The sequence below is a fragment of the Mirounga angustirostris genome, unplaced genomic scaffold (genome assembly GCF_029215605.1).
Source record: "Mirounga angustirostris isolate CCGP_5_RB_7025 unplaced genomic scaffold, mMirAng1.0.hap1 SCAF_5, whole genome shotgun sequence".
Taxonomy (NCBI): domain Eukaryota; kingdom Metazoa; phylum Chordata; class Mammalia; order Carnivora; family Phocidae; genus Mirounga; species Mirounga angustirostris.
In genome coordinates this window covers 58,844,503-58,916,591 of record NW_026991713.1, presented here as the reverse complement: position 1 = coordinate 58,916,591, position 72,089 = coordinate 58,844,503, and the positions used below count along the sequence as shown (strand labels likewise).

Sequence of the window (72,089 nt, the reverse complement as noted above, 5' to 3'; positions counted from 1 at the left end):
CAAACTCTGCCCTCTGGAGAAATTAGTTAGAGAGAGCCTGCCTGACTGGGGTGGGTAATGCCCCACTCCAGCCAGCTCCAGCTGTTGCATCCTATGACGTTCACAGTGCAGGGCACAGGCTCACCGAAAGACAGAAAGAGACCTAGTCACAGGACCATAGAATGCTTCCCCTCCTCCACATCCCACCACCACATCACCTGTGGCCTATTTATACCAGTTCCTATGACCTACTTCAGCAGGTCCAACTATCAAGAAAAACATCGCAAGGCATACCAAAAAGGTAAACATCACAACTGAAAAACATTGAGACAGAGCAAGCATCAGAACCAGACGTGGTTCATTATCAAGGGCATACACTCTTTTTAAAAGTGTCGCCAGGAAGACTTGGAATAAAAAGCACAAGAAGTTAGTTGCTCTGTCCCTCAAGTAGCAACATCTTGTGCTTTTTATGTCTAGAGAGAGATAGATGTTACGTTGCCACAAAATAGTTGGTATTTGCTAATTTAAAAGCATCACCCCAGGATTACATGACACAGAGAAAGGAAGTTTGTATAGAGAGAAGACAGAGACTGTTATAAAGACATTTAAGCTATACCTTAAATGGTGAAAGTAGAAGGAAGCATTCCATGCAATGGGAATAGCCAAGCTTGAAAGTGATTGGGGCGTCCTGGGAATCAGACCTGTTCTGAGGGATCCGTGTGTAGTACTGGGGGTGGTGTGTTTGGAAGGGTTGGTTAAGGATGAGTTCCGATAAACTACAACCGAGTAGTACCTGCCTAAGGTGTGGACTTGATCCTGCTGGTGACAGAGAGTTGCTGGCATTTTAACACAGGAAAATGGCAAGGTATCATGTCAGTGGCTGGTATCCTGGCTCTAGGAATAGTTTGTTTTGGAGAAGGTGCTCTTAACAAACCAATGCATCTGGCAGGCATCTTTGTTCAGTCTATTGACTGAATATATTTTCAGTATATTTTCTCTGAATGGGGTTTGGGGATACATAGATCACTCAGGGCCTCTTTGATAGATGGGGAGTGGGTCAGAGGCAGAGCAGTCTTGTTGATGCTCTGTCTCCAGAACTGGACTCCTCTCCTGTCCCTCTGCAAGCCCAGGAGAAACTTTTTCAAGGTGCCAGTCTGGTATTCATACCCCATCTGTCATGATCCCAGTCGCAGTCCTGCCTCTCATTAGAGCGGTGGGCAGCCCCTTTCCAGGGCTACCTCCTCCTCCCTCTCACTCAGCCTCCACACACACACAATTGGGCCAGAGTCCCGTTGATTGTTTCCTATGGAAATCAGTCATGCGGAGCCCCTGGGGGAAGAGCTCTGCTCCCATATTCATTTTCTTCCAGTGAGCACAGGGATTGGGCAGGGCAGTTTCTAGCTGTTCACATATGCCCGAGTGAGAATGGGACAAGAAAACAGAGAGACCAGGAGGCACTGAGAGTGGTTTAAGGTGATAAAGGGTGAGGGAGCAGCAACACAACTGTTTTCATAGGTCATAGACAATTCTGTTTGGGGACACCTCTGGATTCCTAGGGTCCTGAGAACTGAGAGAGGTAGCTTCATATCCAGCTATGCTAAATATTGGTATGTTAATTGTATGAGGATATTAGAATGAAAGTGGAATAAAGAAACCTCTCTTTAAAAAAAAAAAAAGATTGATTTATTTGAGAGGGAGAGAGAGCATGCAAGCAGGAGGTGGGGTGGGGGGGGGTTGGAGAACCAGATGGAGAGAATCCTAGAGCAGACTCCCTGCTGAGCATGGAGCCTCACGTGGGGCTCAATCCCAGGACCCTGAAATCATGACCTGAGCTGAAACCAAGAGTCAGACACTTAACTGACTGACCCACTCATGTGCCCCTCTATTTATTTTACTATTACACCAGGAATCCTACAAGCAAACCAAACATCATGTATGTTTGCAGGCCATTTGTTTATCTTTGTTCTCCTGGACAGAGCTAGATGAAATGTTTTTTCTTTTCAAAGATTTTATTTATTTATTTGACAGAGAGAGACACAGCAAGAGAGGGAACACAAGCAGGGGGAGTGGGAGAGGGAGAAGTAGGCTTCCCGCTGAGCAGGGAGCCCGATGCAGGGCTTGATCCCAAGACCCTGGGATCATGACCTGAGCCAAAGGCAGACGCTTAATGACTGAGTCACCCAGGAACCCCATGTTTTTTTCTTTTAAATTGGTTAGTTACTCAGTGATGCTCAAAGAACCAGAATGTTTGTGTTGTGCAGGGGAAACATCTGCAGGTTTGATCATTGTTTTTAGGCTTCATCTATTTGCTTCCAATATTCCCATATTACTTTCAAACTAAACTAAAATAAATTTACAATTGGCCATCTATATCTGTATCTGTCTATATCTTCTGGGCATCTTGTTATATTTTCAAAATTTTTTTAGGTGTATCTTTTGCTTAGCCCTCACTTTTCACTTCCTTATCCCAAATTTTTGCAAAGAAAGCAAACACAAATTACTGTGTGATTGGTTTTTTTTTTAAGAGCTAAAATTGATGTATTTATTAGGAAAAAATCTGATAATATGAAATTAGTGACATTCTTGCTAATCTGAGACATTTGTGTAAATTTGAGGACGAGATAGGCCCAGGGCCCAGGTGTTCTCTCCAAGGGGCAATATGGGTGATGAGGGGGGTTGGAAGTTGGATCAGGGGGTGAGTGAATGGACAGACCCAGACAGCTGAGGTTTTGATTTGATTTGATGATATGATTTGATTTGAGGAACTTGACTCTTAGACAAAGAATAACCCTGTCCCTCCTTGACTTTGCCTAGTGTTTATTTTTTGACATCTTATTAGAACATCTCCTTTTTGAGAAATTATAAGGGATTCCTCATTTATATAGTATGAATTTCAGTACTTTGCACCTTCCAGTCTTAGCTCTCTAGTAATACGTAATGTTAAAGGGGTCTGATTCAATGATCTATAACATGTATTGATTGATTGGCAGTGTTACAGATTCTACAGTCCTTTCTAACTCTTTCATTAAGCACATCATTTATTATTGTTGGAAGACAGGGACTAGCCTTTGAAAAGAGTGCTTTGCTCACAGAACCTATCCCATAAATATTTATTGGAGTCATAAACAAATATCTAGAGTCTTCTTTGCTATGTGAAGTTTGCCTCCCCCCGCCAATCCCTCCCTAGTTAGCATAAATCCTGCTATGGCTGCAGCATCCCATTCCTGGGCGTGGGCCCCAGCTTGCTGGGGCTCAACTTTCCAGAGTGGCTTGCAGTCTGTGGGCAGTGACAGATGGCTCAGCAGCAGCAACAGTTTGAGGAAGAAGTCACTGAGGGGGATCTGAGAACGGTGTGTTGCAGGCCTTCTTAAGAGGTAGAAGAACAGACCCAAGGGGCATATAAATACCAGGGTTGTTTTATAGACAGACATTTGCAAATTGGACTAAGAAAACAAGTGCAACTCTTTGCAGATGATATGATACTTTATGTGGAAAACCCCAAAGACTCCACCCCAAAACTGCTAAAACTTATACAGGAATTCAGTAAAGTGGCAGGATATAAAATCAGTGCACAGAAATCAGTGGCATTCCTATACACCAACAACAAGACAGAAGAAAGAGAAATTAAGGAGTCGATCCCATTTACAATTGCACCCAAAACCATAAGATACCTAGGAATAAATCTAACCAAAGAGGCAAAGAATCTGTACTCAGAAAACTATAAAATACTCATGAAAGAAATTGAGGAAGACACAAAGAAATGGAAAAATGTTCCATGCTCATGGATTGGAAGAACAAATATTGTGAAGATGTCAATGCTACCTAGAGCAATCTACACATTCAATGCAATCCCCATCAAAATACCATCCACTTTTTTCAAAGAAATGGAACAAATAATCCTAAAATTTGTTTGGGAACAGAAAAGACCCCAAAAAGCCAGAGGAATGTTGAAAAAGAAAAGCAAAGCTGGTGGCATCACAATTCCAGACTTCAAGCTCTGCTACAAAGCTGTCATCATCAAGACAGTACGGTACTGGCACAAAAACAGACACATAGGTCAATGGAACAGAATACAGAGCCCAAAAATGGACCCTCAACTCTTTGGTCAACTAATCTTTGACAAAGCAGGAAAGAATGTCCAATGGAAAAAAGACAGTCTCTCCAACAAATGGTGTTGGGAAAATTGGATAGCCACATGCAGAAGAATGAAACTGGACCGTTTCCTTACACCACACACACACAGAATAGACTCCAAATGGTTGAAAGACCTAAATGTGAGACAGGAGTCCATCAAAATCCTAAAGAAGAAGACAGGCAGCAACCTCTTCGACCTCAGCCATAGTAACTTCTTCCTAGAAACATTGCCAAAGGCAAGGGAAGCAAGGGCAAAAATGAACTATTGGGACTTCATCAAGATAAAAAGCTTTTGCACAGCAAAAGAAACAGGCCACAAAACCAAAAGACAACCGACAGAATGGGAGAAGATATTTGCAAATGACATATCAGATAAAGGGCTAGTATCCAAAATCTATAAAGAACTTCTTAAACTCAACACCCAAAGAACAACTAATCCAATCAAGAAATGGGCAGAAGACATGAACAGACATTTTTTCAAAGAAGACACCCAAATGGCCAACAGACACATGAAAAAGTGCTCAACATCACTCGGCATCAGGGAAATCCAAATCAAAACCTCAATGAGATACCACCTCACACCAGTCAGAATGGCTAAAATTAACAAGTCAGGAAACGACAGATGTTGGCGGGGATGCAGAGAAAGGGAAACCTTCCTACACTGTTGGTGAGAATGCAAGCTGGTGCAGCCACTCTGGAAAACAGTATGGAGGTTCCTCAAAAAGTTGAAAATAGAGCTACCCTATGATCCAGCAATTGCACTACTGGGTATTTACCCCAAAGATACAAATGTAGGGATCTGAAGGGGTACATGCACCCCAATGTTTATAGCAGCAATGTCCACAATAGCCAAACTATGGAAAGAGCCAAGATGTCCATCGACAGATGAATGGATAAAGAAGAAGTGGTATATATATACAATGGAATATTATGCAGCCATCAAAAGGAATGAGATCTTGCCATTTGCAACCACGTGGATGGAACTGGAGGGTGTTATGCTGAGCGAAATAAGTCATTCAGAGAAAGACATGTATCATATGATCTCACTGATATGAGAAATTCTTAATCTCAGGAAACAAACTGAGGGTTGCTGGAATGGTGGGGGGTGATTGGGATGGGACGGCTGGGTGATAGACATTGGGGAGGGTATGTGGTATGGTGAGTGCTGTGAATTTTGTAAGACTGTTGAATCACAGACCTGTACCTCTGAAACTAATAATATATTATATATTAAAAAACAAAGAAGATAGTAGGAAGGGAAAAATGAAGGGGGGGGGAGAGTCAGAGGGGGAGATGAACCATGAGAGACTATGGACTCTGACAAACAAACTGAGGGTTCTAGAGGGGAGGGAGGTGGGGGGATGGGTTAGCCTGGTGATGGGTATTAAAGAGGGCACGTACTGAATGGAGCACTGGGTGTTACACACAAACAATGAATCATGGAACAGTACATCAAAAACTAATGATGTAATGTATGGTGATTAACATAACATAATAAAATTAAAAATAAGAAAAGAAAATAAGTGCAAGCTAACAAGCTTTTTTCTTGGGCAAAGACTTGTTCTCTGTTCTTCCTGCTGTCTTCAGAAGCCTCTGCACAGGTTACTCTCTCCCTGCTGTGTCTTTCTGGTCAGCCTCCCTCTGTAATTTCTTTTAGGAACATAGTTCTTTTCTGATTCAACCTGTTCTGGGAAAGGGTCAATGCCTCCCTCAGCAGCAAGGCTAAGGCCTTATCCTGACACCGAGCTCTGGAGCAAGGGTTCCAGGAAGCTCAACTTTCATGGCTGGAAGGAGGCTAAAGGGCCACTGAGATCTGAACACGTGGGAGTCCAAGGCCCTGAAGTGGCAGGAATGACCAGGCTGTGGACAGACCAGGGGTCTGCTATGATTTTTTTCCCAAGTCTGCCTCTGGGCAAGTGATGAAATCTCAGGGCTTAATCACCATGCTGTTGAGTCTGTTCACTCACGTGCAGCCCTGGGGCTAGCCCCTCCCTCTGGGGCCATTAACTCTGGAAATCCTCAACCTTCGAAGCCCATTATACCAGCTCATCAGGATTAGACTGGGTGGCCGCCTAGTGGCTGTGCAGGACAGCAGCAGCTTGAACAGCCGCTTGGAAGGGCCGCTTTCCTCAATCAGCTTGTCTTTGTGAGGTTGGGAGAAAGAACAGGAAAGAGTGGCACGAGAGACAGAGTTATCCAGGTCATCTCACCAGGCCCAATCCACTGTCTCATAACACATTTCATTCAGGCAACCTCTTTTGAAGGACTAATCATATCATTTACATGGAAGGCTAAACCTTGTCATTTCACTCAACACAATGGGGATTGGTTTTAGCATTTTTCTCTGAAAGAGTAATCAAGTCAGTGAATGTATGGTCAAGGATCTTGGCCTTGACTGTGGCTTGGGCAAGTAACTTAATTTTTTGAACACCCATTTCCAGATTGGTAAAATGAAGATGATGTTTTCTGCTTTACCTAATGATTGTAATTAGTGCTTAGTGCTTTATAGTTCATGAAAGTGTTTTACAAAAATTACAACTTATATCTCGTATAGTGCTAGGATAGATGGTCGAGGGTGATTATTAATATGAACATGTAAGTTACATTAATAGGAAGATTATATAAGTAAGACTCTTAATCCTTAGATAATTCTGAGGGAGATTTAAGGTGGTTCTACCCACGTCCTAGCTGGGAAATCTGAGGTACAGAATGAGAAACAACCACAGAACAACTCCAGGTCAAAAAGAAATTAGATTCTGGCTTATTCACTTTAACCTCCAGGAACTTTCCACTGGATCACACTATTTTTCAATCATTCTAGCCTATACTCACTTATCACATGAGAGTATAGTTTGTTTTTTTTGTTTGTTTGTTTGTTTTTGTTCTTTGTTTTGAGTATATACTCAAACATGCCTGAACCCAAAGTAAGAACTCAGTTATCCTTTGACCTCAGAGAAGTAGGCAGGTTATTCCTTCTAGCTTTTCTCACACCCTTCATCAAGGGTGTTTTGTGGTTTTTAAAAGACAAACTATGCTAAGTCCTGAAGGAGAGCAGGTGGAAAAAGGCATCACCGCATATTACCTTGTTCTGGCCACTGAGATAACTGTGGGGTACTTTACATTTGTCATCAAACTTTTAAGCCCAACAACAATTCTAAGAGAGAATGTAATGAAAGAAACTAAATTCTATTACAATGGGAGAGACATAGAGGAGATTCTTGACATGACCTGTCAAATATTGGAGAAAGTGCTAAATGGAGCCTATGCAAATTTCCTTCCCAACCATTTTAGATCTTTTTTTTTTTAAGATTTTATTTATTTATTTGACAGAGAGAGACATAGTGAGAGCAGGAACACAAGCAGGGGGAGTGGGAGAGGGAGAAGCAGGCTTCCTGCGGAGCAGGGAGCCCTATGTGGGGCTCAATCCCAGGACCCTGGGATCATGACCTGAGCCGAAGGCAGACTCTTAACGACTGAGCCACCCAGGCGCCCCCCATTTTAGATCTTTAAATGACAAATAAAACATGTTTAGTGGTAATTAGTGCCAAATACCGTATATATCTAATTAAAACTCCCAACTGTCTGGCAAAATTATGATTATACCCTTTTTTACATGAGTCAAATAACTGAGGCTTACAGAGATGTAAAGCAGAAAAATGTTCCTTTGGTTCACATAGCCAGTTCAGCGGCATGGGTAGGGATTTGAGGACAGAAAGCCTAATTCCAATGTCCTTTCTCTTTTCACTATACTGTGTTAATCTACTATACTGTATCCACATGATAGAATATATACCTAGACCTTTGTAGTCCAGCCGTTAGCCACATGCAGCTATTTAAATTTAAATAAAATGAAGTAAAATTTAAAATTCAGTTCCTTAGTCACATAAGCCATATTTCAAACATTCAATAGTCACATATGGCGAGTGGTTCCTCTGTCGGACAGAGCAGCTAGAGAACATTTCCATGAATGCGGTAGGTTCTAGACAGAACAAGCGCCTCTCTAGATGAGAAATGGTGTTGCCAAGTGGGGGAGGGCACAGGCTCTAGAGTCAACAGATTTGGGCTTGGAAAACTACCTTTCTCATGATTAATTGTATGGTCTGGGTAAGTTATTTACCTTCCTCAAGTCTCAATTCACTGGTTTGAGGCATGAGGACAATGTAAGATTTTCCCCCAAGCGTTATTATAAGAGTCAAATAACAGAATTCCAGAAAATTGGTAAGCACTTGGCAAAAGTTGGCTATTATTACACACATTCTAGTTTTAAGAAAATGACTGGGTTTTATTTGAAAAAAGGACAAAAATGGTGCATACATGTTTGATTTACTGGAGTTATAAAATAAGCCAGGTTGGTGTGGGAGCTTCCCCAAAGCAGATATGATAAAAATGTTATTCAGGAATCTTATTCGTGCATATATTTGCTACCTCATTCCACGTGGTTCATCCTTGAATTCCTGGGGCTCAGCTCAGTGCATCTCCTTGGAGCAGTTTTATGCAGTTGGCTAAACTGAAGGGAGAGATGGCAGGAGAGAGAAAGGTGATGGTAAGACACACTGTCTTTCTTCTAGCCCATCACGTTGTTCATCACACCATAAAGCCCGAGTCCCATGTCAAGGAGCTAAGGTGATGGTTTTCCTAGTGTAGGACTTTCACTGCTTTAGAAGTAAAGTCCTGTATTCTGGGAAACCCCTCAGGCCCAGGCAAACCAGGAAGGTTAGTCACCAGACTGTGTTTAGCGGAAGGAGAATCTAATTGTAGAGTCAACCTCAAGGTTTATTGACTTCTATAGCCTAATATTACTTTAACATGAGCAATATGCATTCGTTTTATAGTTAAAGTAAGCAGGGCGCCTGGGTGGCTCAGTTGGTTGAGCAACTGCCTTCAGCTCAGGTCATGATCCTGGAGTCCCTGGATCGAGGCCCGCATCGGGCTCCCTGCTCGGCAGGGAGCCTGCTTCTCCCTCTGACCCTCCCTCCTCTCATGTGCTCTCTGTCTCAAATAAATAAATAAAATCTTTTAAAAAAATAAATAAATAAATAAATAAAATAAAGTAAGCAAATGAGGTTCAGCCCCCAAATGCTGAAGCCTTCACTGATACCAGAATCTCTCCCATTTTATTGGGGGAGGGGTTGGGAACTGGGACAGCAATCAGTCAGAGAGGGCTGGGATTGGAGAAGATGCAGGAGGACCCAAGGGAAAACTTTGCTTGCTGCTCAGTTTCCATATTTTATTACATAGCATGATTCTTCTTAGCCATAACAGTCATTGAAAGGCTTTGGGGGTAGAAAAAAGATGAGATTAAGGCCTGATGCTGTTAGGAGCATGCCCTGGGAGTTGCAAGTTCAGGGTTCTGATCCCAGTTTTGTAACAAACTACTTGTTTGACATTGAATAAATGCTTTAATTTTCCAGGAATTTGTTTTCCTCTTTGGAAGATGAAGGGAAACGTGTACTGAATTGATCCTGAAGCTCTTTCCAAATCAAACACTTAGGATTTAATGAGAACATCTCACTCAATGTTTCTTCCTGACCACTGACAGGTGAAAGCCTACATGGTGCTATCACTGGAGTGTGCTGCCATCTCGTGGTATTTTGGGTTATCTGCATGCATTAGTTCGGAAAATTTCTGATTAATACAGTATTTTTTTTTTTAAGATTTTATTTATTTATTTGACAGAGAGAGACACAGTGAGAGAGCGAACACAAGCAGGGGGAGTGGGAGAGGGAGAAGCAGGCTTCCTGCGGAGCAGGGAGCCTGACGTGGGGTTCGATCCCAGGACCCTGGGATCCTGACCTGATCTGAAGGCAGACGCCCAACGAATGAGCCACCCAGACACCCCTTAATACAGTATTTTAATACTATTTTCCCTTAAAGGAATACAGACATTTGCTTAACATTTAAAAACTTTAGGCTTTTCTATACTTGAGCTTGTTTCTACTGATTGACTGTAAGCACATACTAGAGCATACACACATCTATATTCATACTTTTTTTAAATAACAAAGATGAATCCATTTCATGAACTTATGAGATTTAGAGCCAGTTACTTTTTTTTATTATTATGTTATGTTAATCACCATACATTACATCATTAGTTTTAGATGTAGTGTTCCATGATTCATTGTTTGTGCATAACACCCAGTGCTCCATGCAGAATGTGCCCTCTTTAATACTCATCAACAGGCTAACCCATCCCCCCACTTCCCTCCCCTCTAGAACCCTCAGTTTGTTTGTCAGAGTCCATCGTCTCTCATGGTTCGTCTCCCCCTCTGATATCCCCCCCTTCATTCTTCCCTTCCTGCTATTTTCTTCTTCTTCTTCTTTTTCTTAAAACATATAATGTATTATTAGTTTCAGAGGTACTGGTCTGTGATTCAACAGTCTTACAAAATTCACAGTGCTCACCATACCACATACCCTCCCCAATGTCTATCACCCAGCCACCCCATCCCAATCACCCCCCACCACTCCAGCAATCCTCAGGAACCCTTAATTCCTGAGATTAAGAATTCCTCATATCAGCGAGGTCATATGATACATGTCTTTCTCTGATTGACTTACTTCGCTCAGCATAATATCCTCCAGTTCCATCCACGTGGTTGCAAATGGCAAGATGTCTTTCCTTTTGATGGCTGCATAATATTCCATGGTTTATATATCACATCTTCTTTATCCATTCATCTGTCGATGGACATCTTGGCTCTTTCCATAGTTTGGCTATTGTGGACATTGCTGCTATAAACATCGGGGTGCATGTACCCTTTCAGATCCCTACATTTGTATCTTTGGGGTAAATACCCAGTAGTATTTACTCATTTTCAACATTTTGAGGAGCCTCCATACAGTTTTCCAGAGTGGCTGCACCAGCTTGCATTCCCACCAACAATGTAGGAGGGTTCCCCTTTCTCTGCATCCCCGCCAACATCTGTCATTTCCTGACTTGTTAATTTTAGCCATTCTGACTGGTGTGAGGTGGTATCTCATTGAGGTTTTGATTTGGATTTCCCTGATGCCGAGCGATGTTGAGCACTTTTTCATGTGTCTGTTGGCCATTTGGATGTCTTCTTTGGAAAAATGTCTGTTCATGTCTTCTGCCCATTTCTTTTTTTTTTAAATTTTTTATTGTTATGCTAATTACCATACATTACATCATTAGTTTTAGATGTAGTGTTACATGATTCATTGTTTGTGCATAATACCCAGTGCTCTATGCAGAACGTGCCCTCTTTAATACCCATCATCAGGTTAACCCATCTTCCCACCCCCCGCCCCTCTAGAACCCTCAGTTTGTTTTTCAGAGTCCATCGTCTCTCATGGTTCGTCTCCCCCTCCGATTTCCCCCACTTCATCCTTCCCCTCCTGCTATCTTCTTTTTTTTTTTTCTTAACATATATTGCATTATTTGTTTCAGAGGTACAGATCTGAGATTCAACAGTCTTGCACAATTCACAGCACTTACCAGAGCACATACCCTCCCCAGTGTCTATCACCCAGTCACCCCATCCCTCCCACCCCACCCCCCACTCCAGCAACCCTCAGTTTGCTTCCTGAGATTAAGAATTCCTCATATCAGTGAGGTCATATGATACATGTCTTTCTCTAATTGACTTATTTCGCTCAGCATAATACCCTCCAGTTCCATCCACGTCATTGAAATTGGCAAGATCTCATTCCTTTTGATGGCTGCATAATATTCCATTGTATATATATATATATATATATATATATATATATATATATATATATATATATATATATACACCACATCTTCTTTATCCATTCATCTGTCAATGGACATCTTCTTCTGCCCATTTCTTGATTGGATTATTTGTTCTTTGGATGTTGAGTCTGATAAGTTCTTTATAGATTTTAGATACTAGCCCTTTATCTGATATGTCATTTGCAAATATCTTCTCCCATTGGTTTTGTGGACTGTTTCTTTTGCTGTGCAAAAGCTTTTTATCTTGATGAAGTCCCAATAGTTCATTTTTGCCCTTGCTTCCCTTGCCTTTCGCGATGTTTCTAGGAAGAAGTTGCTGTGGCTAAGGTCGAAGAGGTTGCTACCTGTGTTCTCCTTTAGGATGTTGATGGACTCCTGTCTCACATTTAGGTCTTTCAACCATTTGGAGTCTATTTTTGTGTGTGGTGTAAGGAAATGGTCCAGTTTCATTCTTCTGCATGTGGCTGTCCAATTTTCCCAACACCATTTGTTCAAGAGAACAAATTCCATTGGACATTCTTTCTTTTTTCCATTGGACATTCTTTCCTGCTTTGTCGAAGTTGAGTTGACCAAAGAGTTGAGGATCCATTTCTGAGCTCTCTATTCTGTTCCATTGATCTATGTGTCTGTTTCTGTTCCAGTACCATACTGTCTCGATGATTACACCTTTGTAATAGAGCTTGAAGTCTGAAATTGTGATGCCACCAGCTTTGCTTTTCTTTTTCAACATTCTTCTGGCTATTTGGGGTCTTTTCTGGTTCCATACAAATTTTAGGATTATTTGTTCCATTTCTGTGAAAAAAGTGGATGGTATTTTGATAGGGATTGCATTGAATGTGTAGATTGCTCTAGGTAGCATTGACATCTTCACAATATTTCTTCTTCCAACCCATGAGCATGGAACGTTTTTCCATTTCTTTGTGTCTTCCTCAATTTCTTTCATGAGTATTTTATAGTTTTCTGAGTACAGATTCTTTGCCTTTTTCGTTGGATTTATTCCTAGGTATCTTATGGTTTTGGGTGCAATTGTAAATGGGATTGACTCCTTATTTTCTTTCTTCTGTCTTGTTCTTGGTGAATAGGAATGCCACTGATTTCTGTGCATTGATTTTATATCCTGCCACTTTACTGAATTCCTGTATGAGTTCTAGCAGTTTTGGGGTGGAGTCTTTTGGGTTTTCCACAAAAAGTATCATATCATCTGCAAAGAGTGAGAGTTTGACTTCTTCTTTGACAATTCGGATGCCTTTTATTTCTTTTTGTTGTCTGATTGCTGTGGCTAGGACTTCTAGTACTATGTTGAATAGCAGTGGTGATAGTGGACATCCCTGCTGTGTTCCTGACCTTAGGGGGAAAGCTCTCAGTTTTTCCCCATCGAGAATGATATTCACTGTGAGTTTTTCATAGATGGCTTTTATGATATTGAGGTATGTACCCTCTATCCCTATACTCTGAAGAGTTTTGATCAAGAAAGGATGCTGTACTTTGTGAAATGCTTTTTCTGCATCTATTGAGAGGATCATATGGTTCTTGTTCTTTCTTTTATGAATGTATTGTATCACATTGATTGATTTGCGGCTGTTGAACCAACCTTGCAGCCCAGGGATAAATCCCACTTGGTCATGGTGAATAATTCTTTTAAAGTACTGTTGGATCCTATTGGCTAGTATTTTGGTGAGAATTTTTGCATCCATGTTCATCAGGGATATTGGTCTGTAATTCTCCTTTTTGATGGGATCTTTGTCTAGTTTGTGGATCAAGGTAATGGTGGCCTCATAAAATGAGTTTGGAAGTTTTCCTTCCATTTCTATTTTTTGGAACAGTTTCATAAGAATAGGTATTAATTCTTCTTTAAATGTTTGGTAGAATTCCCCTGAGAAGCCATCTGGCCCTGGGCTTTTGTTTGTTGGGAGATTTTTGATGACTGCTTCAATTTCCTTAGTGGTTATAGGTCTGTTCAGGTTTTCTATTTCTTCCTGGTTCAGTTTTGGTAGTTGATACATCTCTAGGAATGCATCCATTTCTTCCAGATTATCTAATTTGCTGGCACAGAGTTGTTTGTAATATGTTCTTATAATTGTTTATATTTCTTTGGTGTTGGTTGTGATCTCTCCTCTTTCATTCATGATTTTATTTATTTGGGTCCTTTCTCTTTTCTTTTTGATAAGTCTGGTCAAGGGTTTATCAATCTTGTTAATTCTTTCAAAGAATCAGCTCCTAGTTTTGTTATCTGCTCTACTGTTCTTTTGATTTCTATTTCATTGATTTCTGCTCTGATCTTTATTATATCTCTTCTCCTGCTGGGTTTAGGCTTTATTTGCGGTTCTTTCTCCAGCTCCTTTTGGTGTAGGGTTAGGTTGTGTATTTGAGACCTTTCTTGTTTCTTGAGGCAGGCTTGTATTGCTATATACTTTCCTCTTAGGACTGCCTTTGCTGCATCCCTAAGATTTTGAACAGTTGTGTTTTCATTTTCATTGGTTTCCATGAATTTTTTAAATTCTTCTTTAATTTCCTGGTTGACCCACTCATTCTTTAGTAGGATGCTCTTTAACCTCCACGTATTTGAGTTCTTTCCGACTTTCCTCTTGTGATTGAGTTCTAGTTTCAAAGCGTTGTGGTCTGAAAATAGGCAGGGAAAGATCCCAATCTTTTGGTACCAGTTGAGACCTGATTTGTGACCTAGGATGTGATCTATTCTGGAGAATGTTCCATGGGTACTAGAGAAGAATGTGTATTCTGTTGCTTTGGGATGGAATGTTCTGAATATATCTGCGAATTCCACCTAGTCCAGTGTGTCATTTAAAGTCTTTATTTCCTTGTTCATCTTTTGCTTAGAGGATCTGTCCATTTCAGTGAGGAAGGTGTTAAAGTCCCCCACTATCATTGTATTGTTGTAAATGTGTTTCTTTGCTTTTGTTATTAATTGGCTTATATAATTGGCTGCTCCCATGTTAGGGGCATAGATATTTACAATTGTTAGATCTTCTTGTTGGATAGACCTTTTAAGTAGGCTATAGTGTCCTTCCTCATCTCTTATTACAGTCTTTGCGTTTAAAATCTAATTTGTCTGATATAAGGATCACCACCCCAGCTTTCTTTTGGTGTCCATTAGCATGGTGAATGGTTTTCCACCCCCTCACTTTCAATCTGGAGGTGTCTTTGGGTCTAAAATGAGTCTCTTGCAGACAGCATATTGATGGGTCTTGTTTTTTTATCCAATCTGATAGCCTGTGTCTTTTGATTGGGGCATTGAGCCCATTTACATTCAGGGTAACTATTGAAAGATAGGAATTTAGTGCCATTGTATTGCCTGTAAGGTGACTGTTACTGTATATTGTCTGTGTTCCTTTCTGGTCTATGTTACTTTTAGGCTCTCTCTTTGCCTAGAGGTCCCCTTTCAATATTTCTTGTAGGGCTGGTTTCATGTTTGCAAATTCCTTTAGTTTTTGTTTGTCCTGGAAGCTTTTGATCTCTCCTTCTATTTTCAATGACAGTTTAGCTGCATATAGTATTCTTGGCTGCATATTTTTCTCGTTTAGTGCTCTGAATATATCATGCCAGTCTTTTCTGGCCTGCCAGTCTCTGTGGTAGGTCTGTTGCCAATCTAATGTTTCTACCATTGTAGGTTACAAGTATCTTCTCCCACGCTGCTTTCAGGATTGTGAGAGAAATTTTAGATAAGCTGTTCTCCCTCATGTATTTACACAAATATGGGTAGATTCTCAGTGCATTAACTCGCCTTGATACATTCTTTGACAGTTAATATGATCATTCCCTGAAATATGCCTCTATTTCCTCTGAATTTTCTTTTTGCCAACCTCATAATGCAACTTGATTCGGCAACATTTTGGGTTCTTAGAATCTTGGCTCAGTTTCCTTTGGCTAATCTGATGATTGACTAGGTATCAATGACCAGGAACTTTGGGTTTCTCAGTGAATCTCATCCTTAGCCAAGTCTAATTCTGTTTCTTCCATTAGGGGCAGAAACATTGAGAATCCATTTTATTAATCATTTGGCCATCTTGTCCTTACTGCAAACTTCAGGAAGTATGGTTTTCTGTTTTATTTCAGCTTTACTGCTGTTCTGGATTAATATAATTTTAAAAAATCTTTGTTATTCCTCTTTTTGTAGATATCTACTGTTTTGAAAGTGCTAAAAGGTTGATATCTGCCCTTGTTCTGATGTCAGTCTGCAAGCTTCTGGAAATCCTTCAGTGACTTCAGATGCTTACCTTTTCACAGCCTGGCCATGCAAACATGTAACCATATGGTTGAGAGACTTTCCCTATGTTACACCATACTTCTCTGCTACTAATTTAGTTTATTTGTAGACAGAATCCTTAACAGTATCTTGTCTGGTCTGTCTTCCTTGATCTGTGCTTGCAGCTGTGGAACTGTTGCTATCAGTTATCTGAGTTAATCTAAGGCTAGCTTCTTTCCTTTTTTAGGGAGGAATATTAGATTTTTAAACAACAGACTGTATGTAATTGTAGCCCAATATATACATGGTCACTTTGGCGGTCACTCTTGGAGGTTAGTTTATCCTAGGAATCTGTCATATTTATTTAATGTAAGAACATCTAATTCAAATAGACTGACCTACATCAAAGGAAAGAAATGTTTGTAAATATTTAATGAATTAAAGTTAGCTCACTATGCTTGGGAGAACAAAGAACTCTCCCTTCTATTCAAGCCACTATGATTTATTTTCATCTAATTTAAAAACTGAATTAATTCCTAGAGAAAGAGGGATGGAAAAACTTGCAATGTTTGTGATAATGGTCCTCCTCTCCTGGAAACTGCTATAATAAAAGCCAAAAACAATGAATGAACCAAACAACAATAGCAGCAACAAAAATAAATTATGGCAATTATCTACCATCTGCTTCTGATAGCCACAAGTCTGATCTCTTTTGGATTTTCTAAATATAAAATCATGGGGCACCTGGGTGGCTCTGTTGGTTAAGTGCCTGCCTTCAGCTCAGGTCACGATCTCGGGGTCCTGAGCTCAAGACCCACATTGGGCTCCCTGCTCAGTGGGGAGTCTCTTCTCCCTCTGCCTCTCTGCCTGCTTGTACTCTCTCTCTCTCAAATAAATAAAATCTTAAAAAAAAAAAAATCATGTTACCTACAAGAAGAAAAAGTATTACCTTTTCCTTTCCATTTCTGATTTCTCTTATTTCTATTTCTTTTTTTTTTTTTTCCAGCACAATTCTATTTAATGGAGGTGGGCAGCAGGATGTTCCATTATGATTAATTTAGTCCAGGGACCTGTCAACATTAGGTAGAGAAGAAGCCACCATCATTCTTTCGGGAGTAGCCTCCATTGGTGGCTGCAGTGTGAGAGGACACTATGGATCCCTGGATGCTGTGGATAGACTCCTTCTTAGGGTTGATCCAGTGTCTGATGTTAGCTCCGGAAGTGATGGAAGGTGGCGGAGGAGGGGGTAAAAGTTCTCCAGGGAATTGGGTCTTGATGATTCCATGGGTATCCTGGGTGGTCTCCTGGTGTAAGAGTATCTCACTTTTGTTCTTGAATGTCCCTGTGTGGTGGTTGTACAAGGCTGCTAAGCAGAAATCCAGGTCATCCTTTGGTATCTCAGGATCAAAAAAAGAAACATCCTGCCTCATGGAGGTGATTGTGGGAGTTGAGCTGAGCCGACTCCAGGGTTGCTGTTGCTGAGCAAGGTGAGCTGGGTTCTTATATGGCAGTTTCTTGGAAGCCCGGAGTTTTCCCAGGAAGGTATCATCGTTATCCAACGTAGGGTGCTGGAAGGGGTCTCGGGTGAAAGGCATGGTAAAATGCGGAGTGAGCCGCTGGTGTGAGGGCTATTTCTATTTCTTTTTATCACTCTAGTGAGTACCATGTTGAATAAGAGTGGTGAGAGTGGGCACTCTTGTGTTGTTACCAGTCTTAGAGGAATGATTTTCAACCTTTTATCATTGAAGATGATGTGGGCTTGTCATATATGGCCTTTATTTTGTTGGCACATGTTCCTTCTATGCCTAATCTGGCCACAGTTTTTATCATGAAAGGATGTTGAGTTTTGTAAAATGATTTTTCTGTGTCTATTGAGATGATTATATGATTCTTGTTTCATTTGGTTAATGTATTGTATCACTTTGATTGATTTAGGTATGTTGAACCACCCTTGCATAAACAAAGACAAATCACTTGATCATGATGAATGATCCTTTTAATGTGCTGCTGAATTGGATTTGCTAGCATATTATTGAGAAATTTTGCATCCGTATTTATCATGGATATTGGCCTGTAGTTTTCTAGTAGTGTCCTTTTGTGGTTTTGGCATCAGGATAATGCCAGCCTTATAAATAAATTTGGGAGTGTTCCCTCCTCTTTGATTTTTTAAATTACATATATATATGTATATACACACACACACATATATATATATACACATACACACACACATATATAGTATTATAGCCAATGAAATAAGAAAATGAATTAAAAACATAAAAGGGGAATAACAGTTATTATTTTAAGATATAACTATATTCTCAATAGGAAATTTATGTATGCATTTTGAGGGTAGAATCTTCCTAAATTTACTATTAATATTTGAAATGGATAACAAATTTGGGTTTACATCTTCTAGTTTTTATATGATGAATATTATAAACTTGAGTTATCCCCTTCAGCAGGAAAGAATGTTATTGTGCCATATATTTATGACTTGTATTTTTTAATGTATGTAGTCCATTTATGGCAATTAATAAAAACAAACATTGTATCAATCTTTGTACATGATCAAATTTCTACTGATCATGAGTATTATACAATCAGTGAAATATATTTACATTAAATACATTTACCTATACATAATTTTAGGAAGATTGAGTTTTTCTTTTTTGACCTGACAATTAACCATATTGTGGACTTACAAACCAGGCCACTGAAATAACTGTGATAAGCTAATTAATCAGAGGGAGCACAATAATTATAAATAATTATTTATATCATCATTTCTCACTCATTACTATCATGTCATAATGGATCACAAGGAAAGGGAGGAACCATGTTAAAAACTCAAAAAAATATTTAGAGTACAAAATATCCTTTTAAAATTTGTTTTCTTCTGAATTTGGGATCTTCAATGGGGAAAAACAATACCAAAAATATTATCAAAGTTGGCTGGTCATTGTATGAACATTTAAACATAGGTCATAGATGTTTTGAGATAAGATTGGAATCTTAGCATTATTAGTTTCTGAGAAAAAAAGAAATTGAGCCAGGTTTATAGATGGTGCTTCATGTGATACTGGCAGGAAATAGACTGCTATAGCAACATTCTGGTCCAAAAATAAGTTATTTCCTAATGATACTTGTAAGGAAAATATTCTTAATGGACATAATTTCAAGCTGCACAGTTATTCTCTTGTCTGGAATATAGTCTGGACACATATTTACACTGATTTAGGGCCAGTGGGCTAGTGGTTTACGTGGATAACTAGGAACTTGAAAGCAAGAAGATTGAAGGATTACTGACATGCTTGTCTGTTTGTAGATGGACCTCCCTAAATGGTAAAAGGAATTGAGAATATTAACTTCCCACATGAATACTTGGTAATTCATATCAGATATGAATCAGGTTTTCAGTAATCTGGTAAAGGCAGTAATCCATTGTCATCCAGACTCTTTGCCATCTACTTCATTGCTCATTCATTGGGTTCTCATCAATAATACAGCGATGGTAAAAGAGCTAGAACTCACAGCGTGGATTGCTAAACATGGTTGACCTAGAAATTACTCATGGTAAGTGCACAATTTTCTGATGATTATCAAAAATATATGGAGAAAAACAAAATGTCCATTGACAGATGAATGGATAAAGAAAATGTGGCATATGCATACAATGGAACATTATTTGGCACTAAAAAGGAAGGAGGTTCTGCCACAGTGACAACATGGATGAACCTGAAACACATTATGCTAAGTGAAAATGCCAATCACAGACAGATACTCCACATTCCAATTATATAAGGTATCTCAAAAAGCCAGGTTCAAAGAAAAGAAAAAAAGACAACCTCATAGAAGCAGAGAGTAGAATGGTGATTGCTTGGGGCTCAGAGGAGGGGAAAATGAGGAATTGCCATTCAAAGGGCTTCAACTTATTTAAATTATGCAAGATGAATGAGCTCTAGAGATGCTGTATAACATTGCGCATGTAGTTACAATACTGTGTTGCACACTTAAAAATTTCTTAAAAGGGTAGATCTCATGGTAAAAGTGATTCACCCAGGCTCTACTCTAGTTGTTATTTTGCCCATTTTGCTCAATTGCTTCTGTTAACACAACTGTATCAGGATTGAACAAATGCCTTATTCACTATTATGCCATATTGCAGTAGAGCTTTGGTGCAATGCACTCACTGTACAAGAACAGAAGTAAGGCAATACACTCATTCCCATGGAATTCAGAGGAATCATCAGGCACCTCATCAAGCAGAATCAGGTGAACTTATGGAATGGTGGAATTACTTATTGAAGACTCAGTTGTTGGAACAACTGGCTGTTAGCACTTTACAGAGTTGGGTTATTGTCTCAAGGATATGGCTTATACTCTGCATTAGCAAATAATGTATGAGGCTATTTCTTTCATAATCAGACTGTTGGCCCAAGTACCTTGGGTGAAAATGGGAATGCCAGCTACACACTAAAACCTGCTAACCCACTTTTTTTTCTCCCTTGCTGTCCGTATGTCATTACACTGTTCTGAATTAGTATACTTGTTACTCAACAGAGGGATAATTTTACTGGGGGACACAGCAATTGTTCCTGTCTCCTGGGTATTCATTTCACTGAACCAACAGGTAAACAAAATGCTTTGTATTCTTTCTGGTAACTGACAGTGATTAGCAAAAGATATTAATAGAAAGGAGAGGGGGAGGTGTATAGAAGCAACCCAGGGAATATTCCAGAATGCCTTCTAACACCATCGTGTCTGACAGTAAATATTAATCAACCAGTATAGCAATTCAACATGGCAAGACCGCAAGGGCCCAGATGCTTCATCAGTGGAGTTTGAATGACTCCACCAGGTAAACAGCTTCTGGATTCTGAGTTTATTGTTGAGACCAAGGGGAAGATGGAAAGAAAATATCAACTATTGCCCGTGACCAGTTGCATATGTGAGGACTTAGGAGCTACCATTATTTTCTTCCCTTTAAGTTTACTATATTACATGAAATGTCTTTATGGCAGTTACTCAATGATTTAATTTTTTTTTAAAGAGTTTATTTATTTATTTGACAGAGAGAGACACAGTGAGAGAGGGAACACAAGCAGGGGGAGTGGGAGAGGGAGAAGCAGGCTTCCCGTGGAGCAGGGAGCCTGATGCGGGGATCGAACTCAGGACCCCAGGATCATGACCTGAGCCGAAGGCAGACGCCTAATGACTGGGCCACCCAGGCGCCCCTCAACAATTTAATTTTTATCATATACAAATTTGGATTTTTTGGACTGATATTGAACAATTTAAAAAATATTTGAAGTTTATACAGTGACTGTTGAGAAATTACTTAATATGTGACACCTGGACAAACAACTTTTAGGCAATTAAAATTACAATCGGAGGGGGAGATGAACCATGAGAGATGATGGACTCTGAAAAACAAACTGAGGGTTCTAGAGGGGAGGGGGTTGGGAGGATGGGTTAGCCTGGTGATGGGTATTAGAGAGGGCATGTTCTGCATGGAGCCCTGGGTGTTATACGCAAATAATGAATCATGGAACACTACATCAAAAACTAATGATGTAATGTATGGTGATTAACATAACATAATAAAAAGAAAAAAAATTACAATGTGAACCGAACTGTAAATACAGTTAATCATTATTTAACCTCTACTTAAGGAATTAGAGGGCATTTGCTCTGCTAATTTGCCCCACATCATCCCCATGCTATTGTACTTCTAATTATCAATTATTATTGACAAAATATAGCTAAAAAATAAATATAGAAAGTTTTAAGTGAAAATGAGTGAACTTTATGACTAGGAGAAAAATTTCCCTAAAAATATATTTCATGACACAGTATCTTCTTTCATATCTATGTCAATTAACCTACCATAAGTTTTGTTGTAATGATGTAATGACAAATTGAAATGCTTCTTTTTCAGCTAAGAAATTAAAACTGACTGAAAGATCCTTTTGGTCTCTTTCAAAGGATTCACACAAGAAAAGAAAAAAATAAACTGTTGTATGTATTTTGACTCCTAGTAAGTTTAGGCTCTTCTTTTTCCTTTATTTTTCTTTCTTTCTTTTTTTTCCTTTTCTCTTTCTTTTCCTTTTTCTTTCTTTTTCTTTTTACTTCCTTTTCCTTCTTCTTTTTCTTTTCCTTTCCTTTCCTTCCTTCTTTTCTTACTTTTATTTTTTTTCCAAATCTAGAGCCTCTGTGGTCCTCATGGATCTTGGCTCTGGAGCCTGGGTACCTTAATAACTTATGCTTCCTTCTCTCCCAGGGGGACTATGTCCCAGAAGGTAAGAGAAACCTCAATGCTGTAATTATTTGAAAAAGTTACACTGTTATAGTAAAATCAAAGCTAACCCAGCTTTGACTGCTGCTGATTTTCTGGTAGATGATCAGAGATTCCAGATGGCCCAGGACCTCTACTTACATATCCAAGGTAATCTACTTTACTTCTTTAAAAGCATTCAGCATCCGAGAGTGCAGGACAGAGAATAGCCTGTGGATTGATTCCTCAGGTTCACTTTGTATAACTGTAGAATATAATTCCTGGAACTGTTTCAGTATTTGCAAAGCATCATTTGGAAAATTTATCTTGTGTCTCTTCCACAAAGGAGTATAGCATTTTTCAAGGAATCAACTACCTAAGGAAAGTACAATTTTTAATTAGATCAACAAGGGAAATTAGCCCAATTTCTCTATGGGAAGAACTAAAACTGGGATGATAAACATGGGTTTGGAATTTTTTGGGAGGAGGGATTCATTTTATCTTGACATAGTGGTTATTAGAACTTGTAACATGGTCATTAATTAACTTTATGTTTACCCTTTCTAGAATTAAGACAACAACAAGAATAAAACATCAGGATTCTGCTGCTTCCTTTTCAGAATCTGACAAAATACCAAACAATATAAGATGAGGGTAAATCTTAAAACATGTGAGTTTTGACAAGTAATAAGTCACAAACAGACTACTTGTTTATTGGGTACTCTAGGAAAGACTCTCCCTTTTCTAGGTATAAATGTCTTTGGGCATAAACTTATTAACAATAGAACAAGTTTGATAGGAATAAATCTGGATGATTAAAATGATCTACAATCTTATCCCTGGGGGAGATTAGAAGAAAATAAATAAAATATATTTAAGAAATATATCATGACTACTTTAGGCTCTCTTTTCACCTTTTAAGTAAGTATTTTATGCTTCCTCAGACCTCAAGTATTATCTATTTAAAATTTTTTATAATACAATGATTTGCATATTTAAGTTTTGATGGAGCTGGTGAATAACAAAAATATAACAGTAAGATGCCATGCCACTTTTCTGTCAGTCATCTCTTTCTTGGGCAAGATATAACACTTCTCTCAGATTTCTTTATTCTTTTTAGTGTTTAACATTTTCTCTGATTCCTTCCCTCAACTTAGAATGGTTTATCCAAAAAAATAATATCCAAAACATATTGTTAATTTTCAACCTAATTAGTGCTGATTATTTTGGTGTGCATTGTTGGATTGAGCACAGAAAGATATGATAAATATAATAATAGTTAATATCTGTCAAGTGCTTATTCTGTCAGAAATGGTACTATTTACATGCACTGTCTAAGTACTCCCAAGAAAACTTTGGGAGTTATAGTGTTTTCATCCCTGGTTTATGTGAGGATACAGTGGTATAGTAACTTGCCGGAAGTTACAGCAATAACTTAAATACCATAAGTAGGTTATATCGAGGATATAAGCAAATTACATAAATCACTTAGTCCAAGGCCCCAGTTAGTAAATGTGAGAAGCAGCCCCGGACGTTCCTGTACTTAAACCTAAACACATGCTAACCATTTGAGTATTTCAAAGTCTTCAAGTTTTTCTGATTTTGCATGCTCAATTGTCATTCAATCGTCTATCTATATAATAGATATTGATTAATCGCAATCTGCCAGACACAGAATATTGTGCTGACATGTATGAGGACAAGTTGAAGTTTTGATCTTAAGGAATAACTTATTAATACTCAATATGAATATTAAAATATGGTGATAATAGCTATTATCCTTGGGAGCATGATATATGCAGACATGTTTTAACATAGGTTGAAAGATTGGAGAACTTATTTTGGGGACAGGAAACTTTAACTCCGAAGTACAAATAGAAGTAAATCCAGTAAAGGAACCAGCTTATTATAAAATGTGGTAATCTGCAGTGATTAAGAATGCAAGGGCGCCTGGGTGGCTCAGTCGGTTAAGCGACTGCCTTCGGCTCAGGTCATGATCCTGGAGTCCCGGGATCGAGTCCCGCATCGGGCTCCCTGCTCGGCGGGGAGTCTGCTTCTCCCTCTGACCCTCCTCCCTCTCATGCTCTCTGTCTCTCATTCTCTCTCTCTGAAATAAATAAATAAAATCTTTAAAAAAAAAAAAAAAGAATGCATGGATTCTGGAGCCACATTTTTTTACTACAGATGCCAAGTCTGACCCTAGTAGGTAGCTATCAACAGACTTCACTTCTCTGTATCTTAGTTTCCCCATGTGTGAACAAGGGAATAAAATAGTACTCACCTCATACTAGTGTTGTATGGATTAAAAGAACTAGTATAAATGCATTTAGAAGAGTGGCCAGCATATAAAAAGTGCTCCATTATTGTTATTATTATTGTTATTTAGGCAGAACCATGCATAGAGAGCCCTGAGAGGACAGAAAGAGTGACCATATTGTTAACACAATCAGTTCAAATCCTTAGTTGAGCTGTCAAGTAAATGAGGTACGATGGCTGTGAAAGTCATATCCTAGGCAAATAAGAACGCAATCAACAATCCCTCATGTGTGTTTTTTTGTTCAGTATCTTTTTCTTTTTCTTTTTTTTCCACTATCCTTTTCTATTTTTTTTTTTAAGATTTTATTTATTTTTTAGAGAGCGAGCGAGAGAGAGAAACAGCATGAGAGGGGAGAGGGTCAGAGGGAGAAGCAGGCTCCCCGCTGAGCCGGGAGCCGGATGCGGGACTCGATCCCAGGACCCTGGGATCATGACCTGAGCCGAAGGCAGACGCCCAACCATCTGAGCCACCCAGGCGCCCTCCACTATCCTTTTCTAAAGTAACCCTTCCATCTAGACTACCTGTAGGCCTTCTTAAAAAAACTATGAGCTGCAGGCTGATGAAATGCTGGGAAATGATCATTATGAAGGGGCTGCAGAGGCCCACCTGGGAGAGAAATACTAGTATTTCCGTCCTAATAATGCTTGTGTTTGTTTGTGCACAACTTTGATCTTAATGAGTAAATAACTTAGATCACAATTCAAAATTTCCATTACCCACAAAAAGTAATTGTACCTCTTAAGTCGTTTTTAAAGTCAGTCACTTTCTTTGTATCTGCTGGTTTGTAATGTAAAGTTAGGTTTTCCTAAAGCAGGCTGCTGAATCCCCTAATCACTCCAGATGTAGGTACTGTAATTCTTTCCCAAATGTCGTCTATTAAATTATGTGTGCTCTCTTCCAATTAATCCTTCATGACAATGAATTTATTACATAAATCATGATTCAGAAACATACACAGAAGTGATACTTACAAATACATTTGGGTGGAAAGGAATTGCATTAGATCAGAGGAAAAAAAAATCTAATTCCACCACTTGCAGAAAGAGGGACATAAAACTAACCTTTTGATTCATCATCAGTTGCAATGGTTTAAATTTAAGTCACAGTGATTTTATAAAATTAAAATGAATGATGACTATAGAATAGGTCTGTAAGTCCTAATTCTACAAGGATCATTTGTAGCTAGGATTAAAGCCCAGAGTTCTTCTCTTTATTTTTCCTTGTGCCTCTCAGCAGGTTTCTGCCATGGGTGACAGGGGGACAAGCAATCACTCAGAAGTGACTGACTTCATTCTTGTAGGCTTCAGGGTCCGCCCAGAACTCCACATTCTCCTCTTCCTGCTCTTTCTGCTTGTGTATGCCATGATCCTTCTAGGGAATGTTGGGATGATGACCATTATTATGACTGATCCGCGACTGACACGCCAATGTATTTCTTCCTAGGCAACCTGTCCTTCATTGACCTCTTCTATTCTTCTGTTATTGCACCCAAGGCTATGATCAACTTCTGGTCTGAGAGCAAGTCCATCTCCTTTGCAGGCTGTATGACCCAGTTCTTTCTCTTTGCCTTGTTCATTGTGGCTGAGGGATTTCTCTTGGCAGCCATGGCTTATGACCGCTTCATTGCCATCTGCAACCCACTCCTCTACTCTGTCCAGATGTCAACTCGTCTCTGCATTCAGTTGGTGGCTGGTTCCTATTTTTGTGGCTGCGTCAGCTCAATTCTTCAAACAGGCATGACATTTACTTTGCCCTTTTGTGCTTCCCGGGCCATTGACCACTTTTACTGTGATACTCGCCCACTTCAGAGGATATCTTGTTCTGATCTCTTCATTTATAGGATGATTTCTTTCTCCTTATCAGGCATCATTATCTTACCTACCATCATAGTTATTATTATTTCTTACTTGTATATTGTGTCCACAGTTCTAAAGATACGCTCCTCTGAGGGACGTAAGAAAGCCTTCTTCACTTGCAGCTCTCACCTAGGAGTCGTGAGTGTACTGTATGGTGCTGTCTTTTTTATGTATCTCATACCAGACAGATTTCCTGAGCTGAGTAAAGTGGCCTCCTTATGTTACACCTTAGTCACTCCCATGTTGAATCCTTTGATTTACTCCCTGAGAAACAAAGATGTCAAAGAAGCTCTAAAGAAACTTCTAGAGAAGAGAAATACACTTGCTTGATTTTTATTTCTTTTCTACTGTTGATTTTGTGGCAATTTCTGTCATACTCCTTGTGGCCATTAGTGAAAATTATTCTCCTGAGCATCATAAAATATATTATCGGAACTTTTTCAAGGTGAGTTACTTGGAATGCTGTTAATCCTGAATGTCCTGGATATTGGAGATGTACTGGATATTAGATCATTTTTCAAGGTGAAACTCACACTATCTCAAATACGACTTTGTTTCACAAAATTGGTTTCTATTTATTTTAATGGCTTGCTGCAGAATCTGACTTTTATATGTTATTATATTGTATAAACAATATTTTATCTGGCATTTGTCTTAAAATTGTTCCTGGCACTATACACAATCGTTGACAATAATGCCCAACTTCTTTCTTCTTTTTTATTTGAGAGAGAGAGAGAGAGAAAGCAAGAGTGAGAGAGAGATTATGGGCAGGGGCAGAGGGAGAGAATTTCAAACTCCCCACTGAGCATGGAGCATGAAATGGGGCTCAGTCTCATGACCCAGGAGATCATGACCTGAGCAGAAACCAAGAGTCAGATGCTCAACTGACTGAGCCACCCAGGTGCCCCAATGCCCAACTTATTTAAAAAAAAATAATATTTTCCAACTTAATAACTACTTTTTTATCATGTTAAATAGAATTTTCATTTTGAATCAAGTATGGTATGTGTGTTTTATCAAGAGGAAGAAATCATAAGAAACAAATAATAAGTAATCTTTTTTGTCTATTGCATTATTTATTACAATAAGTAATCTTTTTTGTCTATTGCATCACTGCTATATACATTAACTTGGAAAATTTTATATCAAATGTGTCAGGTATTGTAGGTTGTTCTGAGACACTGCTAGTTGCTAAATCTTAATATAAAGAACCAAAGTGGTAGATAGAGACCTGCATACATTTTTGGGCAATCATTCCCTCAGTTTGGATTTTCATGCATTTTTTCCCAGTGTTAATTATTGTGAAAAATATTGAATAAAGTTATGGAGCAAGTTAGTCATTAAAATAGTGTGTGGTCTAAAATTTACTCATCTATGCCCCCTGGATTCATTTATTTGGTAATTTTATTTGGTAATTTTAGTATGTTTTATTATGGGTTCAGATATAAATAACCTTATTCTTTGGGGGAGCTTACCACTTACTGTGAGAATCACATCTTTGCACAGACAATTCAAATCCATAGATGTTTATGCCAAAGAGAAACATACAGGTTTCAAAGTGGTGTGCCTGAGAACAGGTGCTGGCAATTAGGGAAAGTCATAAGGCTAGGTGGAAGATGTATTTAAAAAGAATAAGATTGGAGTCAGTATACTGCTATATCAGTTCATGTTATCGGTGTGGGCTTGAAATATACCAGTGTAAGTGAAAAAAAAGGCTGATTTGAAAATTTGTATGTTAAATACAGAGAACTGATTAACTGATTAGTATGAGGGGAGTACACCAAGGAAGTGTGTCTCACCATTTTTGAACTTGTATCATGTTTCTGGTGATGGTACCAACAGATGAAATATAAAGGAACTCTTAGCAAAGTAGGAATAAAGGGGCATTTCCTCAACTTGTAAAAGAATATCTACAAAAACCTACAGCTAAGATTGAATTTAATGGTGATAAAATAGAAGCTTTCCACTAAGATAGGAATCAGCCAAGGATGTCCCCCTTCACCATATCTCTTCAGCATTTGCTTGGAAGTCTTAAGTGATGCAATAGACAAAAAAGGAAATAAAAGTATTATGGGCTGAATTATGGCTTCCCAGCTCATATGTTGAAGCCCTAACCCCTAGTATCTCGGTATGTGACTATAGTTGGAGATAGAGTCTTCAAAACAAGGCTGCTACAGTGGATTTTAATGCAGTCTGGCCAGTGTCTTTATAAGAAGAGATTGGGACACAGAGAGACACTGGAGGTGCATGTGCTCTGAGGGACGACCATGTGAAGAGGAAACCAGAGGCAGACATCTGTAAGCCAAGGAGAGAATCCTCACACCTTGATCATGGATCTCTAGTCTCTGGAACTGGGAGAAAAAAACTGGTGGTTAATGAACCCAGTCTGGTATTTTGCTATGGCAACTGTAGCCAATTGCTATAAAAGATTATACAGAATGAAAAGGAAGAATAACTTTATCTTTGTTCACAGGTGAAATCGTTGTCTTTGTAGACAATCTGAAAGAATTGGCAAAAACACCTTCCTGAAACTAATAGGAAATATAGGAGGATTACAGGATACGTGGTTAATATACAAAGGTTAATTGGTTTCCATATATCATGAATGAGCAAGTAGAATTTAAAATTAAAACACAATACCATTTATATTATCACTTCCCCCAATAAAACACTTAGGAATGAATTTCACAAAAATGTACAAGATCTCTAGGAGGAAAAGTATAAAATTCTAATGGAAGAAATCAAAGAAGACCTAAATAAATATAGAACCATTGAAGGTTCATGGAGAGGAAGACTAATATTGTCAAGATGTCATTTCTTCCCAACTTGAGATATACATCCAATGCAATCTTGATGAAAATTCCAGCTAGTTATTTTTTTGGTTATTGATAAACTTCAGATATTAAAGTGAAGTTTATATGAAAAGGCAAAAGACCAGAAATGCCAACAGTATATGGAAGGAAAAGAACAGAATTGGAGGACTGACACTACAGAACTTCAACTATACACAACCGTACTGCTACGTTAATCAAGACAATTGGTATTGTGAAAAAATAAACTAATAGAATAATGGAACAGAATTTAGAAGGTAGAAATAGAGTCACATCGATAGAATCAACTGATCTTTGACAAAGGAGCAAAGATAATACAGTGGAGAAAAAATAGGCTGTTCAATAAAGAGTGCTGGAATAATTGGACATCCACATGCAAAAATGAGAGCATAGACATAAACTACACCATTCACAAAAAATTAACTCAAATGGTAAAACACAAAATTATAAAATTCCTAGGATATAGCATAGAAGAAATCCAGATGATTTTGGGTTTAGCAATGCCTTTTTAGATACAACACCAGGGCATGATCAATGAAAAGTATAACTGATAAGTTGAACTTCACTAAAACTAAGAACTTCTGCTCTGTGTAAGATATCGTCAGTGATTGAGAAGGAAAGACAGCAGCTAGGGGAAAGTATATAGAAAATATATCTGATGAAGGATATCCAAAATATGCAAAGCATACTTAGTACTCAACTATAAGAAAACAAACAACCCTATTAAAAAAATGGAACAAAGCCCTTAATAAATACCTTACTAAACATGAAATACAGATGGCAAATAAACACATGAAAAGGTGCTTCACATCATATATAATGAGGGAATATAATATAAAACAATGAGGGGCTATCACTATGCACCTACCAGAATAACCCAAATGCAGAATACTGACATTAAATAATTGCATGTGGAGCAACAGGAACTTTTATGTATTGCTAGTGGGTGTTACAAAATTGTACAGCTATGTTGGAAGACAATTTGGCAGTTTCCTTAGAAAATGAAACATACTCTTACTGATTTATCATGTAGGAGTTATGCTGCTTGGTATTTACCCAAAGGAGCTGAAAACTTATGTCCATACCAAAACCAGCACATGGAATTTTATGGCAGCTTTATTCATAATTGCCAAAATTTGGAAGCAACCAGGTTTCCTTCAGTAAGTGAATGGATAAATAAACCATGATATATCCAGGGAGTAAAATACTATTTCGTGCTAAAAATTAAACTATCTAGCTGTGAAAAGACAAGGAGGAATCTTAATTATATATTACTGAGTGAAAGAAGCCAATCCGAAAAGAGTACCTATTGTATGATTACAACTTTTTTTTATTATGTTATGTTGGTCACTATACAGTACTTCATTAGTTTTTGATGTAGTGTTCCATGATTCATTGTTCGCATATAACAACTTTATGACATTCCGTAAAATGCAAAACTATAGTGTGAGGAAAAAGATCAGTGGTTGATAGGGGCTGTGGGTGGAGGAAGAGATGAACAGCAAAGGAGAAAAGATTTTTAAGACATTGAAAACACTTTCTATGATATTATCATTATGGATACATCATTTATATTTGTTCAAATTCTAAAATATACAATAACAAAGGTGAACTCTTGAGTAAACTGTGGATTTCAACGGGTGTCACTGTAGGTTCATCAATTGTAATAAACATACCAATCTGGTGGGGGATGTTGACATTGGACAAAGGTATGTGTGTGGGGGGGCAAGGGTATATGGTAAATCTCTATGCCTTAAACTTCTATAAAATTAACGTTTCAATTAAAAACCAAACAAACAAAAACAGTGTACCACTATACACCTATTAGAATGGCCAAAATCAAAACCACTGACTACACCAAATGCTGTCAAGGATGTGGAGGGACAGCAATCCTCACTCATTGCTGTTGTGAATGCAAAGTGGTATAGCTATTTTGGAAGACAGTTTTTCAGTTTCATATAAAACTAAACATAAACATATATAATCCAGCAATTGTGCTCCTTGATATTTACCCAAACAAGTTGAAAACTCATGTCCACACAAGAACCTGCACATGAATGGTGAGTGAATAATAAACTGTGGTACATCCAGACAGTGGAATAATATTCAGCACTAAAAAGAAATGAGCAAAATCTTTCAAGCTGTGAAAGGACATGAGGGAACTGTAAATGCACATTACAAAGTGAAAGAAGCCAACCTGAAAAAGGTACATACTGCATGATTCCCACTATATAACATTTTTCAGTTATTGTACCTTTAAACTCCAGAATACGGTTTTTTTTAATTTTTATTGTTATGTTAATCCCCATACATTACATCATTAGTTTTAGATGTAGTGTTCCATGATTCATTGTTTGTGCATAACACCCAGTGCTCCATGCAGAATGTGCCCTCCTCAATACCCACCACCAGGCTAACCCATCCTCCCACCCCCCTCCCCTCTAGAACCCTCAGTTTGTTTTTCAGAGTTCATCGTCTCTCATGGTTCGTCTACCCCTCCGATTTCCCCCGCTTCATTCTTCCCCTCCCGCTACCTTCTTCTTCTTCTTTTTTTTTTTCTTAACATTTATTGCATTATTTGTTTCAGAGGTACAGATCTGAGATTCAACAGTCTTGCACAATTCCTCAGAGGCATAACCTTAGGCTTGTGCATACTCTTGGATGTCAGCGGTTTTATTGGGCTAGCTTTGGCTGTGTCCTCACTTGATCATTTGGTTGAGTGATGTGTCTCTGTATGTTTTCCACCAGTAGAGAGATTCCACTAATTCTTCTTGTTCCATTGTTTTGAAAACATTGCGGGACATATATTTCTTTACTATCTGATCCAATTGTTTTGGTCCCCTCTGCAAGGATAGTCTTTAAGTTCAGTCTTTGAGGTTTGCTCCAACCCTAGGAGGGCCTTCTTTGCGGTCTCCTTCCCTGGTTCTCTCTGGTAGACTTCTAGTTGGTTCTCAGTTAGCTTTTTGCGCTCATGAAGCTACCAACCTCTTCTTAATTGCTTATTTCCAAATGTGTCTTATGTTTGAGAGTCACTTATGCTTAAACTTTTCCATACTTTGTTCCAAATAAAGTCAGTTCACTTGAGGAGAGCTGTGAAGCCCTCTGTTATTATGGCCTGCTTTTCATTCTAGGTAAAACCTGTGTTCAACTGTTCTGGAACTGGAACAGGAGCAGTGGCCCAGTTCTCTCAGAGTGACACTCTGGCTTTATGAGCAGGTTTCTGGGTGGGATCAGTAGCCTATGGTCTTCTAAGCTTAATCTCTCTTGGCAAAAAATCTCTATCCTTTGAACTGGAGCGATGGGAATTGGAGGCCTATGATTCTTGGCCTATCATCCCTGGGGTAGAGCTTCTATTCTATGAGTGGGCCCTGGGTAAAGGAGGAGACTTCTAGACATTTTAGCTGCTCTTGCCTTGAATAGAGCTTCTGCAACATGGAGCTGGAAGAAATAAGAAATGTTTTCAGCCTGTTACTCTCAAAGTGATATGGTAGCCCATGAGTGGGCTCTAGGGTAGGAGGAGCCCCTGTGTTCTTGTGTATACTTGCCTATGTACCACAGTTTATTATTCACATACCATACCAGAAAGGTATACTTTCTATCACACTAGGCTGAAAAGGGGAGGAAGGGGGTGGGAGTGGGCTCTGGCTCCAATACAGATGTTTGCATGTTCCTTTTGGCTTTATTTACAATATCTAAAAAGTGAAAACACCTCAACTGCCCATCAATTTAAGTATGCATAAACAAAATTTGATGTATGTGTACAATGGGAAATGGAATACTAATGAGCAATAACAAGAATGAATTACTTACACACATGAAAAAGTGAATAAATTTCAAATGCATTTTACTCAGTTAAAGATAAGCCTGCCAGAAAAGAGTGCATATCATATGCAGCTTCAATAGATAGGTAGATAGATGATAGATGGATGTGCAAAAAAAAAAAAAAAAAAAAATCAGATCACTGGTTATTTGGGAATGGGGTTAGAAGGAGACATGATCTAAATAGGGGCATGATAAATCTTTTAGAGGTGATGGAAAAGTTCTATATCGTGGGGCACCTGGCTGCCTCAGTCAGAAGAGGGGGCAACTCTAGATTTCAGGGTCATGAGTTCAAGCACCATGCTGTGTGTAGAGATTACTTAAATGAATAAAAAAGTGACTAAAAAAGTCTGTATCTTATTGTGGTGAGGGTTTCATTGATGTATAAAACTGCCAAAACTCAGATTTGTATCCTCTGAATGAATATAGTTTATTTTACACCAGCTATTTCTCAATAGAGTGGTTGAGACAAGAATTGGGCAGATCTTGTCTTTTAGATCCAAGGACTTGCATTTAAAAGCAATCACTCAGAAATGTTGTTTTGGGGGGGAGGGGAGGATTCAAGATTTAATTTTGGCCTAAAAACAGGAAACTACTGAAGGCATAGAAGATATTTATCACATAAAAAAATCTCAATTATAAAAGTAGGCTATAACTTTTAAGTATAATTATTGTTAGTGTAGCAGTAGTTGAGTGAGGATTCACCACCATTAACACGATCATTTATTTTTTTGTTTTTTTAACACTATCATTTAAATTAAGAAAACTTTACTAGTTATCAACACAAAATTCAGCTATAGTTATAAATTCAATGGAAAGTCATTAGATGAGTTTGAAGAAGTTTCTTATGTGCATGATGTTTTAGACAAGGGTGGTTTTAAATCGTGTAATTACAAAATCAAAATATTAGCTATATATTATTAATATGATTTTGTACATGACTTGTACTACAACTTTGATTAGTTTATAAGCAGTCTTATAATGCATATATCAAATTCAGAGAATTATATATACATATATGTATTTATACATCTCTGTATGTATTTTGATTAATTTATATTAACATGCTAGATATCCTTCTTCTTCAATATATCCCTGTTTTCAGAACTTACACTGTACAACACATGCATCCACCTTGAATCAAAAGTAAAATGAGAAGAGTAATTTCCTAACATGAGTGAGAACCGAATATACCTGAATGCAATTCCTGTAGCAATACAGAAATTTCTTGACACCGGGAAAAGAAAGAAAAAAAAAGTCAGCATTGAAAAATTACTGTGCTAGCCACTCTGGAAAACTGTATGGAGGTTCCTCAAAAAGTTGAAAATAGAGCTACCATATGATCCAGCAATTGCACTACTGGGTATTTACCCCAAAGATACAAAAGTAGGGATCCAAAGGGGTACGTGCACCCCGATGTTTATAGCAGCAATGTCCACAATAGCCAAACTGTGGAAAGAGCCAAGATGTCCATCGACAGATGAATGGATAAAGAAGATGTGGTATATATATACAATGGAATATTATGCAGCCATCAAAAGGGATGAGATCTTGCCATTTGCAACGACGTGGATGGAACTGGAGGGTATTATGTTGAGTGAAATAAGTCAAACAGAGAAAGACATGTATCATATGATCTCACTGATATGAGGAATTCTTAATCTCAGGAAACAAACTGAGGGTTGCTGGAGTGGTGGGGGGTGGGAGGGATGGGGTGGCTGGGTGATAGACACTGGGGAGGGTATGTGAGCACTGTGAATTGTGCAAGACTGTTGAATCTCAGATCTGTACCTCTGAAACAGATAATGCAATATATGTCAAGAAAAAAAAAAAAGAAGAAGAAGGTAGCGGGAGGGGAAGAATGAAGCGGGGGAAATCGGAGGGGTGGACGAACCATGAGAGACGATGGACTCTGAAAAACAAACTGAGGGTTCTAGAGGGGAGGGGGATGGGAGGATGGGTTAGCCTGGTGGTGGGTATTGAGGAGGGCACATTCTGCATGGAGCACTGGGTGTTATGCACAAACAATGAATCATGGAACACTTCATCTAGAACTAATGATGTAATGTATGGGGATTAACATAAGAATAAAAAAAAAAAGAAAGAGTGGGATCATATGGCATAGCTGGAGATCTGTTTTCAGTGATTGCCAATGTTTCCTGTGTCTGTGCTGAGCAGGGCATAATTTGGTTTATCCTGGGCTGTATTCAGAAAGTATATGGAATGATATTAAAGGAAATTTCAAGGGAGTGTGTACAGTGATAATCCCTAGAATCTAAACTGAGAAAGTGAGAAATACCCAAATAGTAACATTATTAAATTAGAAACAATTACAGTGATTATGAAAACCGCTGTAGATGCCCTAATACAATTTAGAGAATGGGTACTGATCCATTAAGGTAAAACAAAAGTACATGCTAAATTGACCCTTTCCACAGATGAAACACCAAGAGAAACCACCAGAATAAAATCTAACTGAATTGGGGCGCCTGGGTGGCTCAGTCCTTAAGCGTCTGCCTTCGGCTCAGGTCATGATCCCGGAGTCCCGGAATCGAGTCCCACATTGTGCTCCCTGCTCAGCAGGAAGCCTGCTTCTCCCTTTCCCGCTCCCCCTGCTTGTGTTCCCTCTCTCGCTGTGTCTCTCTCTGTCAAATAAATAAAATCTTTAAAAAAAAAAAAAATCTAACTGAATTGATAGAATCTGTTCTCTTGGACTTTGCTGATGTTTCCCATCTCCAGTGGCTTCTATTTGGATTGTTCTTTGTCATCTATATCATTATTGTGATGAGTAATGGCATCATACTTCTAATAACAAAATTGGACCCTGCTCTCCAGACCTGTATGTACTTTTTCCTTGGCAATTTTTCCTTTTTGGAAATCTGCTATGTTTCGGTTACTCTCCCCAGAATGCTCATGAACTTTCGGACCCAGAGAAGAACAATTTCTTTAGTCGCCTGTGTTACACAAATGTGCTGCATTCTTGTGTTGGGAGCCACAGAGTGCCTCCTTCTGACAGTGATGGTCTATGACCGCTACGTGGCCATTTGTAACCCTCTGCACTACCCTCTAGTCATGAACCACAAAGTCTGTATCCAGCTGGTGGCTGGCTCCTGGATCAGTGGAATTCCAGTCCAGATAGGGCAGACATTCCAGATTTTCTCTCTGCCCTTTTGTGGCTCTAATTAAATTGACCACTTCTTCTGTGACATCCCCCTAATACTCATGCTTGCTTGTGGGGAGATATTGGTGAATGAAATGATGGTCTACCCGATGGACTCTGAAAAACAAACTGAGAGTTCTAGAGGCGAGGGGGGTGGGAGGATGGGTTAGCCTGGTGGTGGGTATTGAGGAGGACACGTTCTGCATGGAGCACTGGGTGTTATGCACAAACAATGAATCATGGAACACTACGTCTAAAACTAATGATGTAATGTATGGGGATTAACATAAGAATAAAAAAATAAATAAATAAAAATTACTGTGCTAGAGGGGAGGGGGGTGGGGGGATGGGTTAGCCTGGTGATGGGTATTAAAGAGAGCACGTATTGCATGGAGCACTGGGTGTTATATGCACACAATGAATCATGGAACACTACATCAAAAACTAATGATGTAATGTATGGTGATTAATATAACATAATAAAATTTTTAAAAATGAAAATAAATAAATAAAGTGGCGTATCCACTAAAAAAAAAAAAATTACTGTGCATATCTTCTCATGGTAAGGTCTGTTAGCTTCTAGCTTAGCCTGAGGATTCTTTTCTGAGTCAGCTGGATGAACCGGACATACATTGTTCTAGGGAATGCTATATCCAGTGATCTTTCTTGGTGTTCCTCTCAAATATATCCTGGTGTGTGTGTGTGTGTGTGTGAGAGAGAGAGAGAGAGGAGTGTGCTAATGTTTGATTTTATGTGTATGTGTGTGTCCGATGGTGGTTGTGGGGGCTACAGCACATGGTGCATATGGAGGAACATTGTTCTCCCTTGACAGTCAACACTACTGTTAGGGTCTTTTTACTCAGTTTGATAAAGGATTACTAATATACAGTGGACAAAGATTTAAAGAGTTAGGAGCCTCTACCATTTCAGGATTATTCCATTATAGGACTCAGGTGCTGCCTGAGGGCATCTGCATTTTATTCCCAGGGGAGGGTTGGTAAAATATGCCTCTTTCAACCTACATGTGTTTCTGCTTCATCTCAGGAAAGAAACAAGGCACAACCTTAGCAAAGTGAGCACTTATTTGAAAATCTTCATGAAGTTCTTCTACTTAGTGAGTCCCGTTTTCCCCAGTAATGTGTATTTTTAAAAATGTGAATGAAAGAGATGACATTTGTTAAAGTGTGAGAGAGGATTCTTAGAGAAAGATGTAGGTAGAGAGATGAATAGTTATCATATCTGATTATAAGATACTATTTTGTATTTAATTGGAGGCTCTGTTACCTTTCTGGCCATTTTGCAATTTTTTCCATTAGTTCTCGCCAGAGAGAAAGGTAAATATTGAAATGACAAAGTAGTAGGCAGTTTCTCAAGCTCTGTCTATGGAAATGAAAACAGATACATTTGGAGAGTTGGGGATGCTTCATGGCAGAGAGGGAAGGGAAAGGGGCAGAGAAAGTTACTGTCTTCCCCTCTCAGACTTAACAACAATAGTGTAGAAAGCAGGAGGAATGGACAAATCTGACAGCTGTTAAATATGTGAATTTAACAAATTTATATGAAATTTATATAATTTAATCCAAGTAACTCTGAGATGTAGATACTGTTATGCAACCCATTTTACAGGAGGAAATAACAATGCAGAGATAGTATGTAACCAAAGTTACATTGGCAAACACAGAATTTGAAAGCTCAGTCTGGCACCTGAGCCTATTTTCTTAACTCTTAAGTTAACCATGAACTATTATTATCCTTATATTTTCTTCCTCATTTATGAGGTAGCATTGAGTCAGAGATGCTCAAACATTAGAAGTAATTATTTTTCTACCTCATTAACTTTTTATCAGCCATGGGTCAATATTCAGCTACTTTACCTGCCATTCTAAAGAGTGTCTCTTCTTCACTGTCTCTAATAAGACTGCCTTTGGTAAAGTCATCATAACCTCTTGGACGATCACACACTTTCTGGGATTACCATCTTCTCCTTGTGAACACTTACCTTCCACAAAGCTACCAGTGTGATTTTTGTAAAATGCCAATTTGAACACAATACTATCTTCCTAAAAATCCCCAATGCCTACCCCCTGTCTACAGAATAAAGATCAGTTTCCTTGGCTTGACATAGAGGTCTGCATGATTTCCATAAATTTCCTTTTAAGGCTCATCCCTCACTCTTTGTCTTGTGCATTACAAATCATTTATAAACTTCATGAAGTTTGCCATATAGTTATTTTCTCCCTTTGCATAGAAACCTATTTATTTCATGTTGCTTACTGCTATTTATTTTTAAAATGTGCTTAGGAAGTGTTCCCTGACCATTAGGACCACTCCCTTTAAGAGGTTGCACTCTTTTTGTGTTTTCTATAAATGTCTTTATCACTGGGTTTCCATATGGCATTTTGGTTCTCTGGTCAGTTATTTCCCCCTGATTTCATGGTGAGCTAAGTACTGAAATTTTTACGTAGAGAATTTCATAGGGCAAAAAGTGCATCAAAATTTCAATAATTAATTAATTCTCACTAAGCTATATATAACAAAAAATGAATTATCTTTATTTTTGGTTCATTTGCATTACAGTTTTCTTGTGAAGAGGGAGGATTTGCAAGAATAATTGATCTAAGGGCTCCTGGGTGGCTCAGTTGGTTAAGCGACTGCCTTTGGCTCAGGTCATGATCCTGGAGTTCTGGGATCAAGTCCTGCATTGGGCTCTCTGCTCAGCAGGGAGTCTGCTTCTCCCTCTGACCCTCCCGCCCCCATGCTCTCTCTCTCAAATAAATAAATAAAATCTTAAAAAAAAGAATAATTGATCTAATCCAGAGAAACCATTAAATAAGTGTGTCAATCTTTCAGCCTCTGGATAACTGAGCAACTCACAGGTCACCCTTAAGACTCTGTATGCTCTAGAGTATCTGTTTCTCTCATCCAAAACTCAAAAAGATTTCTTCAGTAAACCTGATATTTTGTTCTGTCTTATTATATCAGATTTTGATACATCTACCAATTATATACATTATATAACATTTGTTACTGACTTAAGATAAACAATACATCCCAACATCATCCTTAGAGTGCCAGTAGCAAACTTGGAATATATTTTTCCTAAAATCAAATTACATGGCAATCATGATATTTATCCAAATGAAGACGAAGTACAGAGAAAGCCATTCCACTACAAAATCAACAGTCAGAAAAAAATATCGTCTATACGTATTCATCAACTCTAAGTACATGAGATTCAAATAAATAAACTTTCTAAAATTAAATATTTCAAAATCATTGGATGCATTCTTTGCATTGATGCCTTCCCAAATTGTCATAATATCCAGGCCTTTCAGTTATATCACTGTTAATATAGAATTAAATAAAAATATTTTCTTCCCCAGGATCTTTCTCAGAGCTTCTTTGACATCTTTGTTTCTCAGGGAGTAAATCAAAGGATTCAACATGGGAGTGACTAAGGTGTAACATAAAGAAGCCACTTTACTCGGCTCAGGAAATCTGTCAGGGATGAAATACATAAAAGTGATGGCACCATACAGTACACTCACGACTCCTAGGTGAGAGCTGCAAGTGGAGAAGGCTTTCTTACATCCCTCAGTGGATCTTATCTTTAGAACCGTGGACACAATATACATATAGGACACAATAATGACAATTATGGTAGGCAAAATAATAATGCTGCATAAGAAAAAGGAAACCATCTTATGAAAGTAGAGATCAGAGCAAGAAATCCTTTGAAGTGGATGGTCATCACAGTAAAAGTGGTCGATGGCTCAGGAAGCACAAAAGGACAAAGTAAATGTCATGCTGGTCAAAACAATCGAGCTGACACAGCCATAAAAATAGGAACCAGCCACCAACTGACTGCAGAGACTAGTTGACATCTGGACAGAGTAGAGGAGTGGGTTGCAGATGGCAATGAAGCGGTCATAAGCCATGGCTGCCAAGAGAAATCCCTCAGCCACAATGAACAAGGCAAAGAGAAAGAGATGGGTCACACAGCCTGCAAAGGAGATGGACTTGCTCTCAGACCAGAAGTTGATCATAGCCTTGGGTGCAATAACAGAAGAATAGAAGAGGTCAATGAAGGACAGGTTGCCTAGGAAGAAATACATTGGCGTGTTCAGCCGCGGATCAGTCATAATAATGGTCATCATCCCAACATTCCCTAGAAGGATCATGGCATACACAAGCAGAAAGAGCAGGAAGAGGAGAATGTGGAGTTCTGGGCGGACCCTGAAGCCTACAAGAATGAAGTCAGTCACTTCTGAGTGATTGCTTGTCCCCCTGTCACCCATGGCAGAAACCTGCTGAGAGAAACAAAAATAAACAAATGAACTCTGGGCTTTGATCCTAGCTCCAAATAATCTTACAGTGTTAGGATTTATAAAGTTATTCTATAGTCATTAGTCATTAGCCTTATAAATTATTGTGACTTAAATTTAAGCCAATTGCAACTGATGATGACTCAAAGATTAATTTTATGGCTGTGTTCCTACAAGCAGTGGAATTAGATCTTTTTCTTCTGAGTCTAATGCAATGCAGTTTCACTCAAATCCTTTCACATTTGCAAATGTCTCTTCTGTGTCTGTTTCTGACTCATGATTTATGCAATAAATTCAATGCCAGGAAAACAGTGTTTTCAAGAGAGCAGAAATAATTTAATAAATGACTTTTGGGAAGTTATTCTGGAGTCTGGGTTTGGAGATATTAGGGATTGCCTACTTTAGGAAAACTTAACTTTGAAGCTTTAGTTTAAATTACATACCAGCAGATATAAAGAAAGTCACCAAATTTAAAAACAACTTAAGAGGGGGGCGCCTTGGTGGCTCAGTTGGTTAAACGTCTGACTCTTGGTTTCAGCTCAGGTCATGATCTCAGTGTCGTGAGATCGAGCCCCCTATTTGGGCTCTGCACTCAGCAGGGAGTCTGCCTGTGCCTCCCCCTCCCTCCACTTGCACATTCTCTCTCTCTCTCAAATAAATAGATAAATAAAATCTTTAAAAAAAAAAAAACAATTTAAGAGATACAATTGTTTTTTGTGGGTAATGGAAACTTTGAATTCTGATATAAGTTATTTACTCACTAAGATCAAGGTTGTCCACAAACAAACACAAAAATTAGTTCTAGCAGTTTTGGGGTGGAGTCCTTTGGGTTTTCCACATAAAAAGTATCATATCATCTGCAAAGAGTGAGAGTTTGACTTATTCTTTGCCAATTCAGATGCCTTTTATTTCTTTTTGTTGTCTGATTGCTGTGGCTAGGACTTCTAATACTATGTTGAATAGCAGTGGTGATAGTGGACGTCCCTGCCGTGTTCCTGACCTTAGGGGGAAAACTCTCAGGTTTTCCCCATTGAGAATCATATTCACTGTGGGTTTTTCATAGATGGCTTTTATGATATTGAGGTATGTACCCTCTATCTCTATGCTCTGAAGAGTTCTGATCAAGAAATGATGCTGTATTTTGTCAAATGCTTTTTCTGCATCTATTGAGAGGATCATATGATTCTTGTTCTTTCTTTTATTAATGTATTGTATAACATTGATTGATTTATGAATGTTGAACCAACCTTGCAGCCCAGGGATAAATCCCACTTGGTTGTGGTGAATAATCCTTTTAATGTACTGTTGGATATTATTAGCTAGTATTTTGGTGAGAACACTCCAAAACTGCTAGAACTCATACAGGAATTCGGTAAAGTGGCAGGATATAAAATCAATGCACAGAAATCAGTGGCATTCCTACACACCAACAACAAGACAGAAGAAAATTAATGAGTCGATCCCATTTACAATTGCACCCAAAACCATAAGATACCTAGGAATAAATCTAACCAAAGAGGCAAGAATCTGTACTCAGAAAACTATAAAATACTCATGAAAGAAATTGAGGAAGACACAAAGAAATGGAAAAATGTTCCATGCTCATGGATTGGAAGAAGAAATATTGTGAAGATGTCAATGCTACCTAGAGCAATCTACACATTCAATGCAATCCCTATCAAAATACCATCCACTTTTTTCAAAGAAATGGAACAAATAATCCTAAAATTTGTATGGAACCAGAAAAGACTCCAAATAGCCAGAGGAATGTTGAAAAAGAAAAGCAAAGCTGGAGGCATCACAATTCCGGACTTCCAGCCCTATTACAAAGCTGTCATCATCAAGACAGTATGGTACTGGCACAAAAACAGACACATAGATCAATGGAACAGAATAGAGAGCCCAGAAATGGACCCTCAACTCTATGGTCAACTCATCTTCGACAAAGCAGGAAAGAATGTCCAATGGAGAAAAGACAGTCTCTTCAACAAATGGTGTTGGGAAAATTGGACAGCCACAAGCAGAAGAATGAAACTGGACCATTTCCTTACAGCACACACAAAAATAGACTCAAAATGGTTGAAAGACCTAAATGTGAGACAGGAGTCCATCAACATCCTAAAGGAGAACACAGGCAGCAACCTCTTCGATCTCAGCCGCAGCAACTTCTTCTTAGAAACATCGCCAAAGGCAAAGGAAGCAAGGGCAAAAATGAACTATTGGGACTTCAGCAAGATAAAAAGCTTCAGCACAGCAAAGGAAACAGTTGACAAAACCAAAAGACAACCAACAGAATGGGAGAAGATATTTGCACATGACACATCAGATAAAGGGCTAGTATCCAAAATTATAAAGAACTCATCAAACTCAACACCCAAAGAACAACTAATCCAATCAAGAAATGGGCAGAAGACATGAACAGACATTTCTCCAAAGAAGACATCCAAGTGGCCAACAGACACATGAAAAAGTGCTCAACATCACTCGGCATCAGGGAAATCCAAACCAAAACCTCAATGAGATACCACCTCACACCAGTCAGAATGGCTAAAGTTAACAAGTCAGGAAATGACAGATGTTGGCGGGGATGCAGAGAAAGGGGAATCCTCCTACACTGTTGGTGGGAATGCAAGCTGGTGCAGCCACTCTGGAAAACAGTATGGAGGTTCCTCAAAAAGTTCAAAATAGAGCTTTGACCCAACAATTGCACTACTAGGTATTTACCCCAAAGATACAAATGTAGGGATCCGAAGGGGTACGTGCACCCTGATGTTTATAGCAGCAATGTCCACAATAGCCAAACTATGGAAAGAGCCAAGATGTCCATTGACAGATGAATGGATAAAGAAGTAGTGTGTATATATATATATGTATACACACACACACAATGGAATATTATGCAGTCATCAAAAGGAATGAAATCTTGCCATTTGCAACGATGTGGATGGAACTGCGGGTGTTATGCTGAGCAAAATAAGTCAATCAGAGAAAGACATGTATCATATGACCTCACTGATATGAGGAATCCTTAATCTTAGGAAACAAACTGAGGGTTGCTGGAGTGGTGGGGACTGAGAGGAATGGGGTGGTGGGTGATAAACATTCTGGAGGGTATGTGCTATGGTGAGCACTGTGAATTGTGTAAGACTGCTGAATCACAGACCTGTACCTCTGAAATGAATAACACATTATATGTTAAAAAAAAAAAAAAGAAGAAGATAGTAGGAAGGGAGAAATGAAGGTGGGGAAATTGGAGGGGAAGACGAACCAGGAGAGACTATGGACTCTGAGAAACAAACTGAGGGTTCTAGAGGGGCGGGGGGGGGATGGGTTAGCCTGGTGATGGGTATTAAAGAGGGCATGTATTGAATGAACACTGGGTGTTATGCACAAACAATGAATCATGGAACACTACATCAAAAACTAATGATGTAATGTATGGTGATATAACATAATAAAAAAAAAGAAGAAGATAGTAGGAAGGGAGAAATGAAGGGGGGAAATCAGAGGGGGAGACGAACCATTAGAGACTATGGACTCTGAGAAGCAAACTGAGGGTTCTAGAGGGGCGGGGGGTGGGGGGATGGGTTAGCCTGGTGATGGGTATTAAAGAGGGCATGTATTGAATGGAACACTGGGTGTTATATGCAAACAATGAATCATGGAACACTACATCAAAAACTAATGATGTAATGTATGGTGATTAACATAACATAATAAAATTTAAAAAAAGAAACAGAAGATCATAGGGGAAAAGAGGAAAAAAATAAAACAAGACGAAACTAGAAAAGGATATAAACCATAAGAGATTCTTAATCATAGGAAACAAACTGAGAGTTACTGGAGAGGAGAGGGGTCAGGGGATGGGGTAACTGGGTGATGGACATTAAGGAGGGCACATGATGTAATGAGCACTGGGTATTATATAAGACTTATGAATCACTGACCTCTACCTCTGAAACCAATAATACATTATATGTTAATTAATTGAATTTAAGTTAAAAAATATATTTTAATAAAAGGATTCTGTTTGCTTTGAGAAGCCTTTCATGTCACTTCTCAGGGGTATAACCTTAGGCTTGTTCGTACTCTTGGATGGCAGTGGTTTTATCATGCTAGCTGCTGTGTCTTCCCCTGATTATTTTATTGGATATGTCTCTGTAGGTTTCCTACCCAGCAGGGAGGTTCCATTAATTCTTCTTTTGTTCTATTGTTTTGAAAACATTGTGGGATATATATTTCTCTATTGTCTGATATAATTATTTTGGTCCCCTCTGCAAGGATAGTCTTTAAGCCCAGTCTTTGAGGTTTGTTCCAACCCTAGGGGGACCTTCTTTGCTGTCTCCTTCCCTGGTTCTTTCTGGTAGACTTCTAGTTGGTCTACAATTGGCTTTTTGCTCTCATGGAGCTACCAACCTCTCTTAATTGCTTATCACCAAATGTGTATTAGTTTGAGAGTCCCTTATGCTTGAACTTTCCCACATTTTGTTCGAAATGATGTCAGTTCATGGCCTGCCTTTAATTCTAGGTAAAACTTGTGTTCAACTCTTCTGGAACTGGAACAGGAGCAGTGGCCCAGTTCTTTCAGAGTGACACTCTGGCTCTATGAGCAAATTTCTGGGGGAGGTCAGTAGCCTATGGTCTTCTAAGCTTATCTCTTGGCAAAAAATCTCTGTCCTTTGAACTGGAGCAACTGAAATTGAGGCCCCATTATTCTTGACCTATCATACCTAGGGTATAGCTTCTACCCGATGAATAGACCCTGGGTAAAGGAAGAGATTTCTAGATATTTTAGGCACTCTTGCCTTGAATAGAGCTTCTGAAACTTGGAGCTGGAAGAAATAAGAAATGTTTTCAGCCTGCCACTCTAAAGGTGATATGGTAGCCCATGACTGGAATCTAGGAGAAAAGGAGCCCCTATGTTCTTGTCTGCACTTGCCTATGTGCTTCTTATCATGCTGGGCTGGGAGAGGAGAGAGAAGGAGTAGGCTCTGGTTCAAAAACATACATGTGAATGTTCCTATAGGCTTTATTCACAATATTTAAAAGGTGGAAACACCTCAATTACCCGTCAATTTAAGAATGCATAAACAAAATTCGGCGATATGTATACGATGGGAAATGGAATACTACTGAGCAACAAAAAGAATAAATTACTTAAATAGATGACAAAATAAATAAATTTCAAATTCATTTTACTCAGTTCAGGAAGCCTACAAGAAAAGAGTACATACAGTATGCAGATTATATATAGACATATGCAAAACATAACAGAGTTGGACAGAGGCATGGACTAACAAGGGGCATGAAAAATCTTTTAGAGGTGATGGAATGTTCTATATCTTGTGGTGATGGTTTTATTGATGTATACATTGTTCAAACTCACAAAATTGTACACTCTGAATAAACACAGTTCATTTCACACAATTATCCTTCAATAAAATATTTGAGAAAAAGTAATGGGCTGACGTGTTTTGGTTTTTTTTTTTTTTTTTTTTGATCCTAAGACTTCATTTCAGAGTAATGACTCAGAAATGTCTTTTCTTTTTTTTCTTTCTTACTTTCTTTCTTTTTGGGGGGGGGGACTGAAGATTTAATTTGGGCCTAAAACACAGGAATCTACTGAAGGTAATAGAAGATATTTATATAAAAAAATCTCAATGCAAAAAGTAAGCTAAAACCCTTTAGTATAATTGTTGTTAGTGTAGCAGCAATTAAGTGAGGGTTTACCACCATTAACATTATTATTTAAATTAAGAAAACTTTACTAGTGGGTGCCTGGGTGGCTCAGTTGGTTAAACGTCTGCCTTAGGCTCAGGTCATGATCTCAGGGTCCTCGTATCAAGCCCTGAGTTGGGCTCCCTGCTCAGTGGGGAGTCTGCTTGTCCCTTGGGGATGCCTCATGGCAGAGGAGGGAAAGGGGCAGAGAAAGTTACTGTTTTCCTCTCTCAGACTTAACATTTATAGTATTAAAGACATGAAGAAGGAACAAATCTGGCAGCCAATAAATATAAAGATTTAATAAATTTGTATGAAATTTATGTAATTTAATCATTCAAGTAACTCTGAGATGTAGATACTGTTATACACCCCATTTTACAAGAGGAAATTACAATATGAAGATACCATGTAACTTGCCCAAAGCTCCATTGACAAACACAGAATTTGAAAGCTCAGTTTGATACCTGAGCTTATTTTTTAAACTCTTAACAATGAACTATTATTACTCAGATTTTCTTCCTCATTTTATGAGGTAGCATTTCTCCAGCAGAGATGCTCAAACATTAAAAGTCATTACTCACTTTTACATCATTCTCATTTTATCAATCATCAGTCAATATTCACCTTACTTTACCTGCCATTCTAGTCTCTCCTTCACTGTCCCTAAGACTGCCTTTAGTAAAGCTATCATAACCTCTTACTTGGACTATCACACACTTTCTAAGACTACTGTCTTCTCCTTGTGAATATTTATCTTCCATAAAGCTATCAGTATGATTTTTGCGAAGAGCCAAGTTGAACAGAATACTGTCTTTCTTCAAAACATCAAAAACTTATGATGTACTGTATGGCGACTAACATAACATAATAAAATAAAGCTAAAAAAAAAGAAAATAAGTAGAAAAATAAAAACTAAAATAAATAAATTTTAAAAAATCCTCAATGCTTACCCCCTGTCTACAGAATAAAGGTCATCTTCCTTGGCTTGACATAGAGGTCTGCATGATTTCCATGAATTTCCTTTAAAGGCTCATCCCTTACTCTTTGTCTTATGCATTACAAATGACTTCTCAAACTTCATGCAGTTCACCATATAGTTATTTAATTCTCTTTGCACAGAAACCCGTCTATTTCATCTTGCTCAATTCTATTTTTAAAAATGTATCGAGGAAGATTTCACTGACCATCAAGACCTTTCACATCTAAAGGCTGCACTCTTTTTGTATATTCTATAAATGTCTTTTTCACTGGGTTTCCATGTGGCATTTTAGTTCTCTAGCCAGCTATTTTCTCCTCACCTGATTGTGAGCTAAAGTACAGAAATTATTTATACCTAAAGATTTTCATATACCAAAATGTATATCAAAATTCAATAAATATCAATTTGGTGTATTAATTCTAAGGCATATAGAACAAAAAATGAATCATCTTTATTTTTGTTTCATTTTCATTACAGTTTTCTTGTCAAAAATGAGGATTTTCAAGAATAATTTATGACACAGAAAACTGTGAAATACGTGTGTTACTCATTGAGCCTCTGAACAATTAAGAGTAACTCACACGTCACCCTTAGGACTGTGTGTACTGCAGAGTATCTGATTCTCTCACGCAGCACTCAAAAAGATTTCTTCAGTAAATCTGATATTTTGTTCTGTCTTCTTATCAGATTTTGTTACTTCCACCAATTATATACATATTATATAACACTTGTTACTGATTTAAGATAAACAATACATCCCAACATCATCCTCAGAGTTCCAGCAGCAAACTTGGAATATATTTTCCCTAAAATAGAAACACACAGCAATCATTATCTTTACCCAAATGAAGATGAAGTACGGAGAAAGCCATTCCACTCCAAAATCAACAGGAAAAATATCGTCCAAATGTATTCGTCAGCTGTAAGTACATGGGATTCAAATAAAGTTTCTAAAATTAAATATTTCAAAATCATTGGATGCATTCTTTGCATTGATGTCTTCCCAAATTGTCATAATATCCAAGCCTTTCAGTTATATCACTGTTAAGATAGAATTAAATAAAAATATTTTTTTCCCCAGGATCTTTCTCAGAGCTCCTTTGACGTCTTTGTTTCTCAGGGAGTAAATCAAGGGATTCAACATGGGAGTGACTAAGGTGTAACATAAGGAAGCCACTTTACTCAGCTCAGGAAATCTGTCAGGGATGAAATACATAAAAATGATGGCACCATACAGTACACTCACGACTCCTAGGTGAGAGCTGCAAGTGGAGAAGGCTTTCTTACGTCCCTCAGTGGATCTTATCTTTAGAACCGTGGACACAATATACATATAGGACACAATAATGACAATTATGGTAGGCAAAATAATAATGCTGCATAAGAAAAAGGAAACCATCTTATGAAAGTAGAGATCAGAGCAAGAAATCCTTTGAAGTGGACGGTCATCACAGTAAAAGTGATCGATGGCTCGGGAAGCACAAAAGGACAAAGTAAATGTCATGCTCGTCTGAAGCACTGAGCTGATGCAACCACAAAAATAGGAACCAGCCACCAACTGACTGCAGAGACGAGTTGACATCTGGACAGAGTAGAGGAGTGGGTTGCAGATGGCAATGAAGCGGTCATAAGCCATGGCTGCCAAGAGAAATCCCTCAGCCACAATGAACAAGGCAAAGAGAAAGAGCTGGGTCACACAGCCTGCAAAGGAGATGGACTTGCTCTCAGACCAGAAGTTGGTCATAGCCTTGGGTGCAATAACAGAAGAATAGAAGAGGTCAATGAAGGACAGGTTGCCTAGGAAGAAATACATTGGCGTGTTCAGCCGCGGATCAGTCATAATAATGGTCATCATCCCAACATTCCCTAGAAGGATCATGGCATACACAAGCAGAAAGAGCAGGAAGAGGAGAATGTGGAGTTCTGGGCGGACCCTGAAGCCTACAAGAATGAAGTCAGTCACTTCTGAGTGATTGTTTGTCCCCCTGTCACCCATGGCAGAAACCTGCTGAAAGGCACAAGGCAAAATAAACAAATGCAATCCAGGCTTTGTTCCTAATGACATAAATAGTTTCTTAAATGTAGAATAAATTTTTTACATCTTAATTAAGTATTGCATATAAAATAACTCTAATGTCATGAAGAATCAAGAATTTGCATAGATAATACTAGACTTAGGAAACTGATATTCAGTTAATAATCAGTCAAAGAAATTCCTGGGTTATTGTATTTAAATCATAATTTTGTTGAGAGTTCAGCCAGTAAGTAGCATTTAATATTGTCTAATTTTAATCACCTTTGAAATTTCTATTTTTAACATTTTTGTAGTTAAGGAATTTTCATTATCTAAAATAGGAGTGTTACGAAAATCTAAAATAATAGAGATGTTACATGTAATCTCTATGACATTGTTTGTAGCCTATGAGAGTCCAGTGTTAGAATCATTACATGACAATAATAAATATATTTTAAAATGTTGTTACCTTATTTACTTCAGTTTCTTTAGTTTTCATTATTACTGTATCCATCTTTGAAAATAGAGTAAAAATAAATGTTATTTGTATGTTAAAATTAATAAAATTTAAAAACCACTTATATTATATTACATAAAATGCTCTATAGCTCTTTCTAAATAAATGGTCATTTCCTCAGATCAAGCCCATCCCCCCAAATAAGGCATTTTTATTGCCTCATTATAAATATTTTACTTCCACTAGTAATTGTTTAATTAAAATATTCCATAATCAGTTAGCTCTTTTTCTGAAGCAGGGGGAAGCTGATGAACATTCTAGTTCTTACACTGCAATAATGACTTTCTAGCAAAGTTGCATCAATTCATGGGATCTTGCTCTTTAGTCAGGGCAAGTATATTTAAGGAATATATATAAAGGAAAGTTCCTTTTGTAAATTCTAGTAGGCTTTATATGTCTTAAAATAAGGCTAATGAGATAACCATGGATATTAAAGGACCTTAGTAACTCTGTCATCCAGGATCCATCATTATTTGTTTGAATATCAACAGTGGTTGTTTATGATGGTCTTACTTATTTTTAGTCCTGTGAAATCTTTCTTCTGGATATTTCAACATTAAGGTTTTGCTCATCATCTGATTGATTCCATTGGGAGAGGAGTAATCTTAAAATCAATTATGGAGACATAAGTGCAGGCTCGAGGGCTGTTGTCCATGAGGACTGTAGTAAGCTCAGATACAAACAAATAATCTAATAATAGTCCAAGTACAAGGAACTTTTCCTTTTTATTGTATGTATCCTTTGGGAAATTTCTTCGGACTTAATTTTTTTCATCGACGAAGAAAAACTTTCTGGTAATCGTCATAGCATATATATTAGTAGGCACAGAGAAACAGATTTAAAAGTTTGTACTATATGAGAAAAGTGCTGGATAAGTGACTATTTTTAATTATGTAGTAAATTACATTTATTATAATTCAAAAAAGACAAAAATTAACTCAAACTTAGGGTTTACCTGTATTTCTTGATGTAGACATATTTCATGATATGATAAATACCCTGTAAATCACAATCTCAAAGTCAGATAACGTTTTGTGATTTCTCTGCTTTCCTATATTCAAATACTAAACAATTAGAAAATAAAAGAAATAATAGCATTCAATAAAATTATTTTAAAATTCCTTAGTGAAATATTTTAAAATACATTAACTATTTTGTGATGAAAAGACTACATTAAAACCATAGACATAATACTCTACTTAATGAGCTTAATATTTTGAGGATGCCCAATTTTTGTCCTAAATATTTCCATAAATTAATTGTAATCCTACTTTTTAAATCCTCTTTTAATTAAAAATTATTTCTAGAATTTATCTAGAATTTTTCAGTGTATGGAATACAAAATGATATAGGGCAAGACCTCATTATAATACAGTATTAGTAAAAGTTTGGTCATTGTAGGAAGAATAAACAGGTTAGTTACTTTAAACAGGAAAATATTAATTAAGATGAATTGAGGCCTATCAATTTGGAAAGGCTGGAAGAATTTCTGAGTGACACTCTTTTTCTTAAGATTTATTTATTTTAGAGAGAGAGAGAGTGCACGTGCGCACGTATACAAGAGCAGGGGGAGGGGCAGAGGGAGAGGGAGAGAACCTCAAGCAGATACTCCCTGCTGAGTCCTGGCATAGCTTGATCTCAGGACCCAAGATCAAGACCTGAGCCCAAATCAGGAGTTGGTCGCTTAACTGACAGAGCCACCCAGGTGCTCCTGGGTGACTCTCTTAAAATGATCCTTAGGGCAATTTAGGATTACCTCACAAAGAGAGGTTCCCATTGGAGATACAATTTAAAAATACAACACCTTAACTATGATGCAGGGGTCAGATACAAGGAAGCAAAAAGATGTCACTACTTTCTCATCCATCAAAATTGCTTCTCTAGGAAGTTGGGGATTCAACAATGCTGCAGAATAAAGCCCATATGTTTCCACAACTTGTCTACTGGTAGAAAAAAAGTCAAAATGAGCAGAAAGTCGATCCCCAACTCACTGTTCCATTCTAAATTCAGAGTTTGTGTAGATCTAACTGGTAAGACAAAATCTGGGTCAAGAACCCTTGTGGCAGGATACATTTGGTGAACTTTCCAACTTTTCCATGTAGAAAGCACATGACATAGAGCTTGAATATCTAATCTGTAAAATATACGAGAATCTAATATACTATTTTTATCCTTAAGCTACCCACAATAGCATTAGTAATAATGACATGCTATTTTTTACAAATGCATAAGAGCCACTTACTGTCATTCACAATAGATGGAACATAAACCCTCAACAAATTCACTGATCGAAATCATTCAGTGTATGCTCTTAATCATAGTCAACCTATTATAGAAATCAAATTCATTTTTAGTGTTTGTTTCTAATGTCCATGCCCATAAAGTTTTCTAGTTATCTATCAAATTAAATTTTGATTTAGTTTGAACTAAATTATAATGAATTATGATATATCTAACTTTCGTAAGAAAAAGTAGTACTTGGAGGGGTATACAAAGCCTTACTTGTAAATATGAAGAAAGGCAGGGACATCTACATCTTAATAATAATAATCTTCTTAATAATGTGAAATAGAAAACAAGTCAAAACAAAACAAAAAAAGAAAATAAATAATATAGATAAAATTACTTAGAAAAAATATGTATGATATAGGCTAGTCACATGACTTTAACATAGATTCTTTGAAAAATTAGTAGTGTGTATAAAATCCTAGCCAATTTAATAAGGGAAAAGAGCAACATTAAATCACAAGGATCGAGGCACCTGAGTGGCTCAGTCTGTTAAGCGTGTGCCTTTGGCTCAGGTTATGATCCCAGGGTCCTGGGATTGAGCCCCACGTCAGGGTCCCTGCTGAGTGGAGAGCCTGCTTCTCCCTCTTCCTCTGCCTGTGGCTCTGCCTACTTGTGCTTTCTCTCTGTCTGTCAAATAAATAAATAAAATCTTTAAAAAAAAATCACAAGGATCAGGAATGAAAAGGGGATGACGCTACAGATTCTTCTGATATTAAAAAAACATTTTTAGCAAAAATTGATGATTTTTAAATAAAAATATTTTAAATAGAATAAAATTATGTGTAAAAGATAAATATGAATTTTAAAATATCTATTAAAGAAACTGAATCTTTATTAATGATATTCCTATGAAGAATAAATGACTTCACCAGTGTTTACCTGCAAACATTTAAGAAAGAAATAAGATCATTTTTACATAAACTCTGTCAGAAACAGTCATAAAGGAAATATTCTCCTACTATATTTATGAGTCTCTCATAAGTGTCATATGGACATTAAACTAAAAAATTATAGACAAATCTTACTCATAAAATTAACTTCAAAAGTTCTAAACAGAATATTAATAAAAAAAATGCTTCAATTAAAAAAGAGAAGTGTATGTTTATACTGCAAATGCTAAGGTAATTCAATAAATTTTAAAAAAATGGATTTAAGATATTTTCCACACCTAATTGTGAAAGAATGGCTACCATAGATTTGTCTTCCATCACAAAACAATTAAACTCTGGAGAAAATATATGAACCAAATATTTTTAGAGATTGTATAAGTGGTGAATGACTGTAATTCCTGAGAAAAGGAAACAAATCAGGAGGAAAAGATTTTAAACGTGAATACATAGCAATAGAAACAAATCAAACCTAAGATTGAGTTAAAAAGGAAAAATAATGAACAGGTATTCAGTGACAACTGAGAAAATATTACCCATGTAACTGGACGAAGAGGGGCCAGAAAAATATTGGAAACTATAATGGGCAAATTTTTTTTTTCATATTTGATGACAAATCTAACCACACAGATGCGAGAAAATGGGCAAAATCCCAAGCAGGATAGACAGAGAAAAACCAAATGAAGCACATAATAAAATTCTGAAGATGAGAGAAAAAGGGACATTGTCAAAGTAGCAAGAGGGGGAAAGAGACATTACACACAAGTGAATCAAAGTTAAAGCATACACTTGTTGTCAGAAACAATTCAAACCAGAGACAATGGGACGTCTTTAAAGTGCTTAAAGATGGGAGGAGGGGAGACCAAACCAACATTCATGGGCAGGAAACAGGCTTCAGAATTGAAGGCAAAATAAGGAACTTTTCAGATAAAGGAAAACTAAGAGAATGCCTTATACCAAATTTGTGCCATAAGAAATAACAAAGAAAGTTGTCCTAGCTGAAGGGAAATATCATCAGGAAAACTAGGAAGGATCTCTAGGATCCCGGAGATGCTGTTTTCCCACTAATAGCAGTACTAGGATGTGTGAGGAGAGGGAATTTCTTTCTCTTTCAGTATGCTCCTTGGGGGTTTCTCTTTTTGATTCTAGCACAGGTAGCCAAACCCCGCCATGGTTCTCAGTCTTGAAGCAATGCCTGGGCTTTTGGGATCTTTTACACCACCTCTTCTCATGCTTTGAAGTCAGAGGTGGAGGTATGGCTGCCTGCTCTGGCCAGTCTCTGTGTTATTTCGAAATCCCCCCTTTTCCCCCAATTCTTCAACTGACTGTTTAGATTATTCTCTGTATAAAATTTTCTTCTAATACAGGCATGATGTGTTAGTACAGATAAGAAATGAGTTTCTAAAAGTAAGGGTTGTTACCCACTCAGATGAAAAATAGTGAATTTCCCTCTGTGTAGATCATGAAGTTAAAAAAAAAACGAGTCAAATACTTATCCAAATGTGTTTAATTATTATTATTTTGTTCAGTAAGTAGAAGGATAGTTCTCACGTCCTCTAGAGAGCCTTTGTACTCCCCAAAGGTATGGTGAGTTTTAAATGAATAATTTCTTCTCCCACTTTTCTTTTGCATTCTGATACAAAGTATATTACTGGTGAGAAAGACTCTGGTGCCTTGTTAATATCTTGCAGAGGGAATGCACACCACTCTGGTTTTCCTCCTCAGGAGAGAATTTCTTTCCAGACAGGTCCCAGGTCTGGTTGTTGATGACAATGAAAAAATACAATAAACTAAGAGAGAGAGAGAAACAAACTACAATTGTTGCTAGTACTTGTTCATCGTAGCAGTTGGAGTCTGATCTGACCAGGGAAGAAAGGCAATCCATGTTGCAGGAAGACTTCCTGTTAAACAAAGGTGCTCTTCTTTTCGTACTCTTTTTCTTCATGATTTCACATATAGTAGAGGGTTTACAAGATAAGAATTGGGTTCATTCTTAAGAATATCTTTTATATCTAATTTATTCTCAACACATTCTTTTCCAGATCGCTTTAGTTACATCTTTCTTTTTTTTTTTTTCCTGTTGAAACCAGAAACGTTTTTATGTAAAATATGAATTTAAGGAAACCATGCATTTTTTTTTTAGTTGATAGGCCCTACCAGAGGCTATTCTGATGATTCTTCTGACTTCTAAAATTAATCAGTCAATATTTCTGTTAACTTTTAATTTTTTGAAGAAAGTAGATATCATAGATACTGGACCAAATTGACTCTAATGTACTTGCATAGTCCCTACCTGTCTTCGAAGAATGTCATAATTAGTGAAACCATAGCAGTGACAACAATAAAGATGACAAGAGATATTATGAGACATTGTGTAATTTATATCATGTATAATTTTATTTATTACAATTATACAATTTACATAATAATTTTATATATTTATACAATTATAATTATAAAATTATAAAAGACATTTCCATACTATGTGAATCTTTGAATTGTTTGCAAGTTTTTATTGACATTTTATGACAGATTATTGAATAGTAAACCACTCTGCTGCTCAATCTCATGCCTCTAAAGAAGCTTTTGAAATCTGTTTTTGTCTTAATTTCTCCATACATAAAGTAAAATAAAAAATTACTTCCTTTCTCTACCACCATGTTTAAGGACACTTAAAGCTGTAATAGCATATGCCTAAACAAATACAATGTGAGCTTGTTTAAATACATATTTCTTCCTTTTTTCCCATTTATACCTGTTTTTAAATTGTCCTGTGTGGCTTCTCTCCTCCATATGCACAGATCTTTGTATTTTTTTTATTAGATTTGTCTGTTTCTGAAAGGACAGAAAAATCTCTACCCAAGATCTTAGAATTCCCCACCTGCATTCCAACCTGCAAATTCCAAAGGGAATAAGAGAGGGGAAGGAAGGAAGGAAGGAAGGAAGGAAGGAAGGAAAGAAGGAGGGAGGGAGGGAAGGAGGGAAAGAAAGAAAAAAAGGAGAAAGAGAAAAAATAAAAGTCTAATGAAATTATGTTTAGAAAATATATGCAAGAATGACTTCTGTTTTTAGTAGATGAATTGTACCACTAAGAGTGCACGTCACCATAGGGACAAAAATAATGGAAGAAATAAGAATATGAGGTTAATGTGTAAAAGGATGATCCTTTTGTCAGAATTTGAAGTTTTTCTCTTCATAATATAAGAAAGATGGATATAATATTTGTCTATTATTTTTCTATAGTAGATAAGGAAACTAAATGATTTTTAAAAAAATAAAAATAGGCTGTAAATTTAATGGATTTTCACTCCAAATGAACTTTTAAGTGGATTATAATGTCTGTGAGAAATATCTTTCACTAGAGGAGGTAACTTTCAATGGCAGTAACTGATAACTCAAGAAGGGAAAAACCAACAACAAGCTCTTGTTTCTAGACACTTTCCTAGAATCTCCATTTCTCCAAAGCACGCTTAGAGGACAAATCTGCATTATTTGCAAAATAAGTATATCTCAAAGGATGACCAATTAGATTAAATTCTTTACTCTTTAAAAATAGTAATCTGTTCTGTAATGGTGTTTTTGTAATTTCCTGGGAACAAGATGATGAAATTTTTTCTATGCTGGTTTTTAGTTATTTTTACTAAAACAAGTATTCTGATCACTCATTTCTTTCATTTTTACCATCTCTCCGGTTCCACCTACATCTCAGCCATGAAGAGCAAGCTTAATAGGAATTACTCAGAAGTGACTGAGTTCATTCTGCTAGGCTTCAGAACCTCTCCAAAACTACAAATCCTCTTATTCCTAGTGTTCTTGCTGATCTACGTGATCAATGTGGTGGCAAATATTAGCATGATAACCGTCATTAAGATGGACTCCAGACTTCAAATGCCTATGTATTTCTTCCTTAGAAACTAGTCCTATTTAGATCTCTGCTACTCCACAGTCATTGCTACCCAAACTTTAGCCAACTTCCTGTCTAATGAAAAGAAGATTTCTTACAATGGCTGTGCAGCCCAATTTTTCTTCTTTGCTCTATTTGTCACAACTGAAGGCTTTCTTTTGGCTGTCACGGCATTCGATCGATTCTCGGCCATTTGCTCCCCTCTCCTTTACCCCGTGCACATGTCCCAGAAAGTCTGTGCTCAGTTGGTGACTGGGTCCTACATCTGTGGAGGCATCAACTCCATAGTCCAAACAGCTTTCACCTTCAGTTTGCATTTCTGTGGAGAAAACAGACTGGACCACTTTTTCTGGGATGTCCCAGCCCTGATCAAGATCTCTTGTGATGACACTTTTGTGAACGAGATTGTGCTATTCATTCTCTGTGCCTTCATCAGCAGCACCACCACAGCTGTCATTCTGGTTTCCTATGCTTACATCCTCTCCACTGCCCTGAAGATCCCCTCCACCCATGGCAGGGGTAAAACCTTCTCCACCTGCAGCTCCCATATAGCTGTGGTGAGTTTGTTCTATGGGACCATGTTCTTCATGTACGCCCAGCCCGGGACCATCTCCTCCCCAGAGCAAAACAAGATCGTAGCTGTGCTCTACACACTAATAATACCAATGCTAAACCCTCTAATATACAGTCTGAGAAACAGAGATGTGAAAGATGCTGTGAAAAGAATATTACACAGGAAATGATTCCTTCCGTGATGTTTGTAAAACCATGAGGCAGTGGGCACAGTCTGTTTTCTAAGGGTCCCAGTTATCCTTATTCTTGGAAAATTAGTATATCAAAGATATTTTTATATATGGCAATAAACGTTTTTCTAAGAATTACAAAATGGTATTTCTGTGCCTAAAATACATGAAAACATTGTTTTCCAATTTCGGATGTGATAATAATATCTTCATTTCAATTTTACTTTAAGAAGTAAATAGTAAGAGCTGTTACTATATAATAATTAAAGTATTACATCTGTGTGAACTATTCTTTAACTTTTCTATCCTACCAAGCAAGTACACTGATACTCGTTTGGAAAAGGGAGCAGCTGCACTATGTACGTGGCAAAACAGAATGGTAATGGTTACATAGAACACTTTTGAGTAAAGGCCCCTTCTTTCCCAAAGATCCAGGTTTATATTTTGAAGAGTATCATCCTTAGAATAACTATCGCTATAAAAAGAGGACCCACAATATATTATTTGAGAAGCAATTATTCACATGGAAAATATATGGCAATAACATTCTATTAATTTTTATTTCTTCATTTTTTTCTAAATATAAAATGATATATTTTATAATAAAATCTGATACATAAAGAACACATAACATTATTATCACTGTTTTTCAAATGAGGAAATTGAGGCAGCCGGAGAATAAGTAACTTGATGTAGTCAAAACTCAACGCTAGTATGGCTCCAGAATTTTTATCATTCAATATCATATATTGCTTTGCAATATATATTTGTGAATGTAATCTCACAATCTAGAAACAGCTATTTCTGAAGCGAGGTATAGATATGGGGCCAGTCCTGTCATTGACACATTATCCTGTCATTATTTTATTTTATTTTATTATTTTTTTTTCTCACACAAGCGAGAATGTGGGGGTGCAAAGGGAGAGGAAGAGAGAGAATCTTAAGCAGGCTCCATGCCCACACGGGGCACGATCCCATGACCCTGAGCTCATGACCTGAGCTGAGTCAGACGCTTAACCAACTGAGTCACCCAGATGCCCCATATCCTGTCATTATTTGTGCAAATATTATTATTTTCTTTTGAAATTTTAATCAATTTTGCATGAAGTAGTATAACATTTGTATATAATTTTGTTTTTTTATCTTTTATTACATATACTTACCCGTTCAAAATCCGATATTTTCATATATTAATGTTTTTAATATTATATTTGAATTTTAGTTATTATAAAAGTATTTTTTTCTATATTGTGTGGACTGAGGTCCTTACTCAAGTGTTTTTCCATCAGTTAGGAATATTTTTAACATTTAAAAAAATGTAGAAAGGAAATAAAAATTTTGGCCAGGTTTGTCATAATGTACGGTGCTTTTTATATACTACTGAATACAATTTTCTAATGCTTTAAAATCTTGCTTTAACATGATAGGGGTGGTTCCATAATATTCTTTTCTAAAGTAAGTGCCTAATTATTGTGAAGTAAATGATATGATCCAGGCAAGGATCCAGAACAGTTCAGGATTTCTGGAGGGTTCTGGCTCCAGGAGCAAACCCTGGACACAGCTGCAGTTGCTGCCATCTGGTGGCTGTCGTCCATGCCAACTAAAACTGAAGTGAAGATTCTGGATACTGTGATAGAATGGAACTTCCAGAACAGTGGTCAAGAATTCAAAGTACTTCCTAGTTACTTAGTTTCCATCCCCACCATATTGTCCTGAGCAAGGGAGATTGGTTGACTACAAGTACATATGTGCAAAGTTAGCCTATACGTCTCTCCCTCCTGAGGTAAAGTTGTCTGGCATTACCAGCCCTGCTTTCCTTCCCATCCTTTTGTGCTTTTCCCTCACCAAAAAGAAGTCCTGTAGAATCCCATCTCTTGTTTCAGAAAGGGCTGTGTAGAAAATGGAAATATTTGCCAATTATATTATTTCTGAAATTGTCTTATCTTGAGATACATTTTCATGGGATTTTACTGAATTTTATCAGAATTGTTGTGTAATATGTTTATCATCAAGACAGAGCATTATTTGTCTTCTTCATACTAATTATGGCACATTTTGGACTCAAGCTTGTCTTAACATCATTAAAAGATGGCGACTTTTTCCTCTTCTTCTATTCTGAACAAGAGATCATATAACATTGAAATTATTTCTTCTTTGAAGATTTTGAAAACTGACGGGTGATGCCATCTGGACAAAGAGTTTTTATTATGGAAGAGTTTGACTAATGATTGAGTTGCTTTAGTGGTTGCCAAAAGTGGTGATATTCAAAATATTTAACAACTTGTTCAGTAATGTTTATATACCAATGTTTAATATATCAATCAATACAAAATAGTCCCTTTAATCTTCTTATTAAACTGCTTGACTAGTAGTAGTTTTTAACACAAATCATTCTAAAGTTTTCCATATCAATTCCTTCCTTCCTTCCTTCTTTTTTCTTTTCTTTTCTTTCCTTTTCTTTTCTTTTTTTTCAAATTGTTGGGAGAAATCTTTGGTTTGACATGCTATCACTAAATACGATTTGATGCAAGGGGACTAGACTAGACCAAGCCATTACAATAGTTGTTCCATTAAATTGAAAGTCATTAGATGATGTGGTGTTCGAAAAAGTAAAATTTTGTTTCAAGAAAATTGTTCATAATTTTGAATCCTCTGAAGCTTCTGCTAAACTAATATCAATTACATTAAAAATTTTCTAACTCCTCTTGTTCCTGATATTAGAAGTCACTTGGTCCTTCATCATTCTGGGTGATATTACATATGGGTTTTGCATAGTGCTCTTTATTAAGCTGGGAAATTGCTGAGAGTTGTTATCAGACATGCATGTCCGGTTTTGTCAAATGCTTTTTCCATGTTGATTGAGATGATTGTTCCTTATGATTTTCTTTTTTTTTTTTAAAGATTTTATTTATTTATTTGAGAGAGAGAATGAAAGAGAGAGAGCATGAGAGGGGGAAGGGTCAGAGGGAGAAGCAGACTCCCTGCTGAGCAGGGAGCCCGATGTGGGACTCGATCCCAGGACTCCAGGATCATGACCTGAGCTGAAGGCAGTCGCTTAACCAACTGAGCCACCCAGGCTTATGATTTTCTTAGTAACACTATCTTTTCTCTAGCTTTCTTATTATAAGAATACAGTATATAATACATATAACATACAAAATATGTGTTAGTCATATGTGTTTATGTTATCAGTAAGGCTCTGGTCAACAGTAGACTATTAGTAAAGTTTTTGGGGAGTCAAAAGTTATATGTGGATTTTTGACTATGTGTGTGGGTTGGTCAGCACCCCTAACTCCCACGTTGTTCAAGGGTAAACCACACATACACATGCACATAAACACACACACACATACATATATATGATATGTATTTTTATGTATCACATGTTTATATAACATATATATAAATTTATATATAAATATATTTTTTCATAATAAAATATATTTAGTTTATTAAGTATAATTGAAATCGATTTTAGTTTATTAATATAGTAAATTAAATTAATTTATTTTTTAATGTTAGGCCAGCTTTGTATTCCTAGAATCACTTCTACCTGATCATAGTATATTACAGTTTTGCTCTTTTTCTAGATTGAATTTACTAAAATTTTGTTTAGAAATTTTGCATTTATGTTCATAACAGATATTGGCTAGTAGTTATCTTGTCCTTTTTCTATCTGGTTAACACTAACATTACACTAGTTTCATAGGCTAAATTAGGATGTATTTTCTCATTTTAAATTCCTTGGAAAAGTTTGTGTAGAACTGTTACTAAGTTTTTACTTAAATGTTTGGTAGAATTCACCAGTGAACCAAACCAGAGTTTTTCTTTGTGGGATTATTTTTAACTATAATTTCAATTTTTTGAAGGGCTCTCACTGAAATAAAGTGGGGTAGTCACTGGGCTTACCACATTTCTTTCCCACCTTTCAGGAATCACTTTCTTCATTGCCTCCGATGTCTTGAATGTATATGTAAATATATTTGTATGTGTGTGTGTGTCTGTCTCTGTGTGTGTAATATATGTATTTATATAAATGTGTGTGTTTTACATATATATATATATATGGAGAGAGAGAGAGAGAGTGGTGAAAGCCTGAGAGAGAGAGAGATGTTCTCTTGTTGATTTAGGCAAGAGAGTGAATCTGGCTCCTATGACTTCATCTTGACCAGAATCAGAAGTCTAGAGATATCTCTTTTATTTCCCAAGTCAAATTAAACTTCTTTGTCAATCCGCCTGAGTAGCAGGAATACACTTATTCTAGTTAGGATTTTTTTAAAATTATCAGTTTAACTAGGGGCTTCCATAGGTATGGTCAATGTGCCCATTGCTTCTTATTGAACACTGAATAGTTCTGTGGATTAAAATTAAATTTCCTGTGGATAAAACTGTTCTACTGTTGATGAAGCTGCCTGCAGAGGCAGCGTGATGTTCAAGGAAGAAAATTATGTATTTCTGTTCCCTTTTTTGAAGAATATCTCACTTTCTTTCTTTTTTTTATTATGTTAATCACCATACATTACATTATTAGTTTTTGATGTACTGTTCCATGATTCATTGTTTGCGTATAACACCCAGTGCTCTGTTCAATATGTGCCCTCTTTAATACCCATCACCAGGCTAACCCATCCCCCCACCCCCCTCCCCTCTAGAACCCTCAGTTTGTTTCTCAGAGTCCATAGTCTCTCATGGTTCGTCTCACATTCTGAAGGACAAATTCTTTTAGGGATGACACTTTGATTCTTAAGACCACTTCTTTTAGTTCTTAGCATTTTGTATTCCAACTTCAGGATTCTCTTTGATTCTACGTCACAAATGATTTGGGTGCCCATCATTCATAGAGCAGGAATGATTCCTTGTTTCCTTTCAAAGAATCACTGTAGCAGGAGTCAGTCATGTGCCTTTTATTTTTGAAAATGTACATCTCCACGTTGTTGTTCACAGATTGAACCTCTTTACCCCATCGGTGCTGTTAATCCTCTTTTCTGGACAGTAAAACTACACTTTTATCCCACACAAGAGTGGCAACTCTTGAACTTTGGGAATACAGACATCTTCATGCCTCAATAACAATTTACTTTCTTCAAACCAACGGAGTTTCTTTTAAAATTTGTTTTGCTGCAAAGGGTTACAGCTTTCTTCTTTCGTGGGCAGTCTCTTTTATCTTTTTTTATTTTTTCTTGTTATTGAGTATTCTTAGTGTAATATCATCGCTGCTGTTGTTGTTGAAATGTAGCTTAATGTTTCATAGTGTATGTGAGATATAATAATAATGATACCTTGCATATATATATAGGGCTGTGTTTTACATATTTTAACTTAGTCCATACAGCTACTCTATGAGAAGATACTATTGTTATCTCCAGTTTCCAAATGAAGAACATACGTGATTGGAAAATGAAAAAAAAAGTGGACACTGTGAAAAGTATATGCAAAAATAAGAAATTTAAATATGTTTGATACTCGGTATTGAGGAGAGATTATGAGTGCTGGTAGGGTTGAGTATATAAGCACTCAAAGATTCATAGATTTAAGTAAAAAGTCAAAATGAGTTTGAGACAATATATTATGTAAGAATACTCGAGTAATTACATCAGTATAGAAGGAGTGTTACAGAATTTTAAAATAGTCGGTAGCCATTATAAGGTATTTTATTGTTGTTTCATTTTAGATGCTTTTGGTGAGGTATGGAGCTTCCTTTATATTATAACTTTGTTATAGCTTGCATCAGAAATGGAGGTTGAATTTTTCCTTATCAATAAATATTATTATGGGTTTTCATTTTTAGTCTGTTAGTAGGCTGAATAACATCCACTAGTTTTCTCATCAGGTTGTATGTTTATGATCTCACCAAAAAGATAGAAGTGGCAGTGTCATTTGGAAATTTAGGTATCCTTAAAAGAAATTTGTACATCTTTTTTTTCCTTCTTAATTCATCAGGGCTATAATGTGTTATTTTTTTATTAAAAATTTCTCTCTTTGGCTAGAGCTCAAGCAGTGGTGTGTATCAAAACTTAGTGGCTTAAAACAACAAACATTAAAAAGCTATCATTCAGGGGCACCTGGGTGGCTCAGTCGGTTAAGCGACTGCCTTCGGCTCAGGTCATGATCCTGGAGTCCCAGGATCGAGTCCCGCATCGGGCTCCCTGCTCAGCAGGGAGTCTGCTTCTCCCTCTGACCCTCCCCCCCGCATGCTCTCTGTCTCTCATTCTCTCTCTCTCAAATAAATAAAATCTTAAAAAAAAAAAAAAAGCTATCATTCAATGTTTTTAGTCAAATGGTGTTTCATGGCTTCACTTACATATCTGCCTGTTTGCTGATGGGTGGCTGACTGTGTTTGAGGGCTATAGGCCACGTGTCTCATTATCTAGAATATTAATCCCATCTCCTTAACATGATAATGGGCACAGAGTTCACAAATATAGCAAGAGGGGAATTTGCAAATCCTCATAAAGGTTAAAAATTCCCACAACATCAATGCCACCACCTTATATAAGTTGATGTAATTCACAAGGCCATCCTAGATTCAAAATAGAGAGAAGTAAACTTCACCTCTTTGTAAGAAGGAACTGGAAAATATCAGAGTGATATTTGTCATTAACTACAAAGTGGTATCCACCTGTTGAAGGGCATAGAGTAACAAGTTAGAAAGAGCAAGTGTCCCTGGTGAATGGACAACTACTCCACAATTCCTGCATTGTTTATCTCAGGAAATCAGATTTTTGAAAGGGAAATAAATGTACAGTTTATTTAAGCCACATTTATTTTGTGATTAATGAACCAACAACTTTCAAGAATCATGCTTGCAAATATGCAATTTCAACCTGGCTTCTTCTGTAGGGGAGTCAAAGCTTTACTTCTACCCATCTCTTGTCTTCATCTGGGACTCAAATGAAAAGACAGATCAACAAGAAAAAAAAAACAGTTTATTAATGCGTGCAGTGCACATCACATGGGAGAAACCTAAAATAAAAGTAAGTTAAAATGGTGATTTATATAGCATCCTCAACAAACAACAGTAAATTTACAGAGAAATGACTGGACAAGGGAAAGCAGTTTGAGGTTTCCCTGGTGGCAAACTGAGAGAAGGGAAATATATGTCAGAAAACACTAATGGAGTAAGTTTTATTTGCAGATTTCTGGTGCCATCTCTGGGCTGGTAAGAGTTTGTCTTCAGTAAAAGAAGAATTTATTTCTTTAGGCAAAAGGGAGAGCTTTTTCTGGGTTATTTCTTAATTGCCTTTAACTCAAAATACTCTTTATGTCAAGGAGGCATATTTTGGGATGACATTTTGATTTCCTTCATTCCCCCACATAGAGATGCTGGGTGATTGCTTTTCCCACACCACAGATTTGAGGTTTATATCCCAGGAAGTGTAAAACAAAAGATTTATAGATTTGGAGACAGCACAGAACATGAGTGGGCTTCATACCAAAAGATCAAGCAATTAAAACTCTAAACAAATGTGAGATGCTTTGGGATTCCTCCCACACTTGAATACCAGAATACTGGCTATCAGACTGCTATCCAAAATCCAGTAGTTCATACTTCCCAAAGGAGAGACTCAAATATGCCAAAATTGAGAATTTACCAATAAATCAGATTACAGTAAATTCTCAAAGCAATAAAAAATCATGTTCTGTAAATAATGAAAATGTGCATTTTAGACATTTTGTCTTTATCAAGAGCCTTCAATAAGCAATGTGCCAAATAAATGTGGAAAGATTAAAGACACAAACAAAAGCATTAAATAAAAATATATGGAAGAAATGTACAGTGTAGCAGGGTCTCTTTTGCAACTTCTGAACTCGGTCGTAGCAAGAAAACAACCATAGATAATCATGAATTAATAAGCATGGCAGAGTTCCCACCAAACTTTGTTGACACTGAAATGTGGAACACATATCATTTTCTTGTGTCATAAAATATTCTTCTTTTTATTTTTTCCAATCATTTAAAATTATATACTTAAAAGTGAAAAATATATTTAACTCACAGTCATATAAAAACTTGTGGCTGGTCAGATTTGACCCAAGGACTATATAGTTTGCTGACTCCTGACTTAAACAGTTATCTTTCAGAGAAATTATAAATGAGAAAATAAGGTTTTATTTTACCTTCATTTATTCCATTTTGAAACTTTCAATTTCTGTAGATTCAAGGGTCTGGCCTGTATTATAGTACTTCCATATGAAATATTTCCATACACATTTTTTTTAGTGGGGAATAAATTCTTTGTTTTAATCTTAGTCTTTCTTCTTTATATCTGAAGGATATTTTCATTGGATATAGATTCTAGGTCTGTAGTTTCTTTTTGTTTTTTTTTTCCAGCAGTTTAAAAAGGTTACTCTACTGTTTCCTTGCTTGCATGGTTTCCTATGAGAACTTTTCTGTTTTCCTATTCTTATCCTTATTTCTTTTCTGGCTGCCTTCATGATTTTCTCTCTGTCTTTGGTTTTAAGTAGTTTGGATATGATATGTCTATGTGCAGTATTTATCCTGGTTGATGTTCTCTGAACTTCACGAATCTCTGGTTTTGTGTCTGTCACTTATTTTGGAAAATTTTTAGCCACCCAGGCACTTTGTATATCAAACTTACCTGCAAACTTATCTTCAAAGTTATCTGTAACTTATTTGAGATTTCAATTACACATGTGTCACACTGTTTCCTATTGTCCCACAGTTATTGGGTGTTCTGCTTTCTCTTTTAAAAATGTCTTAACTCTTTGCACTTCATTTTAAATAACTTATATTGATTTATCTTCATGTTCATTAATTCTAATAATTTGGGGGAGATGTGTAAAGTATACTAATGAGAATATCAAAGGCATTTTTCATCTAGGTTACTGTATTGATTTCTAGCATTTCCATTTTTTTCTTTATAGCTCCCATCTTTCCCCTAAAATTAAATTTATGATCTTTCATGTTGTCATTATTTCCATCACAGCCATTGACTGATTAATCAAAGTTACTTTAAATTCTCTGCCAGAGGGGCGCCTGGGTGGTGCAGTCAGTTAAGCCTCTGACTCTTGGTTTCCCCTCAGGTCCTGATATCAGGGTTGGGAGATGGAGCCCTGCATCAGGCTCAGGGCTCAGAGTGGAGCCTGCTTAAGATTCTTTCTCCCTCTCCTTCTGCCCCTCCCCCACTCTCCCTCTCTAAAATAAATAAAATCTTTTAAATAAATAAATGAATGAATGAATGAAGAAATAAATTCTCTGCCAGAAAGTTACAGATAAGTTGAAAAACTAGTAAAAGAGTTTCCTTAAAAATCCCTGCTTCCCATAATGTTAATGTTTTGCATAATCATGGAGTAATTACCAAGAATAGAAAACTAAACAGTATCTTGCCTAAACCTTATGGCTAAAGACAAAAGGTCATCCCCAACTGCTGAAATCTAGTAAGGAAAACTGTTTTCCACAGTTTTGTTTTTAATTCAAAAATATTTGATTCATCCTTTTTTCATTATTGTGGAGATCTAAACATGTTTAATAGTTTGTGACCAGTGGTTTACTTGGTAACGGATTATAGATTTTACAAATATGAGGGAACTGTTGTCATGGCTCAGAAGCTCAAGGGGACCCTAGAGCCAAGAATGATGAAGGGTGGACCCATGAGAAGCTGGACTTCAAGCTGCACTTCAGCTGTACCTCAGACTTGGTCACAACGGCCTGCTGCAGTAAGACCTTTGCCGAGTTGCCGGAGTCTGGGGACCTGAGTGAGCATGGCAATAGTATGTCCTTCCAAAAATCTGTTTTCATCACTATTTTTTTGCCTCCATGTACAGCTGCTCCCTCCAGGGCCACCATGCCCCGCCTCCTGGTGAAGAAGGGAAGTCCCTATCAGTCAATGGGAATGCAGTGACCTGACACTGCTGGGCAACTTGCTGGAGGGGAGGAAAGCGAGGCTGGCCAAGAGCTGAGCCCGGCCTATGACCCCGCCGGGACAGGGCACTTGGCCTGGGTCCACCGTGGCCGCCATTCAGGTGGCAAAGTGATACGTTTCGTTGGTTTATCTTGTCATTTTTACTTTGACTCTTTGCACTGTCTTTGGCAAGAAGCCCTGACGCAGCCCGCAACCGACAGGGGCTCTGGTAGCTAGGCTGGTCGCCTGAGCTGCAAGCATAACCGCTGTCCAGGCTGAGGCACTCAGTGGATGGCACGGGGTGGCGTGTCCTGCTTCTGTGAGGCCATCCGACTCCCCACAGTCCCCCAGATACCCTTCCCGGGGACACCTGTTCACCGCAGAGACTCTCCCCTTCACCCTACAACCTCGTGGGTCAGGCCTAGGGGTAGTGAAGGCCTCTGTTGTGTTCTCTGCGTCCCACCCGTCTGTTCATGTGCTGGGCGGGGGACTGCCACCCAAGGTGGGGGTCTAGTCGGCATCCCTATGGAGCAGGACCTGGACCTTGTTGGTTTACATTTGTTTTCCTATTCAGTGAAATGTGTCTTGGTTGGCATTGTTTGGTAAGTGGTGGGACTGATTGGGATTCCAGGTCCCTCCTGTCGCTGAAGGCTCCACAAGGTTTATCCCACATCATGCTCACAGCTGCCGGGAAGGCCCAGCTCTGGGGTAGCCCCCGCCCCTGGAATGTACCTCACGGGCTGGGCAAGGGGACTCCGGACCACCCCCCATAAGATGCACTTCCTTAGGGATGATGGTCCTCAATGATGTGACTTCTTTTTGAAGAACACGGTCACTTTAGCATATAATCTATTACAGAATCCTGTGCAGTGGTTCTAGAACCTCAAAATTGTGTGATGTGTTATATAAGAATTGATTTGCTATTGACACTTACGGATAAAGGAGAGAGAGACATATCACCCTGCTATAATGATTTTATGTCAAGATAATCCAATAAACTTCTAAAACAGAAACAAATATGAGGGAATTGTTAATGAGCTTTTCTGGTTTTTGACCTTTTATTTATTTTCAGAGAATGTTATCTGCATATATATTTCTAATTGTGATGAATATGACTTGATTGCCTAATACATGATTTTTTTTTTTTTTTTTTTTTTTTGGTAACTGTCCCTTCTATGCTGAAGAAGAAACTGTTTTGTTTTGTTTTGTTTTGGGGACACACACACATAATATGTGTGCTATTTATATATGTTCCTGCATGTCTATTGTATTAATCTTGTTACTTGTACTTCTCTACATTTTTCTCATTTCTTGTCTGCTTTATTTTTTAATATTTAGTGAGATATGTGATGCTCTCCTACTATGATGGTGAACTTGGCAATTTGTTTCTGTAATATGCTTTCTATATAGAAGCTATTTTATTAATTACAATTTGAGAATAGTTTTATTTTGTTCTAAATTTCATTTTTATCAATATAAGAATATTTCTATTTTAATAATATCCTTATTACATTGGTGTCTTTATCTGTGCACTTTTTTTTTTTAGATTTTTTAAAAATTTATTTGAGAGAGAGAGAGTGCACAAGCAGGGGGAGGTGGTGGGGGAGAGGTAGAGGGAGAAGCAGACTCCCCACCCCCGAGCAGGGATCCCGATATGGGCTCGATCCCAGGACCCTTATATATTCAAGATAAAAGACCTTGGGGTGGTGAGTTCAAGCCCCACGTTGGGCCCAGAGCTTACTTAAAAATAAAATAATATAGGATATTTCCATATTCCAAAAAAGATTTTCATACACCTTTACAGTCAACCCCCTTACTCCATCCTTAGCCTCTAAGAATCACTGATCGGCTCTGTCACTATATATAATTTTCTAGAATTGCATGCAAATTGAATCACACAGTATTTATTTACTTTTTTGTAATAACATCTTTTTCTTAGCATAATGCTTTAGAGATTTATTTATGTTAATAAATATGCTAATATCAGCAGCTTGCTCTTTTCATTGCTAAGTAGCATTTTGTTATATAGATGTACTGTAATTTGTTTATCTATCAACCTATTGAAACTGAATTTGCTTTACTTTCTTTTTTTTAACATTTATGGAAAAAGTTGCTGTGAACAATTGTATACATAACTTCATGATGACATATATTTTAAGTTCCCTTAATAAAATATTTGGGATGAGATTACTGGTTTAAATAAGTGTGTATTTAACTTTAATGATACTCCAAACTGGTTTACAAAGTGGCTATGCATTTTCCATTACCACCAGCAATGTATGAAAGTTCAAGTTGCTCCAAATCCTTATCAGTACTTGGTATTCTCAGTGTTTTTACCTTTAGTCATTCTAGTGGATATGTATTGACTTAACATTATCCTGATGACTAGTGATGTTCGGGATCTTGTCATTTGATTGTTTAACATTCATATATCATGCCTGGTAATGTTTCTGTTAAAGATTTTGTCTATTGTTTTTGGGGGGGTTTTTTGCCTTTAATTTTTGAGTTGTAGAAGTTTTTTATATGTTGTACATAACTTTTAATAGATAAATGTTTTTTCAAATATTTTCTCCCAATCCATAGCTGGCCTTCTTCTACCTCTCAGCTTTTGGTAACCACCATTCTCCTTTCTATCTCTATGATTTTGACCACTTTAACTACTTCATATGAGTGCAATCATATAGGATTTGTCTTTTTGTCTGGTGACTGGCTTATATCACTTAGCAAAATGCCTTCAAAGTTAATGTATGTTGTAGCATATGTCAGAATTTCCTTCCTTTTTAAGGCTGAATAATATTCTATTGTATGTATATATCATATTTTGCTTATCCATTCATCCATTGATAGGCATTTGGCTCCACTGATAGGCTTCCATGTTTTAGCTATTGTGAATTATGCTGCTAAAAACATGGGTGTACAAATATCCCTTTGAGACCCTGCTTTTAATTCTTTTGAACATATACCTAGAAGTGGAATTGCTGGATCATATGGTAGTTCTATTTTTAATTTTTTGAAGAACCCACTATGCAGATCTTGCTCACCTTATATTGGGGTTACATTCGGATAAACCCATCATAAATTGAAAATAACAGAAGTTGAAAATGCATTTAATACACCTAATCTATTGAACATCATAGCTTAGCCCAGCCTACCTTAAATGTGCTCAAAACATTTACGTTAGCCTATGGTTGGGCATACTCATATAACACAAACTCTATTTTATAATAAAGGGTTGACTATCTCATGTAATTTATTGAATATTGTCCTGAAATTGAAAAACAGAATGGTTGTATAGATACAGAATTGATGTAATGGTATTGATAGTTTACCTTCGTGACTGTGTGGTTGACTGGGAGCAGTAGCTCACTGCTGAGGCCCAGCATCATGAGAGTATCATACCACATCTCTCTCACCTGGCAAAAGATCAAAATTCAAAGTAGAGTTTCTACTGAATGCATATTACTTTTGCACAATTATAAGTCAAAAAATAGTAAGTTGAACCATCAGAAAGTGGGGACCATCTGTATTGTTTTCCAAAGCTGTACAACCTTACATTTCCACCAAAAGTGTCCATGGTTCCAATTTCTCCTCATCCTCACCAATACTTTCTTTCTTTCTTTTTTTCTTTCTTTCTTTTTTAATAGTAGCCATCCTAATGGGTATGATGTGATAGCTCATTGTAGGTTTGATATGCATCTCCCTAATGATTAGTGCCTTTGAGCATCTTTTCATGTGATTATTTGTCATTTGTATATTGTCATTGGTATATGTCTATCAATTTCTTTGTCCATTTTTGAGTTATGTTTTTTGTTTTTGTTGTTAAATTTTAGGAGTTCTCTATTCTGAGTACTAGTCACTTATCAGATACGTGATTTGAAAATATATTCACCCATTTGGGGAACTGTATATTCTGTTGATAACGTCTTTTGAAGCAAAAGATTTTTAAATTTTCATAAAGACTATTTTGCCTATATTTTCTTTTGTTCTCTATGCTTTTGTATCATATCAATAAATATCAATAAATCATTGACAGATTCATTATGGCTTTAGCTTTATCTCAGTTATCTTAAAATTATTTTTCTCAGGGGCGCCTGGGTGGCTCAGTTGGTTAAGCGACTGCCTTCGGCTCAGGTCATGATCCTGGAGTCCCGGGATCGAGTCCTGCATCGGGCTCCCTGCTCGGCAGGGAGCCTGCTTCTCCATCTGACCCTCCCCCTTCTCATGTGCTCTCTGTCTCTCTCATTCAAAAAAATATATATATATATTTTTTTTCTCAGTATCATTTAATGTAAAACCATTCGGTTAAAATTTTTTTCTTTTTTTTTTTAATTCTCACTTTGGTTCATGGATTTTTAGACGTTATTTAACTCCAGCTATTTGGAGATTTTCTAGATGTATTATTATTATTGTTATAAATTTCTTTTTATTTTTATGTTATGTTAATCACCATACATTACATCATTAGTTTTTGATGTAGTGTGATTATTGTTATAGATTTCTAATTAAATTACCATTTTCCTATTGTGAATTGAACCAAGAAATAGTGTGAAGAA

General features: G+C 37.3%; 5 protein-coding genes and 1 pseudogene across 5 annotated transcripts; 3 read left to right on the top strand and 3 right to left on the bottom strand.

Annotated features, from left to right (window-relative positions):
• Nucleotides 1-17,037: 17,037 nt before the first annotated feature.
• LOC123838729 (cilia- and flagella-associated protein 276-like) lies at nucleotides 17,038-17,656 on the bottom strand. The gene has a single exon (XM_045867737.3). It carries the CDS (start codon nucleotides 17,627-17,629, stop codon nucleotides 17,114-17,116), a length of 516 nt encoding a protein of 171 aa, XP_045723693.1. The 5' UTR covers nucleotides 17,630-17,656; the 3' UTR covers nucleotides 17,038-17,113.
• An 8,217-nt stretch (nucleotides 17,657-25,873) lies between these two features.
• On the top strand, nucleotides 25,874-26,814 carry LOC123838722 (olfactory receptor 9K2). Its single transcript, XM_045867726.2, is given in 2 exon segments — nucleotides 25,874-26,045; nucleotides 26,048-26,814. Coding segments are annotated over 2 exon segments (939 nt in total).
• Nucleotides 26,815-35,807: 8,993 nt separating this feature from the next.
• LOC123842650 (olfactory receptor 10AG1-like) lies at nucleotides 35,808-36,464 on the top strand (annotated as a pseudogene).
• Nucleotides 36,465-39,629: 3,165 nt separating this feature from the next.
• Nucleotides 39,630-40,592, bottom strand: LOC123842128 (olfactory receptor 9K2-like). Its single transcript, XM_045871540.2, is given in 1 exon segment — nucleotides 39,630-40,592. A coding segment is annotated over 1 exon segment (963 nt).
• A 7,760-nt stretch (nucleotides 40,593-48,352) lies between these two features.
• Nucleotides 48,353-49,315, bottom strand: LOC123838716 (olfactory receptor 9K2-like). The gene has a single exon (XM_045867713.2). It carries the CDS (start codon nucleotides 49,313-49,315, stop codon nucleotides 48,353-48,355), a length of 963 nt encoding a protein of 320 aa, XP_045723669.1.
• A 7,422-nt stretch (nucleotides 49,316-56,737) lies between these two features.
• LOC123838708 (olfactory receptor 9S13-like) lies at nucleotides 56,738-57,673 on the top strand. Its single transcript, XM_045867707.2, is given in 1 exon segment — nucleotides 56,738-57,673. A coding segment is annotated over 1 exon segment (936 nt).
• Nucleotides 57,674-72,089: the final 14,416 nt, after the last annotated feature.

Excerpts from the sequence above, each read along its gene's own strand:
- LOC123838729 (XM_045867737.3), bottom strand. The coding sequence starts at position 17,629 with ATGCCTTTCACCCGAGACCCCTTCCAGCACCCTACGTTGGATAACGAT.
- LOC123838716 (XM_045867713.2), bottom strand. The coding sequence starts at position 49,315 with ATGGGTGACAGGGGGACAAACAATCACTCAGAAGTGACTGACTTCATT.